Genomic DNA, 68,500 nt, shown 5'->3' with positions numbered 1-68,500 from the left:
ATTAAAATAGTTTGCTTGTATAACCAGACTGTAGACATTATTTTCACTGTTAGCCCATGCTTCTTTAAACAGCACTAGCTGCTAAAAAACTGCAGTTCCTTTTGACCACAAAAATGTTTGTTTTTTCTGGATTTGTGTGGGGACTTTTCCCCCCTTTTGTTCCAAAACCTACTACCAGGATGGTAATTACTGATAAGTCCACACAAGAAAGTTCATCTCAGAACTCAATATGTAAGTCATCAAAGTTTAGAGTGCTTTTATACAGCGTGTTTTAGAGAAACAGGCTACAATATATTAGGTCTTCAGTCAGGGCTTCTCTAAAAATCAGAAATGTGCTCAGGTATAATTTTTCAATTTGTACCTATCGATAGAGGTGTTTTAAAACAATTCCATAACATAGTATTTAAAAACCATTGTTTAAAAGCAAATGGAGGCTCTTCTTGATTAAACAGCTCCTTGCAGAATCCAGATCTTCATCCTCTCAGTTTCATTTGACCAGACACTCGCAAAAATAAATAAATAAATAAATGAGAACCTTCATAAATATGAATGTCTACTGTGATGCAGAGCAAATCAGTTGTATTGCTTCAGTGCAGGAGGCTGCATTCATGCTCAAAGAATGAATGATGCTGCTGCAATAGATGAGAGTCCTTTCAGCTTGTGCTCCATTAGGAACAGTGGAAAGAGACACTCACTGAATTTGGCTATGCAGAAATAAGGAAAATTATAATTTTTTTTCATCATTCTGGTTTTTCAACAGAAAAATGTAAAGGGAACTACTTAGACTGATGACAGAAGCCTTCAGGAAATGGGGCTGAATCTCCCCTCAGAAGATCAGAGAAGCTGCCCCAAACACTCACAGTGGTGACCATATTTTGGTCCCACTTTGGCAAAGATGGCAATAAAAAAAAAAAAAAAAAAAATTCAAACCTGACTGTATCTTAAAATCATTATTTCCTAGCACATACCACTCAGTATTGTACTTTTGTTAGCCTACATCTTCATCCAACTTTGTTGTCCGGTTAATGCTGGTTGATACTCAATTGTTCAGTTGTTCTTGGCTGCTCATAGCTTCTAGGGGACCATGGAGAGGCAGAACTGTCCCAGAGCTACTCTACATTACATCAGTAATCAAATGCTAAGCCCCAGAAATTCAGAAAGACAAACATAACATTAAAGAAATCTTTCTTCCCCTCCTGGTGTAGACACGGTGGTCCTAGACATCTGAGCCAATATTTCTAGAAGGATCAGCTTTGTACTAGTGATTGTGTTTCCTTCGAGAGCAGCTCAGATCCACAACTCCAAGTGAAACCAGCTTTGCCTTTAGCCACCACCTCTTGAATGAATTAGCCCTCTTGCATTTCTCTGATTTGCTTGGTAATTTTATGAAAATAATGCATTTTAGACTGGATTAAATAAATCTGAATTGTTTAGGGGGTTTTTTTGCCATTTCCTCAGCCAGGAAGATGCAGCCACTGATACTGCTCCCATTAAAAATGCTACCCTGTCTCTTGATTCAGAAAGAATTATTAAGGAGAGCAGAGGTCAGGCACATTGCAAATGTGCTTCTGCTAAAGCAGTGTATTCCTGGAGGAATAAACACAGACAGTACTGAATTACTTGGTCATCATTAGCAATTGTCAGAGCCCCATAATGTTTGGGAGAGCAGACTGTTTGGCAACTGCACAGAGCCAGCTAAAAAAAAAAATGCTCACACTGAAAAATTCAATGAACTTTTTAGTCCAGTGCACACAGCTAACTGCAGCCCATAGCAGTGAATGGGATGGGCTGCTGGGAAGGAGGGCAGTTTTTAGCTGCTGCTGTGGCAAATGTGGGAGAAGGTTTGCTGGCAAAAAAATATAATGATCTTGGTGTTGTACCTTTCTGAAGTAATTTCTTGGTGAATGGCCAAAGAACTTTTCTATGAGGGAAAATGATAATTAATATAATTATTTTCCAGAAAAATACTAAACCAGTCTTCTAAGTATTAACAGCCTACTTAGGTACCAGAAAAGAAAACTTTCTGTAATTCTCTTTTTTACAATGTGAAAATAGGATGTGGTAATGACTCTTCTTTATAGATGTGTGAGGAAAAAATGATTCATTTGGCAAATGCATATTGAAGAAATGCTAGTACAATCCTGTTGCTTCTTCCTCATCTGTAAAGATGATAGTCACAACTGTTTAGCTTGAATAGTTTATTATGCTTATGTAAGACTCATAACTAAAAGATGTTGCTTAGCCACTGCCTTACTTTCGAATAATGGTTGCTAATATTATGTCAAGACAGACAATCTTGAGGCAGTGAATATTCCTGAGGAGGTGACTGCACTCATCTCTTGGGTAATCTGGCTTTTTTTGCCTCTGAAAAATATACATAACACCATGGAAATATTGCTGTCACGTACTGTATGTAATAGTTTAGATGGAAAGTTTTAATGGGCAACTTCAGACCAGACTTGAAGGTAATTTTAAAAAAAAACATTCTCAGATTCTAGACTGAAACAATTCTGGGAGATGCTTTACTGATCTCCAGCAATAACCTAGACAGAAGAGTTATTTTATTTATAACCGGTGCCTCACAGCACAAACACTTGCAGGTGTGCCTGCCTCTGGGTCTTCCTTTGCTGGTCAGGCACAGTTCTTAAACTTCCCAATATAACCGGTTCCACTGAGGCTGCAGTAATCCTCTGTCACTGCCAGACCGAAGCTTTCACTGTGTCACGTCACACACTGCTCCGAAAGATACTCACTGTAGTCACCATTTCTTTCAAGACACAAACACCTTCCTTTGCCCTTTCCTGTCTGATTTCCATCAGGCTGATGAAAGGTGGGTTTGCCTGTCCAGGGCATGTGAAGGATAGCTTCTCAGTCCTTTCTGTCCCCCGGTGTGGATAACAACATTTTCGTTTCTCTGTCTCCAAAGCAACTGAATTTTAATTGACCCAAGTGCAATATCCACACAGGCAGGGCAGGTAAGAAAAATGCCTACTGTGTCTTGAGATCCTCCCTAACAGCCACTGGTACAAAAAGATCTCCTTTCTCAGGATTGCCATGAGCTGTCACAAATGCCTATGGACTCTAAAGATTTGACTGATCAGACAGTAAAGTAATTTGATTCTGGTGTAATTTCCTCTCCGTAAAAATTCAAGAATTTAATTTTATTTTAATAGAATCAAAGCCTTCCCTTGTATTTTTTTAATTTATTCATGGGGGGAAATAGATACTAAAGCACCACAAAGAGAGGAAAAAAATAATAATAGCTTCTTCAGTTTGCTAGCAATAACACAACATGTGGGATATAAGAGAATGCCATGCTGCTGCAGAACCGATTTCACATCTTTGTCCCTTTAGAACTTTTGAAAAGATGTTCAGAATTTGGGCACCAGCATAATTTCTGTCTAGCCCTGAGGTGAAAAATGAAACCTCGTTAACTATCCCTGGAAATATATTCTTCTTCACTCCTGTATTACACTTCTGCAGAAAAGGCAATATTGTCCGAGTCATAATCACTCAGAATGTGGCAGGTAAGTCATTGTGTTAGGAAGTCTGGAATTTCTATACCGTGTGCGTGCGCCTGCATGTGTATGTGCATCTTATATACAGTAGAGCTGAAGTTACTGAACCTTATCTGTAAGTCACAGCAACCAGCTGGGACTGTGCCCTCAACCCCACACAATGGCAATGTTCTGAAAGAGGCTCCAATAGAAGAGATCTAGTCACCAATAATATTTCCACAGTCCTTGGGGAATTTATGGTAATACGCAAGGATGACACAAGGCCAACTATTCAGATTGCTTTTAACTGAAAATTTAGCAGATTTCATGATTTTCTAGGTAACTAGGGGACTATCATGAAGATGAATGCAAGTAGAGTTGAGCTCATCCTTGCCAGCTGCTAGGATCAGAATAAGCAATTGGAATCATGTGAGCATTTAACAAGGTAGAAGATAATGGAAGAGGGATAAAAGGAAGAGACTAGAATTGCTAACACAGAAAGCTATGAACTTTGATAGTTCCTTGAAACTTTCTTTGTCCTACAATCTGCCAGAATTCTCTCAAACACCTCAAAAACCTGAAGGGACAATCCCCTGGACGACTGGCTGATCCACTGGACAAGCGCCAACAAGAAATGACAGGAAGAATAAGCACTGACTTACTGGTGGTGACTATGTAGCTGGTGTAAATGGGACTAGAGACTTAATCTTTGCTGCTCTGTGTTAAGAGAGGCAGCATCTAGTTCCAGTGCTGGCAGCGTAACTTGAAGGTAAAAGATCCCCAGCACTGGCTGTTCTGTAGCACCATTCAAGGGAATTTCTCTTCCTCTGGTTTGCAACCGAGGCAAAACTCATCAGTTTTGCTTTGGTGGGGAAGGGAAGGGTGCAACTTCTGAGGGAGGGATTTAGGTGTGCAGGTTAAAAAAAATGCCTGTTCCACGTTAGCTGAAGCCAATCCCAGCCAGTTTGGTGCTGGGAACAAGCAAAAAGATGACAAAGCATTAAGAGAAGGAAATTATCCCACTGTGGCAGGATAATTAGTGGTGCCTTGGCTGGGAGAGGTGTGGGATGCTCTGTGGTGGCTGTGTGTGTGTCTGAGAGGATGCCGGGGGGACTTGGAAGCGGAACTACAGCAATTAGCTTTGCAAGTTTGCTTGTGTGAAGCTCAGCCGTGGTTGTAAATCCCTGTTCTGTGTGTTCTTTCCTCAGCCCTCAGCCGCCTGTGCAACATCCAGACAGACACGAACCACAGCAGCTACAACCAGGTGCCACCCATGACAGAGGTAGTTCATAGCCCTGGTTCTTCTGAGCTTTCGTGTCCCTTGTAAAACTGAGGGGTGTCTGAAACTGCAGGAGTGTGTGCAGCTTGGAATGAATCCCAGTGCTTTGGGTGGGATTAAGGAGGTGGGCTTCCATGCAAATGGCAATCCTAAACCCCCTTAAATCACCCTCTCATGTGGCTTGCCTTTGTTGTTTAGATGATGACATCTATGTGTGTGAAGCGGTTCCTGCTGCAGTGAAGCTCCAATCAAAGGAAGCAAAGAAACACCGGGCTTCCACCAGCGATGCTGCTGGAAGAGCAGCGTCTGCGGGACAGGTCAGCAGAGACTTTCCTGACCCTTGTGCAGCTGTAGGTGGTTCTTTTCCCTTGACAGCAGGCGCCTCTTGTGTGCTGGGTTTGCCTCACTGGGATTTGTGTGCTCCGCTCTCGCTGAGGAAGGAGCACCCAAAATACGTGACCTTGTGAGAAAATTCGCCTGCCTCCTCTGGATAAAGCCCTCTCTGCTGGGTTCGGTATCCACCGGTCCAGGAGAGGATTCCCGTAGCACGTTGGCTCTGTAAAACCAAGTCACGAGCTGCTTGACCCCTTAGTTTGGTTCCAAGGTTCAGTGTTGTCCCTGAGAGCCCCACTGACTCTTTGTTTGTACCAAATACCTTTTTGAGAGGCTCAGCTCTCCCCGAGCAAGAGTCAGGACTGAACTCCAGAATGCTGAGGAGCTGCCCAAGGGGCACTGGGCAGGAAGCCTGAGGGGGTTTAATCACTGCACGTAGGAGAACCCCTGTTAACAATCCCGGTCCCCAAGTCGGACCAGAGCTGCCTCCGTTTCTGGAAGTTTCCCCTTGCTTGGGCTCATGTTCAGGTTAAAGTCAGGGCGGTGCTTTGTTTGTTTCTGTTTCAGACTCGGGCCCTTTCTTCAAAGCCTGCAGTAGAAGAACAAGTAGTACTGTTCCAGATGAAGAACTCGAGCCTATTGGTAAGGCTGACGTCAAGTCATGAGCTTGTTTCTTCTGCGCCCTTCCTGGTGTGTGGTGCAACTCTCCCCCTCGGCTCACGAACAGGTTGTGGCAGCATCGCCCCTCGGTAGCGTCTGGCAGTGCTGGAGTGGGAACTCAGTTTCTTCCCTGCATCCCTGCGCTGCTGCTGGGTTGGGGCTGGGCGTTTAGCTCGGCATCTCAGTATCGGAGCTGCCTTGGATACAGCCGGCTCCAGCTGCGATATGGCCACTGCCAGCTGGCCATAAGGAAATTGGTTTGATTGGAGGTGTTAGATCCCCAGAATCCTTTTTGGGTTTGAATTTGGGGTTCAGCCTGGCAATACCTCGTGCCCAGCGCAACGTGGAGGGAAGAAGAAGTGCAAATGGCACATCAAAAACCTGAAGGGACAATCCCCTGGACGACTGGCTGATCCACTGGGGACAAGCGCCAACAAGTAATGACATGGAGAATAAGCACTGCCTTTTTGGTGGTGGAATTTCTCTGATAACAAATGCCATGGTTAAAAATGTTGTGGCTCTTCTTTATTGTCTTTTTCCTGCACCAAAGGGCTCCAGCCTTCTGCAGTGCTCCAACCTTCTGCAGTGCTCCAGCCTTCCCCTCTGCTCCGGGCTTGTCCACTGCTCAGACCTCTTCAAGTGCTCCATCCTTTGCCCCTGCTCCAGTCTACTTTCGTGTTCCATGCTACTCCCATGTTCCATCCTTGCTTCACCTACCATCCTTGCCCCATCTTCCAAAATTGTCCAGTCAGCCAGTGACAACTGTGTACCACCTGGACAAACAAAAATATGGAGGAGATCCCTTTCCATCTGGGACACCAAAGACAGGTGAGTATCTCCATGATTCCTGTCTGTCCCATGTGGTAGGTAGACTGTAGCTGCACCACACAGCAGGATGACGTAGTATCTGGTTGTCTGGACTTGTGGAGGGTGACACATTACTGCACCCTCTTAGGTGCCTACTACTTAATTCAGGCTTACTGTTTCCTGCTGCTCTTTAGTGCTTTTTTCCTGATGTTGGTGACTCTCTGTGACAGCAGAGCTTCGGATCCGCATAAGCTGGTGGTTGTAATACCAGGTGTTGGAGGGCAGACACCTCGTATTGTCCCAGCCCTCATTTCCCTGCCCATTGCTAAGAGACTTTTGCCTCAGGACTTTATCCTGCAGTCCTGTGGGGTTTGAAATGATTTGGGAGCAGATGCTAGAATTTGGGGAAAACTGGTTTTGTTGTGGAAAATGGCTCACTGTGCTGAGCCTGGAGGAGCATCTGGTTTTGCCAGCAATCTCTCATGTAGCCAGGGCCCTGCTTCAGCTCTGGGAGGCTCGTGCGTGGTATTCAAAGCCTTTGCCAGAGGTTGAACTCTGTGGCTGTGTGGTTTGGGGGGGCAGGTTGGTTTCTTGAGGGTTTGGGGTTGGGGTTATTGTCAAATTTCCCCTACTGACTGACTCTCAGGAGGTCACATTCGAGTTACGCAGTTGACGTTACAAAACTCAACAGGCAAAGACCCGTGCCTGCTCCTGACCGAGAGACCCGAAAGCTCTCAAAATGTCCTCCTGCCACACCCCAGCAAACTTTTCACTTTGCAGATCTGACCTTCGGGCCCAGACTGCTCCGGCCTCATCCCCCACAGGGTCACAAGGGCCCCGAGAAACCTGCTGTGGCCTGGATCTGTCTCTTGACAGGCCGTAGATGTCTCTGCTCCGTGTCCTTATCCATGGGCTGCGAGGGGACACCCGCTCCACCATGGTCTTCACAAGCTGCAGGGGAATCTCTCCTTCTGCATTCTTCCGGCCCTCCTCTCCTTCGGGCCTGGCTGTGGTGTCTGCGCAGCTTCTTACATCTTCTCACTCCCTTCTCCTGTGGCAAAATGTATCTGCCTGCAGGGTTTTTCCTCCTAAATGTGATTCCCAGAGGCAGTGTGACCATTGCCGATTGGCTTGACCCTAGTCAGCAGCAATTCTGGCCTAGTATTGGCCCCTGTTGACAGTCTGGGGCCTGCAGAGAGCTTCTGGCTGCAGCTTGCAGAAGCCGTCTCCACAACGCAAAACTGCGACACTGGGCTTTGATGCAAATGCCAATCCTAACCCCTCTTAAATCACCCTCTCATGTGGCCTGCCTTTGTTGTTTACATGCTGCCATCTCTTGGTGTGAAGAGGTTACTGCTACGGCAGTGGTTGTAAATCCCTGTTCTGTGTGTTCTTTCCTCAGCCCTCAGCCGCCTGTGCAACATCCAGACAGACACGAACCACAGCAGCTACAACCAGGTGCCACCCATGACAGAGGTAGTTCATAGTCCCGGTTCTTCTGAGGTTTCGTGTCCCTTGTAAAACTGAGGGGTGTCTGAAACTGCAGAAGTGTGTGCAGCTCTGAATGAATCCTAGTGCTTTGGGTGGGATTAAGGAGGTGGGCTTCCATGCAAATGGCAAATCTAACCCCCTCTTAAATCACCCTCCCATGTGGCTTTGCCTTAGTTGGTTAGATGATGACATCTCAGGGTGTGAAGATGTTACTGCTGAGGTGAAATTACCATCAAAGAAAGCAAGGAAATGCCAGGTTTCCATCAGCGATGCTGTTCCAAGAGCAGAGTCTGTGAGAGAGGTCATGGAGGAGGAGATCACTGCTGCTTTGGGTGGCAGAAACCCCGATGAGATCCTGAGCAGCGCCTTCAAACTAAGGGTCACTCACGAGGACATCCGAACACTGGAGAAGCTGCAGTGGCTGAATGACACGGTGAGGCCTCACAGCACAGGGTGTGATCTTTAGTTTGGCATTTATGTCAAACTCCCCCTTTGCTGGGGACAGAAGTCTTGTCAGAATCATTTGGTGACCTTTAGAGCCTGGAAATCTCGGCACAGTTCTTACTGTAGGTACTTAAGGGCCTGGGGTTTCTGGGAGTTCCTTTACTACTGGCGTTGTGCAGCTCCCAGGAGTGAGTTCAAGATGATGGGAGAGGGTGAAAGGTGCTTTTATCAAACCAAGTGATAACCAAATGCCAAATTCTCTGAGCAAAGCAGCTGAGAGTGGTTTGGAGAAAACCCACAGCTGGGGTTGGAGGAAGGGTAGCCAGTCAAGGCATGGGGCTGTACTTTTTCTTTGGTAAGCTAGCATCTTGTTTTACTTCTTCCATTTACTCTTTGTGGTGCAGGTCATTAATTTCTACATGGCTCTTCTGGTGGACAGAAGCAACAAGAAAATCGGTCCATCAGTCTTCGCATTTAACTCCTTCTTTTATATGAAACTGCATTCAGGGGGCTACAACGCAGTGAAAAGGTGGAGCAGACGAGTGGATCTCTTCACCAAGGACATCATTTTTGTCCCCGTTCACTTGACATCTCACTGGACGCTTGGGGTGAGTCAAACCCGGCTTTTACTTAGAGCTGGATGGGGAGGAAAAGCCTACAAGGGCTGGGCCTGCTGGGCCTCATCTGAGGGTCGTCTCTTACCGACAGGTCATAGATGTCAGAAAGAAGAGCATCAGGCACTATGACTCCATGGGACAAAACGGTGCTGAGATCTGCCAGCTGGGTTGGACTCTCCAAGCAGAGCCTCTTCTCACTGGCCCAATGCTCTCTTTGCTGTTTGGGGGGTTGGGGGTTGTTCAATTACTCTGCCCCACTCCGGTGAATCTGCTTTGCCCCCATTCCACATGTTTTTAAGGATCTGTTGAGCCGTTGTCAGAGAACGTAGGCTGCAAAAATCAGCTCTGGGCTGATGATTGATCCTGTCTTGGAGCACAGAGCCCGGTGTGTGACAGAGCAGGGGCTGGTGCCAGTGTTTCTCAGGAAGCTCCCTCACAGGGAAAAGCGAGGCCTCAAGCCTTGATTGCAGGGACACGGCGCTGTGCAGAGCTGGGTGTGCCGAGAGCTGGGGGAACTGCCAAGCCTGCGGGAGTGGGAAGAGCATCACAAGTTGGGTGCGGGTAGTGCAGGGCTAGTGTGGGTAACGCGTGCTGCTCGTCCTCTGAGGTAAGGGAACATCCTCTGTCTTCCTCTGCCTTCACTAGGAAATCCCTCAGCAAAAGAATGGCAGCGACTGCGGGGTTTTCACCTGCAAATTTGCAGACTACATCTCCCGAGATGAGCCTGTGACCTTTACTCAGGTGAGTGAAGGTTTTCAACAGCTCCAGAGCTTTTTGCCCAAGATTTTTCCACGGGGATAAAAGAGCCAGCCGGGGGAGTTAAGGCAGCAGCCTGGGGCAGGGGCTGAGGGATTGTACCTCTCCTTGGGTGAGCGGTTGCTGGGGTCAGCACTTCAGGGTGGACTCAGCAGGGCAGAGCTGCATTCCCTGTCCTTAACGACCCGGGTGTTTGTGCCTCCTTTCTGCCCTGACTTCCTCTGTTAACGGCTTTCTTTCTCCTTTTCTTTGCAGAGACACATGCCATACTTCAAAAGGAAGATGTTATGGGAAATAATCCATCAGCAGCTGCTGTGACAGGGGCACTATTGTGATCACCTTGGGGGGATTCCTGGTTTAGTGTTTCTTCCGAAATGTTCCTTGAATAGGCAGCAGGCACATGACACCACCCCCTTAGGTGAAAGTTTAGGTTTAGGAGTAGCAATTCACTTAGTTTTGATTTTACTTGTTTACACTCCCCTTAATTTTGGAGGCAGGAACTCCAACCTGGGGTTGGTTTTGTTGTTGTGTTTTTTGTCTGTTAAATGTGAAAAGAGAAATATTTATTTATTTTATTACTGTAAATATTTAAATTCTATATAAAAAGCTGTGCTGGCGTGAAGCTCTTTGTTGGGGACCGGAGCGGCGTTGACCCATCAGTGGGCTCTGTAGCTCAGAGCTGGCTCTGCGCAGGATGAGTCCCGGAGCACAGACTCTTCCCTAAGGGATTCTCACCAAGCCTGCGGGGACCATGGGGATGTCATCCCCGCGAGGACAATCCTCTCCCTGCCACGGGAGGAGGAAGGCATCCCCTTTTTGGGGGAACTCCTTAGATTTGTTGGGAAAAGAAAGCCAAACCTGTCTGTTCAGCATGGTGAGCGTGGGCTGGCTGGGACTGGGACCGGGGTTAAGGGAATCCAGGTGTTTCCGTGTGGAATTGCAGGGTGCTGCTGGAGAAGGGAGGCTGGAGGTCCCGTCATCGAGGTGGCAGGGAGGGATCGGCTCTTGGGGGGAAAAGATGGGGACGTTGTGGATGTGGCCTCTGGGCGCAATGAGCCGTCATGGTGCTCCTTGGCTCTGGTGGGGTTCATCTGTTGGGGCTTTGCTTCCAAACCCATGGGCTTCATCCGTATCAGATCTCAGATCCTCCGAGAGCTGTTCCCCAGGGTTCTGTCCTGGCAGGAGGTGTGTCCTCTGCTCCATGGCTGCTGAACGCTGCGCTGTTTGAGCTGGGGGACTGTCCTCTCCTGCTGCGGGGTGGTCACAGGGAAGGGGGACTTGCATCCCGAGGCTCCTACAAGCTGCTGAGATGACCCTTGGGGAGAGGTGGCCTTATGACTGGGTGAGGAGGTGGGTGCAGGACCCCGTGTCTGGTTAGGAAATGTCCTTTTGGAGGTCAGGAGCTGGTGCATTCCCATGCTAAGGGGAGAGTAAGGCTTTGGTGGGGTTTGTTGCTTTTAAAATTTTTATTACAAAAATAATAAAAAAGAAAAGAAACAATTCAAAAGCAAAGTGCTGCTCCAAGTCTCAGCTTTACAAGGCAGACAAAAAGCTCCAGAAGGGAAACACAAGCTCAAGGTGCTGAGGTACGAAAACCTGAGGTCATTTCTCTGTGTCTGTGTGGTTTGGGGGGGCAGGTTGGTTTCTTGGGGGTTTGGGGTTGGGGTTATTGTCAAATTTCCCCTATTGACTCTCAGGAGGTCACATTCTAGTTACACAGTTGACGTTACAGAACTCAACAGGCAAAGACCCGTTCCTGCTCCTGACCAGGAGACCCGAAAGCTCTCAAAACGTCCTCCTGCCACACACCACCGATCTTTTCACTTTGCAGATCTGACCTTTGGGCCCAGACTGCTCCGGCCTCATCCCCCACAGGGTCACAAGAGCCCAAGAAAACCTGCTGTGGCCTGGATCTATCTCTACACATGCCGTAGATGTCTCTGCTCCCCGTCCTTATCCATGGGCTGCGAGGGGACACCCGCTCCACCATGGTCTTCTCCACAAGCTGCAGGGGAATCTCTCCTTCTGCATTCTTCCGGCCCTCCTCTCCTTCGGGCCTGGCCGTGGTGTCCATGCGGCTTCTTACATCTTCTCACTCCCTTCTCCTGAGGCAAAATGTATCTGCCTGCAGGATTTTTCCTCCAAAATGTGATTCCCAGAGTTGGTGTGACCATTTCTGATTGGCTTGGCCTTGGTCAGTAGCAATTCTGGGCTTGTACTGGCCCACGTTGACAGTCTGGGGCCTGCAGAGCAAAACTGCGACACTGGGCTTTGAAGCAAATGACAATCCTAACTCCTCTGAAATCACCCTCTCATGTGGCCTGTCTTTGTTGTTTAGATGCTGCCATCTCTGGGTGTGAAGAGGTTACTGCAGAGTTGAAGATACCATCCCAGAAAGCAAAGAAACACCGGGCTTCCACCAGCGATGCTGCTGGAAGAGCAGCATCTGCAGGACAGGTCAGCAGAGACTTTCCTGACCCTTGTGCAGCCGTAGGTGGTTCTTTTCCCTTGACAGCAGGCGCCTCTTGTGTGCTGGGTTTGCCTCACTGGGGTTTGCGTGCTCTGCTCTGGCACGTGGAGATGAGGATAAACCTAGCTTACATAGGAGAAGTACTGGAGAAGCAGGCCCTGGCCAGCTGTGGAGTCCCATTAAGATATCCTGGGGACTCAGCACCCGATCACGACTTGGATTGACAGGAATGTGATCTGCCTGAATTAAGACGCAGAGCACAGCTGAAGAGAAGAGCCTCCCATTAGAGGAGAGAGTTGCAGAAGGAATTTTTGTGGTTTATAGTGGGACACAAGTTCCTAGAGCAGGGCTGACACAAAGTGAAGGTGCTGCTAAAGTAAACTGGAATAACGTGCCAGTATTTTGGGAACAGCCTGTGCACTTTGCTCTGTCCCCAGATTACAAACGGTCGCTTCATACGCTGAGGTCCTGATCTCCTTTTTTACTTCTTTTCCCCCCTCCATTCTGACAAGATTTTGAGCAAGGAGGAAAGAAGAAGTACAAACACCTCCTCAAAATCCTGAAGGGACAATCTAGACACCCGGCTGATCCACAGGGGGCAAGCAACAACTAAGGACAGGGAGAATAAGCACTGCCTTTTTGGTGGTGACTTTGTAGCTGGTGTAAACGGGACTGGAGACTGAATCTTTGCTGCACTGTGCTAAGAGAGGCAGCACCTAGTGCTGGCAGCGTAACTTGTGCAGCACCCTCACTCCCTGCTTCCGCGCCGTTCTTGCTCGGGCAGGGCAGGGGGAAGCGGGGTGGCTCCGAGACTCAGCCGAATCCAGCGGGAAAGGAGAAACCCACCTCGTTCCCATCCGGGTGGGTTCGACCCTTCCCGGTGAATTATGCGGCCGGTTCCCGGTCACTGTTGCCCCGGCAGCCGGTTCGGCCGTTAAACACTACCCAACTCCCCGCTCCGTTTCCCGGGACACGCGTCCTGCCCACCCGTCGCTCTGGCTCAGTCGTGCCTTCGGCCATGGCTAAGCCAGTCGGCACTGCGCGAGCGGGAGCGGAGAGAGGCACCGAGCGCCGGGAGCGCGATGAGCGAAGGGCTGGGTAAGCCCCAGAGCCTCCCTCCTCTCACCCGCTGAGCCGGGGGGAGGAGACCAAACGGGGAACCAGCCCAGGGGCCGGGCCGAGCGGCTGCTCGACGCGAAGCTGCCCACCGAAGCCCCGCCCGGGACTTTCCGAAATAGGAGGGAAGGGGGAGGACTCCCGCCCAGCCGGAGGAGGGGACGTCCGGCCGGGAAGCGGAGCGGAGAGACGGGGGTGGGACAACCTAGTTCAGCCCAGCCCAGTCCAGCCCAGCGCTGGCGAGGGAGGCCCCGCCCGCGGGAGGGGGAGCAGCACCGCGCATGCGTGTCCGCCCCTGGCCCCCGCCCCTTCGCTTCCCTGGGCTCTCCCTCCCCAGACAGGCAGCGGGAGGAGCCAATGGAGGCGGCCGCTCCGCACAGTCGTGGGAAGGGCGGCCGGGGCGGGCCGGGCCGTGCCGGGCGTCGTATGGGATGGGCGCGTTTCCGCCGCGGGCTGCCGGGGCCGATGTAGCGATGGCTGCTGGGGGTCCTCGGCGCCCTCTTCGCCGCTACCTGCCGTGCTCCCCGCGGCGCCGGCGGCCTCGGCGCCGCTCCAGAGGCCGCCCACCAGGTCAGCGAGCCGCCCCGAGGGCCGTACGGCCGCCCGAGGGCCTCGCCCCGTCACTGAGTCCCCGCGGCCTCTCGGGGTGCGGCCTGCGGGACCTCTCCCCCCCCGTCCCCTCGGAGCCAGCCCGGAGCGCGGCGCCTCGGCCGCGTCTGCTCGGCGTTAGAGCCCAGGGCGGGAGCGGGGCTCGGTGTCTCCCCGGCCCGAGAAGGCCCGTGGCAAATCCGCCCACACCCCACCCCGTTGGGTTTCCGTCTGTGAAGCGGGGAGTTTGAAAAGAAACGGGCCCTGTGAGCGGGCGTGGGGCAGGAGCAGAGGGCTGAGTGTGTGTGTGTGTGTGAGGGGATACAGCGGGTGGAGGGGAGTCCCGGCGTAGGGCATGTGGGGAAACGGGGTGTTAACGGTGTCAGTATCCTGGAGCTCCCAGTAAGAGATGGTAGATGGTGGCGGGGTTGGAAGGGACCTTAGAGATCCATCTTGTTCCAGCCCCCCTGCTATGGGCAGCGATGGCCATGCCATGTCTGTGGCTTCTGTGTCCCTGAGGAAAGGGAGTGACTTGTGGAGAGAGACGCTGGCTGCCCCAGTAGTAGGTCCCAGCAGCCGTGCAGAGCACAGTGCCAGGGCAGGAATGTGCCTGTGCAGGGGCTGCTGGCTGTCATGGCACGATGTGAGCGGGAGACCCAGTTTCCCTCAGCAACACATTGCTGGGAAAGGCAGGAGAAGCGGTGCCAGGGAAAGCGTGTTAGGTGCTTCAGCTGCTCTCCCACTGCAAAGAGGCTTTCCAGCAGCGCTGGCTGGGACGGGCTGTAAGGTGGCAAAGGTGTTCCCAGGTCCCCTGTGTGAGTCCCTGCATGGAACTCTCAGAAGGGAATTATCCCACTGTGGCAGGATAACTAGCAGTGCCTTGGCTGGGAGAGGCGGGGGATGCTCTGCGGTGGCTGTGCGTCTGTCTGAGAGGATCTCGGGGGGACTTGGAAGCGGAACTACAGCAATTAGCTTTGCATGTTTGCTTGTGTGAAGCTCAGCCGTGGTTGTAAATCCCTGTTCTGTGTGTTCTTTCCTCAGCCCTCAGCCGCCTGTGCAACATCCAGACAGACACGAACCACAGCAGCTACAATCAGGTGCCGCCCATGACAGAGGTAGTTCATAGTCCCGGTTCTTCTGAGGTTTCTTGTCCCTTGTAAAACTGAGGGGTGTTTGAAACTGCAGGAGTGTGTGCAGCTTCGAATGAATCCCAGTGCTTTGGGTGGGATTAAGGAGGTGGGCTTCCATGCAAATGGCAATCCTAAACCCCCTTAAATCACCCTCTCATGTGGCTTCCCTTTGTTGTTTAGATGATGACATCTATGTGTGTGAAGCGGTTCCTGCTGCAGTGAAGTTCCAATCAAAGGAAGCAAAGAAACATCGGGCTTCCACCAGCGATGCTGCTGGAAGAGCAGCATCTGCAGGACAGGTCAGCAGAGACTTTCCTGACCCTTGTGCAGCCGTAGGTGGTTCTTTTCCCTTAACAGCAGGCGCCTCTTGTGTGCTGGGTTTGCCTCACTGGGGTTTGCGTGCTCTGCTCTGGCACGTGGAGATGAGGATAAACCTAGCTTACATAGGAGAAGTACTGGAGAAGCAGGCCCTGGCCAGCTGTGGAGTCCCGTTAAGATACTCTGAGGACTCAGAGCACCCAATCACAACTTGGATTGACAGGAATGTGATTTGCCTGAATTACGATGCAGAGCACAGCTGAAGAGAAAAGCCTCCCATTAGAGGAGAGAGTTGCAGAAGGAATTTTTGTGGTTTATAGCGGGACACAAGTTCCTAGAGCAGGGCTGACACAAAGTGAAGGTGCTGCTAAAGTAAACTGGAATAACGTGCCAGTATTTTGGGAACAGCCTGTGCACTTTGCTCTGTCCCCAGATCACAAACGGTCGCTTCATACGCTGAGGTCCTGATTTCCTTTTTTAATACTTTCCCCCCCCCCTCCATTCTGGCAGGATTTTCAGCAAGGAGAAAAGAAGTACAACCTGATCCTCAAAATCCTGAAGAAACCATCTAGACGCCCGGCTGATCCAATGGGTACAAGCACCAACAAGTAAGGACAGGGAGAATAAGCACTGCCTTTTTGGTGGTACTTTGTAGCTGGTGTAAATGGGACTGGAGACTGAATCTTTGCTGCTCTGTGTTAAGAGAGGCAGCATCTAGTTCTAGTGCTGACAGGGAAACTTGTGCAGCACCCTCACTCCCCGCTTCCGCGCCGTTCTTGCTCGGGCAGGGCAGGGGGAAGCAGGGTGGCTCCGGGACTCCGCCGAATCCAGCGGGAAAGGCGAAACCCACCTCGTTCCCATCCGGGTGGGTTCGGCTCTTCCCGGTGAGTTATGCGGCCGGTTCCGAGTCACCGTTGCCCCGGCAGCCGTTTCGGCCGTTAAACACTACCCAACTCCCCGCTCCGTTTCCCGGGACACGCGTCCTGCCCACCCGCCGCTCTGGCTCAGTCGTGCCTTCGGCCATGGCTGAGCCAGTCGGCACTGCGCGAGCGGGAGCGGAGAGAGGCACCGAGCGCCGGGAGCGCGATGAGCGAAGGGCTGGGTAAGCCCCAGAGCCTCCGTCTTCTCACCCGCTGAGCCGGGGGGAGGAGACCAAAAGGGGAACCAGCCCAGGGGCCGGGCCGAGCGGCTGCTCGACGCGAAGCTGCCCACCGAAGCCCCGCCCGGGACTTTCCGAAATAGGAGGGAAGGGGGAGGACACCCGCCCAGCCGAAGGAGGGGACGTCCGGCCGGGAAGCGGAGCGGAGAGACGGGGGTGGGACAACCTAGTTCAGCCCAGCCCAGTCCAGCCCAGCGCTGGCGAGGGAGGCCCCGCCCGCGGGAGGGGGAGCAGCACCGCGCATGCGTGTCCGCCCCTGGCCCCCGCCCCTTCGCTTCCCTGGGCTCTCCCTCCCCAGACAGGCAGCGGGAGGAGCCAATGGAGGCGGCCGCTCCGCACAGTCGTGGGAGGGGCGGCCGGGGCGGGCCGGGCCGTGCCGGGCGTCGTATGGGATGGGCGCGTTTCCGCCGCGGGCTGCCGGGGCCGGTGTAGCGATGGCTGCTGGGGGTCCTCGGCGCCCTCTTCGCCGCTACCTGCCGTGCTCCCCGCGGCGCCGGCGGCCTCGGCGCCGCTCCAGAGGCCGCCCACCAGGTCAGCGAGCCGCCCCGAGGGCCGTACGGCCGCCCGAGGGCCTCGCCCCGTCACTGAGTCCCCGCGGCCTCTCGGGGTGCGGCCTGCGGGACCTCTCCCCCCCGTCCCCTCGGAGCCAGCCCGGAGCGCGGCGCCTCGGCCGCGTCTGCTCGGCGTTAGAGCCCAGGGCGGGAGCGGGGCTCGGTGTCTCCCCGGCCCGAGAAGGCCCGTGGCAAATCCGCCCACACCCCACCCCGTTGGGTTTCCGTCTGTGAAGCGGGGAGTTTGAAAAGAAACGGGCCCTGTGAGCGGGCGTGGGGCAGGAGCAGAGGGCTGAGTGTGTGTGTGAGGGGATACAGCGGGTGGAGGGGAGTCCCGGCTTAGGGCATGTGGGGAAATGGGGTGTTAACGGTGTCAGTATCCTGGAGCTCCCAGTAAGAGATGGTAGATGGTGGCGGGGTTGGAAGGGACCTTAGAGATCCATCTTGTTCCAGCCCCCCTGCTATGGGCAGCGATGGCCATGCCATGTCTGTGGCTTCTGTGTCCCTGAGGAGAGGGAGTGACTTGTGGAGAGAGACGCTGGCTGCCCCAGTAGTAGGTCCCAGCAGCCGTGCAGAGCACAGTGCCAGGGCAGGAATGTGCCTGTGCAGGGGCTGCTGGCTGTCATGGCACGATGTGAGCGGGAGACCCAGTTTCCCTCAGCAACACATTGCTGGGAAAGGCAGGAGAAGCGGTGCCAGGGAAAGCGTGTTAGGTGCTTCAGCTGCTCTCCCACTGCAAAGAGATTTTCCAGCAGCGCTGGCTGGGACGGGCTGTAAGGTGGCAAAGGTGTTCCCAGGTCCCCTGTGTGAGTCCTTGGACAGAACTTTCAGAAGGGAATTATCCCACTGTGGCAGGATAACTAGCAGTGCCTTGGCTGGGAGAGGCAGTGGCTGTGTGTGTGTCTGAGATGATCCCGGGGGTGGGGCTTGGAAGCGGAACTACAGCAATTAGCTTTGCATGTTTGCTTGTGTGAAGCTCAGCCGTGGTTGTAAATCCCTGTTCTGTGTGTTCTTTCCTCAGCCCTCAGCCGCCTGTGCAACATCCAGACAGACACGAACCACAGCAGCTACAACCAGGTGCCGCCCATGACAGAGGTAGTTCATAGTCCCAGTTCTTCTGAGGTTTCTTGTCCCTTGTAAAACTGAGGGGTGTTTGAAACTGCAGGAGTGTGTGCAGCTTGGAATGAATCCCAGTGCTTTGGGTGGGATTAAGGAGGTGGGCTTCCATGCAAATGGCAAATCTAACCCCCTCTTAAATCACACTCTCATGTGGCTTCCCTTTGTTGTTTAGATGATGACATCTATGTGTGTGAAGCGGTTCCTGCTGCAGTGAAGTTCCAGTCACAGGAAGCAAAGAAACATCGGGCTTCCACCAGCGATGCTGCTGGAAGAGCAGCATCTGCGGGACAGGTCAGCAGAGACTTTCCTGACCCTTGTGCAGCCGTAGGTGGTTCTTTTCCCTTGACAGCAGGCGCCTCTTGTGTGCTGGGTTTGCCTCACTGGGGTTTGCGTGCTCTGCTCTGGCACATGGAGATGAGGATAAACCTAGCTTACATAGGAGAAGTACTGGAGAAGCAGGCCCTGGCCAGCTGTGGAGTCCCATTAAGATACTCTGAGGACTCAGAGCACCCAATCACAACTTGGATTGACAGGAATGTGATTTGCCTGAATTACGATGCAGAGCACAGCTGAAGAGAAGAGCCTCCCATTAGAGGAGAGAGTTGCAGAAGAGATTCTTGTGGTTTATAGCGGGACAGAAGTTCCTAGAGCAGGGCTGACACAAAGTGAAGGTGCTGCTAAAGTAAACTGGAATAACGTGCCAGTATTTTGGGAACAGCCTGTGCACTTTGCTCTGTCCCCAGATCACAAACGGTCGCTTCATACGCTGAGGTCCTGATTTCCTTTTTTAATACTTCCCCCCCCCCCTCCATTCTGGCAGGATTTTCAGCAAGGAGAAAAGAAGTACAACCTGATCCTCAAAATCCTGAAGAAACAATCTAGACGCCCGGCTGATCCACTGGTTACAAGCACCAACAAGTAAGGACAGGGAGAATAAGCACTGCCTTTTTGGTGGTACTTTGTAGCTGGTGTAAATGGGACTGGAGACTGAATCTTTGCTGCTCTGTGTTAAGAGAGGCAGCATCTAGTTCTAGTGCTGACAGGGAAACTTGTGCAGCACCCTCACTCCCCGCTTCCGCGCCGTTCTTGCTCGGGCAGGGGGAAGCGGGGAAGCAGGGTGGCTCCGGGACTCAGCCGAACCCAGCGGGAAAGGCGAAACCCACCTCGTTCCCATCCGGGTGGGTTCGACCCTTCCCGGTGAGTTATGCGGCCGGTTCCGAGTCACCGTTGCCCCGGCAGCCGTTTCGGCCGTTAAACACTACCCAACTCCCCGCTCCGTTTCCCGGGACACGCGTCCTGCCCACCCGCCGCTCTGGCTCAGTCGTGCCTTCGGCCATGGCTGAGCCGGTCGGCACTGCGGGAGCGGAGAGAGGCACCGAGCGCCGGGAGCGCGATGAGCGAAGGGCTGGGTAAGCCCCAGAGCCTCCCTCCTCTCACCCGCTGAGCCGGGGGGAGGAGACCAAAAGGGGAACCAGCCCAGGGGCCGGGCCGAGCGGCTGCTCGACGCGAAGCTGCCCACCGAAGCCCCGCCCGGGACTTTCCGAAATAGGAGGGAAGGGGGAGGACTCCCGCCCAGCCGGAGGAGGGGACGTCCGGCCGGGAAGCGGAGCGGAGAGACGGGGGTGGGACAACCTAGTTCAGCCCAGCCCAGTCCAGCCCAGCGCTGGCGAGGGAGGCCCCGCCCGCGGGAGGGGGAGCAGCACCGCGCATGCGTGTCCGCCCCTGGCCCCCGCCCCTTCGCTTCCCTGGGCTCTCCCTCCCCAGACAGGCAGCGGGAGGAGCCAATGGAGGCGGCCGCTCCGCACAGTCGTGGGAGGGGCGGCCGGGGCGGGCCGGGCCGTGCCGGGCGTCGTATGGGATGGGCGCGTTTCCGCCGCGGGCTGCCGGGGCTCGTGTAGCGATGGCTGCTGGGGGTCCTCGGCGCCCTCTTCGCCGCTACCTGCCGTGCTCCCCGCGGCGCCGGCGGCCTCGGCGCCGCTCCAGAGGCCGCCCCCCGGGTTAGCGAGCCGCCCCGAGGGCCGTACGGCCGCCCGAGGGCCTCGCCCCGTCACTGAGTCCCCGCGGCCTCTCGGGGTGCGGCCTGCGGGACCTCTCCCCCCCGTCCCCTCGGAGCCAGCCCGGAGCGCGGCGCCTCGGCCGCGTCTGCTCGGCGTTAGAGCCCAGGGCGGGAGCGGGGCTCGGTGTCTCCCCGGCCCGAGAAGGCCCGTGGCAAATCCGCCCACACCCCACCCCGTTGGGTTTCCGTCTGTGAAGCGGGGAGTTTGAAAAGAAACGGGTCCTGTGAGCGGGCGTGGGGCAGGAGCAGAGGGCTGAGTGTGTGTGTGTGTGTGAGGGGATACAGCGGGTGGAGGGGAGTCCCGGCGTAGGGCATGTGGGGAAACGGGGTGTTAACGGTGTCAGTATCCTGGAGCTCCCAGTAAGAGATGGTAGATGGTGGTGGGGTTGGAAGGGACCTTAGAGATCCATCTTGTTCCAGCCCCCCTGCTATGGGCAGCGATGGCCATGCCATGTCTGTGGCTTCTGTGTCCCTGAGGAGAGGGAGTGACTTGTGGAGAGAGACGCTGGCTGCCCCAGTAGTAGGTCCCAGCAGCCGTGCAGAGCACAGTGCCAGGGCAGGAATGTGCCTGTGCAGGGGCTGCTGGCTGTCATGGCACGATGTGAGCGGGAGACCCAGTTTCCCTCAGCAACACATTGCTGGGAAAGGCAGGAGAAGCGGTGCCAGGGAAAGCGTGTTAGGTGCTTCAGCTGCTCTCCCACTGCAAAGAGATTTTCCAGCAGCGCTGGCTGGGACGGGCTGTAAGGTGGCAAAGGTGTTCCCAGGTCCCCTGTGTGAGTCCATGCATGGAACTCTCAGAAGGGAATTATCCCACTGTGGCAGGATAACTAGCAGTGCCTTGGCTGGGAGAGGCAGTGGCTGTGTGTGTGTCTGAGAGGATGCCGGGGGGACTTGGAAGCGGAACTACAGCAATTAGCTTTGCATGTTTGCTTGTGTGAAGCTCAGCCGTGGTTGTAAATCCCTGTTCTGTGTGTTCTTCCCTCAGCCCTCAGCCGCCTGTGCAACATCCAGACAGACACGAACCACAGCAGCTACAACAAGGTGCCGCCCATGACAGAGGTAGTTCATAGTCCCAGTTCTTCTGAGGTTTCTTGTCCCTTGTAAAACTGAGGGGTGTTTGAAACTGCAGGAGTGTGTGCAGCTTGGAATGAATCCCAGTGCTTTGGGTGGGATTAAGGAGGTGGGCTTCCATGCAAATGGCAAATCTAACCCCCTCTTAAATCACACTCTCATGTGGCTTCCCTTTGTTGTTTAGATGATGACATCTATGTGTGTGAAGCGGTTCCTGCTGCAGTGAAGTTCCAGTCACAGGAAGCAAAGAAACATCGGGCTTCCACTAGCGATGCTGCTGGAAGAGCAGCATCTGCGGGACAGGTCAGCAGAGACTTTCCTGACCCTTGTGCAGCCGTAGGTGGTTCTTTTCCCTTGACAGCAGGCGCCTCTTGTGTGCTGGGTTTGCCTCACTGGGGTTTGCGTGCTCTGCTCTGGCACATGGAGATGAGGATAAACCTAGCTTACATAGGAGAAGTACTGGAGAAGCAGGCCCTGGCCAGCTGTGGAGTCCCATTAAGATACTCTGAGGACTCAGAGCACCCGATCACAACTTGGATTGACAGGAATGTGATTTGCCTGAATTACGATGCAGAGCACAGCTGAAGAGAAGAGCCTCCCATTAGAGGAGAGAGTTGCAGAAGAGATTCTTGTGCTTTATAGCGGGACACAAGTTCCTAGAGCAGGGCTGACACAAAGTGAAGGTGCTGCTAAAGTAAACTGGAATAACGTGCCAGTATTTTGGGAACAGCCTGTGCACTTTGCTCTGTCCCCAAATCACAAACGGTCGCTTCATACGCTGAGGTCCTGATTTCCTTTTTTAATACTTTCCCCCCCTCCTCCATTCTGGCAGGATTTTCAGCAAGGAGAAAAGAAGTACAACCAGATCCTCAAAATCGTGAAGAAACAATCTAGACGCCCGGCTGATCCACTGGTTACAAGCACCAACAAGTAAGGACAGGGAGAATAAGCACTGCCTTTTTGGTGGTACTTTGTAGCTGGTGTAAATGGGACTGGAGATTTAATCTTTGCTGCTCTGTGTTAAGAGAGGCAGCATCTAGTTCTAGTGCTGACAGGGAAACTTGTGCAGCACCCTCACTCCCCGCTTCCGCGCCGTTCTTGCTCGGGCAGGGCAGGGGGAAGCAGGGTGGCTCCGGGACTCAGCCGAACCCAGCGGGAAAGGCGAAACCCACCTCGTTCCCATCCGGGTGGGTTCGGCCCTTCCCGGTGAGTTATGCGGCCGGTTCCGAGTCACCGTTGCCCCGGCAGCCGTTTCGGCCGTTAAACACTACCCAACTCCCCGCTCCGTTTCCCAGGACACGCGTCCTGCCCACCCGCCGCTCTGGCTCAGTCGTGCCTTCGGCCATGGCTGCACCAGTAGTGCCTTCGGCTGGCTGCACCAGTAGTAGGTCCCAGCAGCCGTGCAGAGCACAGTGCCAGGGCAGGAATGTGCCTGTGCAGGGGCTGCTGGCTGACATGGCACGATGTGAGCGGGAGACCCAGTTTCCCTCAGCAACACATTGCTGGGAAAGGCAGGAGAAGCGGTGCCAGGGAAAGCGTGTTAGGTGCTTCAGCTGCTCTCCCACTGCAAAGAGGTTTTCCAGCAGCGCTGGCTGGGACGGGCTGTAAGGTGGCAAAGGTGTTCCCAGGTCCCCTGTGTGAGTCTTTGGACGGAACTTTCAGAAGGGAATTATCCCACTGTGGCAGGATAACTAGCAGTGCCTTGGCTGGGAGAGGCAGTGGCTGTGTGTGTGTCTGAGAGGATGCCGGGGGGACTTGGAAGCGGAACTACAGCAATTAGCTTTGCATGTTTGCTTGTGTGAAGCTCAGCCGTGGTTGTAAATCCCTGTTCTGTGTGTTCTTTCCTCAGCCCTCAGCCGCCTGTGCAACATCCAGACAGACACGAACCACAGCAGCTACAACCAGGTGCCACCCATGACAGAGGTAGTTCATAGCCCCCGTTCTTCTGAGCTTTTGTGTCCCTTGTAAAACTGAGGGGTGTCTGAAACTGCAGGAGTGTGTGCAGCTTGGAATGAATCCCAGTGCTTTGGGTGGGATTAAGGAGGTGGGCTTCCATGCAAATGGCAAATCTAACCCCCTCTTAAATCGCCCTCTCATGTGGCTTGCCTTTGTTCTTTAGATGATGACATCTATGTGTGTGAAGCGGTTCCTGCTGCAGTGAAGCACCAATCAAAGGAAGCAAAGAAACACCGGGCTTCCACCAGCGATGCTGCTGGAAGAGCAGCATCTGCAGGACAGGTCAGCAGAGACTTTCCTGACCCTTGTGCAGCCGTAGGTGGTTCTTTTCCCTTGACAGCAGGCGCCTCTTGTGTGCTGGGTTTGCCTCACTGGGGTTTGCGTGCTCTGCTCTGGCACATGGAGATGAGGATAAACCTAGCTTACATAGGAGAAGTACTGGAGAAGCAGGCCCTGGCCAGCTGTGGAGTCCCATTAAGATACTCTGAGGACTCAGAGCACCCGATCACAACTTGGATTGACAGGAATGTGATTTGCCTGAATTACGATGCAGAGCACAGCTGAAGAGAAAAGCCTCCCATTAGAGGAGAGAGTTGCAGAAGGAATTTTTGTGCTTTATAGCGGGACACAAGTTCCTAGAGCAGGGCTGACACAAAGTGAAGGTGCTGCTAAAGTAAACTGGAATAACGTGCCAGTATTTTGGGAACAGCCTGTGCACTTTGCTCTGTCCCCAAATCACAAACTGTCGCTTCATACGCTGAGGTCCTGATTTCCTTTTTTAATACTTTCCCCCCCCCTCCATTCTGGCAGGATTTTCAGCAAGGAGAAAAGAAGTACAACCTGATCCTCAAAATCGTAAAGAAACAATCTAGACGCCCGGCTGATCCACTGGGTACAAGCACCAACAAGTAAGGACAGGGAGAATAAGCACTGCCTTTTTGGTGGTACTTTGTAGCTGCTCTCCCACTGCAAAGAGGTTTTCCAGCAGCGCTGGCTGGGACGGGCTGTAAGGTGGCAAAGGTGTTCCCAGGTCCCCTGTGTGAGTCCCTGCATGGAACTCTCAGAAGGGAATTATCCCACTGTGGCAGGATAACTAGCAGTGCCTTGGCTGGGAGAGGCGGGGGATGCTCTGCGGTGGCTGTGCGTCTGTCTGAGAGGATGCCGGGGGGACTTGGAAGCGGAACTACAGCAATTAGCTTTGCAAGTTTGCTTGTGTGAAGCTCAGCCGTGGTTGTAAATCCCTGTTCTGTGTGTTCTTTCCTCAGCCCTCAGCCGCCTGTGCAACACCCTGACAGACACGAACCACAGCAGCTACAACAAGGTGCCGCCCATGACAGAGGTAGTTTATAGCCCCCATTCTTCTGAGGTTTCTTGTCCCTTGTAAAACTGAGGGGTGTCTGAAACTGCAGAAGGGTGTGCAGCTTGGAATGAATCCCAGTGCTTTGGGTGGGATTAAGGAGGTGGGCTTCCATGCAAATGGCAAATCTAACCCCCTCTTAAATCGCCCTCTCATGTGGCTTGCCTTTGTTGTTTAGATGATGACATCTATGTGTGTGAAGCGGTTCCTGCTGCAGTGAAGCACCAATCAAAGGAAGCAAAGAAACACCGGGCTTCCACCAGCGATGCTGCTGGAAGAGCAGCATCTGCAGGACAGGTCAGCAGAGACTTTCCTGACCCTTGTGCAGCCGTAGGTGGTTCTTTACCCTTGACAGCAGGCGCCTCTTGTGTGCTGGGTTTGCCTCACTGGGGTTTGCGTGCTCTGCTCTTGCACGTGGAGCTGAGGAAGGAGCACCCAAAATACGTGACCTTGTGAGAAAAATCAGCCGCCTCCTCTGGATAAAGCCCCCTCTGCTGGGTTCGGTATCCACCGGTCCAGGAGAGGATTCCCGTAGTACGTTGGCTCTGTAAAACCGAGTCACGAGCTGCTTGACCCCTTAGTTTGGTTCCGTGGTGCAGTGTTGTCCCTGAGAGCGCCACTGACTCTTTGTTTGTTCCAAACACCTTTTTGAGGGGCTCAGCTCTCCCCGAGCGAGAGTCAGGGGTGAACTCCAGAATGCTGAGGAGCTGCCCGAGGGGCACTGGGCAGGAAGCCTGAGGAGGTTTAATCACCGCACATAGGAGAGCCCCTGTTAACAATCAAAACCAAAGGTTAACAATCAAACCCAAAGGGCAGCTTGCTGGTCAGAGATCCTGCAAAGATCCTTCTGCTGTGCTCTGAGACAGCAAATCCCGGTCCCGAAGTCGGACCAGAGCTGCCTCCGTTTCTGGAAGTTTCCGCTTGCTTGGGCTGGTGTTCAGGTTAAACTCAGGGCGGTGCTTTGTTTGTTTCTGTTTCAGACTTCGGCCTTTTCTTCTCAGCCTCCAGTTAAAAGACACAGAAGTTCATTGCTGGAAGATGAAATGGTCCAAATTGGTAAGGCTGATGTCAAGTCCTGAGCTTGTTTCTTCTGCGCTCTTCCTGGCGTGTGGTGCAACTCTCCCCCTCAGCTCACGGATGGGTTGTGGCAGCATCGCCCCTCGGTAGCGTCTGGCAGTGCTGGAGTGGGAACTCAGTTTTTTCCCTGCATCCCTGCGCTGCTGCTGGGTTGGGGCCGGGCGTTTAGCTCGGCGTCTCAGTACCAGAGCTGCCTTGGATGCAGCCAGCTCCAGCTGCGATATGGCGACTGCCAGCTGGCCATAAGGAAATTGGTTTGATTGGAGGTGTTAGATCCCCAGAACCCTTTTTGGGTTTGAATTTGGGGTTCAGCCTGGTGATACCTCGTGCCCAGTGCAAGGTGCTGGAGTTGCCAGTAAGAAAATCTGAGACTGTTCTAAAGTAACGGAACACAGGGAATGTGGGGACGTAGGGGAGAAAGGAAGCACTGACCTTTGGGGAAGCTCTTCACCGTCTCCTCATCAACCTCAGTTCCCTTTTACAGTGACTGATGGCTTATGCTCTTCTCTCCTAGATGAAATTCCCTTGGACAGCTATCCACGATCCATCTGGAAGAACGCAGCTCCTTGTGCGAGGTAAAACCCTTTTGTTTTCTCTGACTTTCTTCTCTGAAAGGTTTGCTTTCGATTCCATTCTTGAGGAAAGCAGCCGCTACATCTTGGTGCCAGCTCACCTGGCTCTTAGAAGAGCTGGGGGCCAGATGGTGTGAGCAAGGCCCCTGTGCGGCTCTTTAGTCTTCGGTATCGCCCCAGGGCTTGTGCCCCCCAGCACCTGCAGCCAAGGCAGTTGTTGGGATTGTCACTTGTGCTTCTCTCTCTCCTGTCCTGGGTGGCTGGGGACAGCAGGTCTGGAAGTCATAAAGGTCTCACCTCTGTCCCCTTCCTGACCAGGGCAGGCACTTTACCAACCAGCTGGGAGGGGTTCTGGGGTGGGGAGGTGCGTGCTGGAACCTCCTCATGAGGCTGTTTCTTTTGCCCTTGTTTTTAGCCCGAGCAAGGACATCGGACACTACGTGCAGCTGGCTCTGGGCAGCACCTCACTGCCAAGGCCTCCCATTAAGAAGCACAGTCAGCGAGGATCCAGCACTCCTGGAGGGAGCAAAGCAGGGAGGCTTTCCTGTGCTGCTGAGGAGGTGCGCTGGGGGAGAGAGGCGCTTTGGCAATGCAGGGGCCTGGCAGACAACTGGTAGTAGTGTGCTGGGACAGGACCCTCCTGCCAGTGTGGCTGGGACAGGGCACTGTACTGCTGGGTCACTGAGCACGTGTTTGTGGCAGAGTCATTTCACTGGTTTGTCCTTAACCCAGCTCAGTGGTGGCCTTCAGAGAGCAACTCTAAAGTGATGGCATGGGCTTAAACCCGCTCAGCTGCTCATAATCCAACTAAGGGGGTCTTTCCCTATCCTTTCCTTCCGATATCTGAAGCAACTCTTGGAAAATTCCTGATAATCATGGAATCATAGAATCACATAATGACATGGGTTAAAGGGTTGCCAAGGATCACAGAGTTCCAACCCCCCTGCCATCAGTAGGGCCACCAACCTGTAGGCCTGGATCTGCACAAGGTTGCCTAGGGCCCCATCCAACCTGGTGTTGAACACTTCCAGGGACAGGGCATCAACCACCTCTCTGGGCAGCCTGTTCCAGCCTCTAACCATTCTCTCTGTAAAAAACTTTCCCTAATATCTAATCTAAACCTTCCTTCCTTTAGTTTTAATCTGTTCCCCCTTGTCTTGCCATTATCTACCCTTTTAAAAAGTTGAATCCTCTTCTGTTTATACGCTCCCTTCAGGTACTGGAAGGCTGCCGTGAGGTCTCCCCGCAGCCTTCTCCAGGCTGAACAAGTCCAACTCCCCCAGTCTCTCTTTGTAGGGAAGCTGCTCCAGCCCTCTCATCATCTTTGTGGCCTCCTCTTAACGCTCTCCAACAGTTTACAACTTTCTTTTACTTGGGGCCCCAGTTCTGGACACAGGACTCCAGCTTGGGTCTCATGAGTGCAGAGTAGAGAGGGACAATCACCTCCCTGTCCCAGCTGCCACCCCTCTTCTGATGGAGCCCAGGATACCATTGGTCTTCCAAGCTGCAAGAGCACACTGCTGGCTCATGTCAAGTTTCTCATCCTCCATAACACCCAGGTCCTTCTCAGCAGGGCTGCTCTCAAGGAGCTCTTCTCCCAGTCTGTATCTATGTCTGGGATTCTTCTGGCACAAGTGCAACACCTGACACTTGGCAGTGTTGAACCTCATTAGGTTCACCCAGGCCCATCATTCCAGCCTGTCAAGATCCCTCCGGATGGCCTCTTTTCCTTCTATTGTGTCAACCACACCCTTCAGCTTGGTGCCATCCCCAACCTTGCTGAGGGTGCACTGAATTCCATCATCGATGTCATTGATAAAGATGTTAAAGAGCACCGGTCCCAAGACAGACCCCTGGGGGACCCCGCTTGTCACCGGCCTCCACCTGGACATAGACCCATTGACCCCCACCCTTTAGCTATGGTCTGTCAACCAGTTTCTTATCCGCTGGATGCTCTACCCATCAAATCCACATCTCTCCAGTTTAGAGATAAGAATGTGGTGGGGCACTGTGTCAAAGGCCTTGCACAAGTCCAGGTAGATGACATCGGGTGACTTCCCTTTATCCCCCGATGCTGTCACTCCATCAGAGAAGGTCACCAGATTGGTGAGACACGACCTTCCCTTGGTGAAGCCGTGCTGGCTGTCCAGGATCAGGCACTCATCCCTCATGTGCTCCAACGTGTCATCCAGGAGGATCTGTTCCATGATCTTCCCAGGCACAGAGGTGAGGCTCACTGGCCTGTAGTTCCCTAAGTCTTCCTTGCTCCCTTTCTTATAAATGGGAGTGATGTGACCTTTTTTCCAGTCTCCAGGGACCTCGCCCGACAGCCATGAGTTTTCAGATATGATGCAGAGCGGCTCAGCAACCCCATCAGCAGCTCCTTCAGGACCCTGGGATGTATGTCACCCGGCCCCATAGACTTGTAGACATTCAGTCTCATGAGGCAGTCTCGGACTTGCTCTGCCCTTACAGTGGGGGGGATTTACTCCCCCAGTTCCCACCTAAAGGTCCAGGGATGCAATGTTCTGGGACTTGAGAATTATGAGAATCCTGGCTGCAGAGAAGACCGAGGCAAAGAACTCATTCAGTACCTCAGCGTTCTCCACATCACTTGCAGCCAGTTCTCCTTTCTCATTTACCAAGGGGGGTATGCTCTCTTGGACTTGTCTCTTCTGGCCAATGTATCTGTAAAATCCCTTTTTGTTTTTAACATCCTTTGCCAAGTTCAGTTCCATCTGTGCCTTGGCTTTCCTGATCCCATCTCTGCAAGCCCGAACAGCATCCCTGTATTTATTACAGGCAACACACCCTTGTTTCCAGAGCTTGTGTTTGCCTGCCTTTTCCCTCAGTTTGACCAGCAGGTCCTTGCCTACCCATACTGGTCTCCTGCCCACTTTCTTATTCAGAGGGACAGAGAGCTGTTGAGCTCCAGAAAGGCATCCTTAAAGAGTAGTTAAATAAACCTAGCTTACATAGGAGAAGAACTGGAGAACCAGGCCCTGGCCAGCTGTGGAGTCCCATTAAGATACCCTGGGGACTCAGCGCAGCCAATCACGACTTGGATTGGCAGGAATGTGATTTGCCTGAATTAAGACGCAGAGCACAGCTGAAGAGCCTCCCATTAGAGGAGAGTGTTGCAGAAGGGATTCTTGTGGTTTATAGCAGGACACAAGTTCCTAGAGCAGGGCTGACACAAAGTTTAGGTGCTGCTAAAGTAAACTGGAATAACATGCCGGTATTGTGGGAACAGCCTGTGCAGTTTGCCCTGTCCCCAGATTACAAACGGTCGCTTCATACGCTGAGGTCCTGATCTCCTTTTTAAATACTTTTTCCCCCTCTATTCTGGCAGGATTTTCAGAAAGGAGGAAAGAAGAAGTACAAACAGCTCCTCAAAATCCTGAAGAAACAATCTAGACGCCCGGCTGATCCACAGGGGACAAGCACCAACAAGTAATGACAGGGAGAATAAGCACTGCCTTTTTGGTGGTACTTTGTAGCTGGTGTAAATGGGACTGGAGACTTAATCTTTGCTGCTCTGTGTTAAGAGGGGCAGCATCTAGTTGTAGTGCTGGCAGCGTAACTTGAAGGTAAAAGATCCCTGGCGCTGGCTGTTCTGTAGCACCGTTCAAGCGAATTTAATCCTCTTGTTTGATGAGTTTTGCCTTGGTGGGGAATCCTGTTCTATCTGGGAACGTGAAACGTAACGTAAACACAGGGGATGCGGCGATTTTCGGTCTATAAACCCGGGGGCACCCCGAGAAGCCTCATCCCGGCTGCGCGCGCAGCACCCTCACTGCCCGCATGCCCGCCGTTGGTGCTCGGGCAGGGCAGGGGGAAGCGGGGTGGCTCCGAGACCCAGCCGAATCCAGCGGGAAAGGCGAAACCCACCCCGTACCCGGCCAGTGGGAGTCCAGCCCAGCCCAGCGCTGGCGAGGGAGGCCCCGCCCGCGGGAGGGGGAGCAGCACCGCGCATGCGTGTCCGCCCCTGGCCCCCGCCCCTTCGCTTCCCTGGGCTCTCCCTCCCCAGACAGGCAGCGGGAGGAGCCAATGGAGGCGGCCGCTCCGCACACTCGTGGGAGGGGCGGCCGGGGTGGGCAGGGCCGTGCCGGGCGTCGCACAGGATGGGCGCATTTCCGCCGCGGGCTGCCGGGGCCTATGTACCAATGGCTGCTGGGGGTCTTCGGCGCCCTCTTCGCCGCTGCCCGCCGCACCCCCGAAGCGCCCGCGGCCTCGGCGCCGCTCCAGAGGCCGCCCCCCAGGTCAGCGAGCCGCCCCGACGCCGTACGGCCGCCCGAGGGCCTCGCCCCGTCACTGAGTCCCCGCGGCCTCTCGGGGTGCGGCCTGCGGGACCTCTCCCCCCCGTCCCCTCGGAGCCAGCCCGGAGCGCGGCGCCTCGGCCGCGTCTGCTCGGCGTTAGAGCCCAGGGCGGGAGCGGGGCTCGGTGTCTCCCCGGCCCGAGAAGGCCCGTGGCAAATCCGCCCACACCCCACCCCGTTGGGTTTCCGTCTGTGAAGCGGGGAGTTTGAAAAGAAACGGGCCCTGTGAGCGGGCGTGCGGCAGGAGCAGATGGCTGACTGTGTGTGTGAGGGGATACAGCGGGTGGAGGGGAATCCCAGCGTAGGGCATGTGGGGAAACGGGGTGTTAACGGTGTCAGTATCCCGGAGCTCCCAGTAAGAGGTGGTGAATGGTTGTGGGGTTGGAAGGGACCTTAGAGATCCATCTTGTTCCAGCCCCCCTGCTATGGGCAGCGATGGCCATGCCATGTCTGTGGCTTCTGTGTCCCTGAGAAGAGGGAGCGTCTTGTGGAGAGAGACGCTGGCTGCCCCAGTAGTAGGTCCCAGCAGCCGTGCAGAGCACAGTGCCAGGGCAGGAAGGTGCCTGTGCAGGGGCTGCTGGCTGTCATGGCACGATGTGAGTGGGAGACCCAGTTTCCATCACCAACACATTGCTGGGAAAGGCAGGAGAAGCGGTGTCAGGGAAAGCGTGTTAGGTGCTTCAGCTGCTCTCCCACTGCAAAGAGGTTTTCCAGCAGCGCTGGCTGGGACGGGCTGTAAGGTGGCAAAGGTGTTCCCAGGTCCCCTGTGTGAGTCCTTGGACAGAACTTTCAGAAGGGAATTATCCCACTGTGGCAGGATAACTAGCAGTGCCTTGGCTGGGAGAGGCAGTGGCTGTGTGTGTCTGAGATGATCCCGGGGGTGGGGCTTGGAAGCGGAACTACAGCAATTAGCTTTGCATGTTTGCTTGTGTGAAGCTCAGCCGTGGTTGTAAATCCCTGTTCTGTGTGTTCTTCCCTCAGCCCTCAGCCGCCTGTGCAACATCCAGACAGACAGGAACCACAGCAGCTACAAGGTGCCACCCATGACAGAGGTAGTTCATAGCCCCAGTTCTTCTGAGGTTTCTTGTCCCTTGTAAAACTGAGGGGTGTCTGAAACTGCAGGAGTGTGTGCAGGTTGGAATGAATCCCAGTGCTTTGGGTGGGATTAAGGAGGTGGGCTTCCATGCAAATGGCAAATCTAACCCCCTCTTAAATCGCCCTCTCATGTGGCTTGCCTTTGTTGTTTAGATGATGACATCTCCGTGTACGAAGAGGTTCCTGCTGCAGTGAAGCTCCAATCAAAGGAAGCAAAGAAACGCTGGGCTTCCACCAGTGATGCTGCTGGAAGAGCAGCATCTGCAGGACAGGTCAGCAGAGACTTTCCTGACCCTTGTGCAGCCGTAGGTGGTTCTTTTCCCTTGACAGCAGGCGCCTCTTGTGTGCTGGATTTCCCTCATTGGGGTTTGCGTGCTCTGCTCTGGCACATGGAGCTGAGGAAGGAGCACCCAAAATACGTGACCTTGTGAGAAAAATCACCCGCCTCCTCTGGATAAAGCCCCCTCTGCTGGGTTCGGTATCCACCGCTGAGTCACGAGCTGCTTGACCCCTTAGTTTGGTTTCGAGGTGCAGTGTTGTCCCTGAGAGCGCCACTGACTCTTTGTTTGTTCCAAACACCTTTTTGAGGGGCTCAGCTCTCCCCGAGTGAGAGTCAGGGGTGAACTCCAGAATGCTGAGGAGCTGCCCGAGGGGCACTGGGCAGGAAGCCTGAGGAGGTTTAATCACCGCACATAGGAGAGCCCCTGTTAACAATCAAAACCAAAGGTTAACAATCAAACCCAAAGGGCAGCTTGCTGGTCAGAGATCCTGCAAAGATCCTTCTGCTGTGCTCTGAGACAGCAAATCCCGGTCCCGAAGTCGGACCAGAGCTGCCTCCGTTTCTGGAAGTTTCCGCTTGCTTGGGCTGGTGTTCAGGTTAAACTCAGGGCGGTGCTTTCTTTGTTTCTGTTTCAGACTTGGGCCTTTTCTTCTCAGCCTCCAGTTAAAAGACACAGAAGTTCATTGCTGGAAGATGAAATGGTGCAAATCGGTAAGGCTGATGTCAAGTCCTGAGCTTATTTCTTCTGCGCCCTTCCTGGCGTGTGGTGCAACTCTCCCCCTCAGCTCACGGATGGGTTGTGGCAGCATCGCCCCTCGGTAGCGTCTGGCAGTGCTGGAGTGGGAACTCAGTTTCTTCCCTGCATCCCTGCGCTGCTGCTGGGTTGGGGCCGGGCGTTTAGCTCGGCGTCTCAGTACCAGAGCTGCCTTGGATGCAGCCAGCTCCAGCTGCGATATGGCGACTGCCAGCTGGCCATAAGGAAATTGGTTTGATTGGAGGTGTTAGATCCCCAGAACCCTTTTTGGGTTTGAATTTGGGGTTCAGCCTGGCGATACCTCGTGCCCAGCGCAAGGTGCTGGAGTTGCCAGTAAGAAAATCTGAGACTGTTCTAAAGTAACGGAACACAGGGAATGTGGGGACGTAGGGGAGAAAGGAAGCATTGACCTTTGGGGAAGCTCTTCACCGTCTCCTCATCAACCTCAGTTCCCTTTTACAGTGACTGATGGCTTATGCTCTTCTCTCCCAGATGAAATGCCTTGCAGGGCTCCCTTGGGCAACGGAACACTGTCCATCTGGGAGAACACAGCTCCCTGTGCGAGGTAAAACCCTTTTGTTTTCTCTGACTTTCTTCTCTGAAAGGTTTGCTTTCGATTCCATTCTTGAGGAAAGCAGCCGCTACATCTTGGTGCCAGCTCACCTGGCTCTTAGAAGAGCTGGGGGCCGGATGGTGTGAGCGAGGCCCCCGTGCAGCTCTTTAGCCTTTGGTGTCACCCCAGGGCTTGTGCCCCAGGACCTGCAGCCAAGGCAGTTGTTGGGATTGTCACTTGTGCTTCTCTCTGTCCTGTCCCGGGTGGCTGGGGACAGCAGGTCTGGAAGTCGTAAAGGTCTCACCTCTGTCCCCTTCCCGACCAGGGCAGGCGCTTTACCAACCAGCTGGGAGGGGTTCTGAGGCGGGGAGGTGCGTGCTGGAACCTCCTCATGAGGCTGTTTCTTTTGCTCTTGTTTTTAGCCCAAGCAAGGACATGGGACACTACGTGCAGCTGGCTCTGGGCAGCACCTCACTGCCAAGGCCTCCCATTAAGAAGCACAGTCAGCGAGGATCCAGCACTCCTGGAGGGAGCAAAGCCGGGAGGCTTTCCTGTGCTGCTGAGGAGGTGCGCTGGGGAGAGAGGCGCTTTGGCAATGCAGGGGCCTGGCAGACAACTGGTAGTAGTGTGCTGGGACAGGACCCTCCTGCCAGTGTGGCTGGGACAGGGCACTATACTGCTGGGTCACTGAGCGCGTGTTTGTGGCAGAGTCATTTCACTGGTTTGTCCATAACCCAGCTCAGTGGTGGCCTTCAACTGAGGGGGTCTTTCCCTATCCTTTCCTTCCAATATCTGAAGCAACTCTTGGAAAATTCCTGATAAACCTAGCCTGCGTGGGAGAAGACATGGAGAAGCTGGCCCTGGCCAGCTGTGGAGTCCCATTAAGATATCCTGGGGACTCATAGCACCCAATCACGACTTGGATTGACAGGAATGTGATTTGCCTGAATTATGATGCAGAGCACAGCTAAAGAGAAGAACCTCACATTAGAGGAGAGAGTTGCAGAAGAGATTCTTGTGGTTTATAGCGGGACACAAGTTCCTAGAGCAGGGCTGACACAAAGTGAAGGTGCTGCTAAAGTAAACTGGAATAGCATGGCAGCATTTTGGGAACAGCCTGTGCAGTTTGCTCTGTCTCCAGATTACAAACGTTTACTTCATATGCTGAGGTCCTGATCTCCTTTTTTAATACTTTTTCCCCCCTCCATTCTGGTAGGATGTTCAGCAAGGAGAAAAGAAGAAGTACAAACAGCTCCTGAAAAACCTGAAGGAACAATCTAGATGCCCTGCTGATCCACTACCCACCAGCAGCAACAAGTAAGGACAGGGAGAATAAGCACTGCCTTTTTGGTGGTGACTTTAGCTGGTGTAAATGGGACTGGAGACTTAATCTTTGCTGCTCTGTGCTAAGAGAGGCAGCATCTAGTGCTGGCAGCGTAACTTGAAGGTAAAAGATCCCTGGCGCTGGCTGTTCTGTAGCACCGTTCAAGGGAATTTCTCTTCCTCTTGTTTGTCACTGATGAGTTTTGCCTTGGTTGGGGAATCCTGTTTTATCTGGGAACGTGAAATGTAATGTAAACACAGGGGATGCCCGGATTTTCTCTCTTCCTTTCCACCTCCCCTGGTCCTTGTCACACAACTTAGAGGAAGTTTTCTCTTTGGGGTTCGCTAAGCTGACAAATTTCACTCCTGCCCCTCTGGTCTGCCCAGGTTGTCGCCCAGCTGAGTATGAAGGGCGTCTGCACAGCAATGCCTGCTGTGTTTTGTGGTGACACCAGTGTAGGATGTTTCTGTCCAGGGATTTAACAGTCTCGTTGTACTTTAGGTATTTCTATTGCTTTAGCTATGGCTCCCCACTCACATGTAGACATTTGTGTAGGAATAAACTGTCTCCTTTCTGGTGAACTGATACGTGCTGATAACAAATGCCATGCTTACAAATGTTGTGGCTCTTCTTTATTGTTTTTTCCTGCACCAAAGGGCTCCGGCCTCCTGGAATGCTCCAGCCTCCTGGAATGCTCCAGCCTTCTGCAGTGCTCCAGCCTTCCCCTCTGCTCCGGGCTTGTCCACTGCTCAGACCTCTTCAAGTGCTCCATCCTTTGCCCCTGCTCCGGTCTACTTTCGTATTCCATCCTACTCCCATGTTCCATCCTTGCCCCATCTTTCAAAATCATCCAGTCAGCCAGTTACAACTGTGTGCCACCTGGACAAAAAGAAATACGGAGGAGACCCATTTCCATCTGGGACACCGAAGACAGGTGAGTATCTCCATGATTCCTGTCTGTCCCACGTGGTAGGTAGACTGTAGCTGTACCACACAGCTGGATGACGTAGTATCTGGTTGTCTGGACTTGTGGAGGGTGACACATTACTGCACCCTCTTAGGTGTCCGCTACTTAACTCAGGCTTGCGGTTCCCTGCTGCTCTTTAGTGCTTTTTTCCTGCTGTTGGTGACTCTCTGTGACAGCAGAGCTTCGGATCCGCATAAACTGGTGGTTGTAATACCAGGTGTTGGAGGGCAGACACCTCGTATTGTCCCAGCCCTCATTTCCCTGCCCGCTGCTAAGAGACTTTTGCCTCGGGACTTTATCCTGCAGTCCTGCGGGGTTGGAAATGATTTGGGAGCAGATGCTAGAATTTGGGGAAACCGGGTTTTGTTGTGGAAAATGGCTCACTGTGCTGAGCCTGGAGGAGCATCTGGTTTTGCCAGCAATCTCTCATGTAGCCAGGGCCCTGCTTCAGCTCTGGGAGGCTCGTGCGTGGTATTCAAAGTCTTTGCCAGAGGTTGAAATTCCTAATCACATGGTTGTCGTTCCAAGTTGGTTTCTATTTTATCACCCAGAACCCGAGAGCTGGTGGCAACTGGGAGTTGACTTCTTGTTTTCCTGTTCCCACTCTTCTCTGCAGGTATCAAACATGCAACCGTGTGCAGCCCACAGTGGTCACAGAAAAATCAGATCAGGTCAGAGTCTCTTCTACTAGGGGTTCTTGTTCCTCTGGGCTCTGTGTGTGTTTCCCTCAGCTCACTGTGTCTGGGTGTAAGTGCAGCTGCAGATGGTCGCATTGTGCCGTGTGTACAGCACCTGCCGTGCAGTGTTTCTCACAGGGAGATCCCAAAGCGCTTGATCATCGAGGAAGGGCTGGTTGTTGCCCCCTTTTCCAATGAGTGAAACCCATAATGAGAAACAAGAGGAGCCTGGCGCCTGGATAGGGATGACTGCAGGCTGAATATGAGCCAGCAGTGTGCCCAGGCGGCCAGGAAGGCCAATGGCATCCTGGCTTGTATCAGAAATAGCATGGCTAGCAGGTCTGGAGAGGAGATGGTGCCCCTGTACTGGCCACTGTTGAGGCTGCACCTCGAGTGCTGGGTCCAGTTCTGGGCTCCTCACCATAAGAAGGACATGGAGGTCCTGGAGCGAGTCCAGAGAAGGGCAGCCAGGCTGGGGAAGGGGCTGGAGGGCAAATCCTATGAGGAGCAGCTGAGGGAGCTGGGGGTGTTCAGCCTGCAGAAGAGGAGGCTGAGGGGAGACCTTATCCCCCCCTCCACTGACCTGACAGCAGGGTGCAGAGTTGGGCGATGGTCTCTCCAGCCAGGGGACAGGAGATGGGACAAGGGGAAATGGCCTCAAGCTGTGCCAGGGCAGGGTCAGGTCAGATGTGAGGGAAAAGTTCTTCCTTGGCAGAGTTGTCAGGGCCTGACACAGGCTGCCCAGGGAGGGGGCTGAGTCTCTGCCCCTGGGTGTGTTTAACAGGCGGGGAGATGAGGTGCTCAGGGATATGGTTTAGCTTAGGATGGGAATGGTTGGACTTGATGATCTTAAAGGACTTTTCCAACCTTGTGATTCTGTGAAAGTTTAGGGAGCTCCCAGCTCTTCATCCTCACCCAGTCTTGGAGTGGTGAAAGAATGGTGCTGGGAGCTGAGACGACACTGTTGTGCACTCGTGTGTGTGACTGAGGCTCTGGTCAGAATCAGCCTCGAAAAAGCATTTCTTGTCTGGAGGGGGACAAATTCTGAGAATTAGGCAGGATCCACAGCTCACTTCTCTCTCTCTCTTTCTCTCTTCCCCTCCCCGCAGGTACGACACACCAAAAGAAAACACTAAGAACGGACTACCAAGGGAACCAGCCACCGTGACGGTAAGTGTGGGTTCCTTGTTATTCCCCTTTTCAGGACAATAGGGCTGTTTGTGATCAGAAAGCTTTGTGCTCCTCGTGGTGCTGACTCAGCCATTTCTGTGTTTGTCCTGGTTGGTTTTTCCTGGGTTTCAAAACGCCAGCTCAAGCCAATCTCTCTGGCTCCCTTGCTTCCGTTTCGTTTGGGATGCAGCTTTACCCGGGCACACTCTTGGACTGTAAATACAGAGTCCCTTTGGAGTTTGCCTGTTGGATGTGTGTGTGCAAACCCACTCCCACTTCTACGCATGAGCTAGATTCTCTGCGTCGTGCCGCAGCAAACAAATCTCTGCTTGCTTGCTAGCTTGATGTCCTTTTGTCTGACAGAAACAGAATGGACCTGAAGCCTCAAAAGAGGAATTACCACATCTGCCATTTGCTGTGCCCGAAAAGACACCTGCCCATGAAGGGAAGAAGTCAACATCCAGCAGCAAACCAGAGCCCTGTGCTCTGCTCACCAAGGTACCGTAGCTGACACTGGGTTACCCAAAGCAGAGGCTGTGGAACAGCTGAAAGGAACTCTGGCTTGGGAATCTTAAGCACGTGCCATGAACCTGCTACGGAGCATCCTGGCAGCTGTGACTTCACGCCACAAAGCTCAGCTCTGGCACTGGTTTTAAGGACCTGTTGTGCTACACATGCTCCTTCCGCTGTGCTAACCTGAGGGCTGGGGGGCTTCTGCCACCAGGACAAAACTGAGTCTGGGTTCTAACAGCCCCCCCGGAGCGATGCCAGCCTGATTGGCTCTGCCTCCCAGCCTCTCCTACTGGGGGAGAGGACTGGAAAATTAAGCTTTAGCTTATCCGTGATGTTGCATCGCTCGTGGGGGACCTGAGCAGGACCTCGCAGAGCCCTGTATGCCCACTGGGCATGGTGTCACCCCGTGTAACAGTGGTCAGGGGAGTCAACTCAGATCCTCCATTAACATGGAGTGGGGGTTCAAGTTTTCCCAGTTTGTGGGAATTTTGGGAGCTACAGTGGTGCCTGCCTGGTGTAAGTGAGCACCTCCTTTCCTCCCTGTTGAGGACTGACTTGGAGAGGGCTAGTGATTCCAGAGTTTAGGAAGTCTGCCCAGGATGCTCAGTGCAAGGGAAAGCAGGTGCTTTTCTTCCTGTGCAAGCCCGGGTCCTACCAAGGTGATGCTGTAGCGGGCCGGGGTGTTTCCTCAGCCAGACCCAGCAGTTTATCTGCATTCCTTAAGCCAACTCAGATGGAAACATCCATATTACAACCAGCTGTGTGCACAGCCAGGACTCCTGAACTCCTGGCTCCCGTGTCGCTGCCTCAGTTTCCCCCTGTAACGCCAAATTCTTGCAGGCTCCTGTCTTAGCTGCCCTGGTCAGGAGAATGCCTCCTGCCGTTGTTGTAGCCCTGGGCATTGCGGGGGCCGCAGCATCCCGTGGGGAAGGTGTTTGCTTGTCTGTCTGTCCGTTAGCGTGCTCAGCGCCCTGGTTCACGAGGCCTTCCCCATTTAACGGCTCCTTTCAGGCCATGGAGGAGGAGATCGCTGCTGCATTGGGCGACGGAAACCCTGATGAAATCCTGAGCAGCGCCTTCAAACTGAGAGTCACTCGTGAGGACATCCAAACGCTGGAGAAGCTGCGGTGGCTAAATGACACGGTGAGGCCTCACAGCACAGGGTGTGATCTTTAGTTTGGCATTTATGTCAAACTCCCCCTTTGCTGGGGACAGAAGTCTTGTCAGAATCATTTGGTGACCTTTAGAGCCTGGAAATCTCGGCACAGTTCTTACTGTAGGTACTTAAGGGCCTGGGGTTTCTGGGAGTTCCTTTACTACTGGCGTTGTGCAGCTCCCAGGAGTGAGTTCAAGATGATGGGAGAGGGTGAAAGGTGATAACCAAGTGATAACCAAGTGCCAAATTCTCTGAGCAAAGCAGCTGAGAGTGGTTTGGAGAAAACCCACAGCTTGGGTTGGAGTAAGGGTAGCCAGCCCAGGCATGGGGCTGTACTTTTTGTGTGGTAAGCTAGTGTCCTATTTTACTTGTTCAGTTTACTCTTTGTTGCAGGTCATTAATTTCTACATGGCTCTTCTGATGGACAGAAGCAACAAGAAAATTGGTCCATCAATCTTCGCATTCAACTCGTTCTTTTATATGAAACTGCGTTCGGGGGGCTACAACGCAGTGAAAAGGTGGAGCAGAGGAGTAGACCTTTTCACCAAGGACATCATTTTTATCCCTGTTCACTTGACATCTCACTGGACACTCGGGGTGAGTCAAACCCGGCTTTTTACTTAGAGCTGGATGGGGAGGAAAAGCCTGCAAGGAAAGTCATCTAGGGTTTGGGCTGCTGGGCCTCATCTGAGGGTCGTCTCTTACCGACAGGTCATAGATGTCAGAAAGAAGAGCATCAGGCACTATGACTCCCTCGGACAAGACGGTGCCGAGATCTGCCGGCTGTTATTGTGAGTAACCACTCGGGCGCTGCTTTTCCCTTGGGAGTTGGGAGAAGGATTAGGGCTTTTGCCCCTGGAACACGACCACAGGTTTTCCTGCTTCTGGTCAAGAACCCAACAGAAATGTTGGATTCGCTTGCTGCCAGTTGTGTGCCATCGAGTGCTTCCCCTCCGCCCCGGCTCTTCATACGCTCTTCCTCTTCCTCGCTTCGCTCTTTCCTCCTTGTCCCAGGGGTTCAGCCTCTGTGCTGCAGTGAGCGCTGGGACATGCTTCGTCTCTGTGTCTCTGCACCTCTGCTCTTCTGTTCCGCGTTTAAAACAAGCAGCAGTCCCTGCTTGCCTCCAGCTTGCCCCAGCCACCTCCCCTTCTGTTCCTGTTGTGGGTGAGCTGTACTGCTGATGTTCTGCCTCAAGACCAGTGTCTTGTAGCAAGCTTTCCCTGGGACCACCCCCAGCCTGGGAACTCCCTCGACCCAAAAGCTTTTGTATTTCCTCTTCCCGGAGGTGCTCCCGGTATGTGGATACACGCTGGGCATTGCAGTTCCTTGCTTGGTTCTCCTGCTCCTCCTCTGGCAACACAGGATTTGAGGGGTTTCTAAATGAGCTTATGCTTTTGTAGGAGTCTCCTTCAGGAGCTTGCTTTTTGTGGGATTAAATGACGGAGATGAAGAGGGATCTTTTGTTCTCTTTTGATTTAAACAGCAAATTCCTGCAAGAAGAAAGTCTGGAGAAAAGACAGGTGGAGCTGGATTGTTCCGAATGGACTCTTCACAGCATGGAGCCCAACGTAAGTGAGCACTGCTTGGGTTTGGAAAGGGAACTGTGGCTCCTTGTTACGAGGGTCTGAACCTGTCCGAGTTCAGTCCAAGTCATCAGCCCGAAGCTTCTCCTCTCCTGACAGCACCACCTCTGGCTGTGAGCGGAGTGGGAAGACTCTCCAAGCAGAGCCTCTTCTCGCTGGCCCAATGCTCTCTTTGCTGTTTGGGGGGTTGGGGGTTGTTCAATTACTCTGCCCCATTCCGGTGAATCTGCTTTGCCCCCATTCCACACGTTTTTAAGGATCTGTTGGGCCATTGTCAGAGAACGTAGGCTGCAAAAATCAGCTCTGGGCTGATGACTGATCCTGGTTTGGAGCACAGAGCCCGGTGTGTGACAGAGCAGGGGCTAGTGCCGGTGTTTCTCAGGAAGCTCCCTCACAGGGAAAAGCGAGGCCTCAAGCCTTGATTGCAGGGACATGGCGCTGTGCAGAGCTGGGTGTGCCGAGAGCTGGGGGAACCGCCAAGCTTGCGGGAGTGGGAAGCGCATCACGAGTTGGGTCCGGGTAGCGCAGGGCTGGTGTGGGTAACGCGTGCTGCTCGTCCTCTGAGGTAAGGGAACATCCTCTGTCTTCCTCTGCCTTCACCAGGAAATCCCTCAGCAAAAGAATGGCAGCGACTGCGGGGTTTTCACCTGCAAATTTGCAGATTACATCTCCCGAGATGAGCCCCTGACCTTTACTCAGGTGAGTGAAGGTTTTCAACAGCTCCAGAGCTTTTTGCCCAAGATTTTTCCATGGGGATAAAAGAGCCGGGGGAGTTAAGGCAGCAGCCTGGGGCAGGGGCTGAGGGATTGTAGCTCTCCTTGGGTGCACGCTTGCTGGGGTCAGCACTTCAGGGTGGCCTCAGCAGGGCAGAGCTGCATTCCCCATCCTTAACGACCCGGGTGTTTGTGCCTCCTTTCTGCCCTGACTTCCTCTGTTAACGGCTTTCTCTCTCCTTCTCTTTGCAGAGACACATGCCATACTTCCGTAGGAAGATGGTGTGGGAAATACTCCATCAGCAGCTGCTCTGACACAGGCACTGTTGCGGTCACCTTGGGGGGGGAGGGGGGGGGGGGGGGGGGGGGAGGGTCCTGGTTTAGTTTTCCACTGGGAAGTCCCTGGAAACTGGGGTTTGTTTTGTTGTTCTTTTTTTTGTCTGTTAAATGTGAAAAGATAAATATTTATTTATTTTATTATAGTAAATATTTAAATTCTATATAAAAAGCTGTGCTGGTGTGAAGCTCTTTGTTGGGGACCGGAGCGGCGTTGACCCATCAGTGGGCTCTGTAGCTCAGAGCTGGCTCTGGGCAGAACGAGTCCCGGAGCACAGACTCTTCCCTAAGGGATTCTCACCAAGCCTGTGGGGACCATGGGGATGTCGTCCCGGCGAGGGCAATCCGCTCCCTGCCACGGGAGGAGGAAGGCATCCCCTCTTTGGGGGAACTCCTTAGATTTGTTGGGAAGAGAAAGCCAAACCTGTCTGTGCGGCGTGGTGAGTGTGAGCTGGCCACGACTGGGACCGGGAATCCAGGTGTTGCCGTGTGGAATTGCAGGGTGCTGCTGGAGAAGGGAGGCTGGAGGTCCCGTCATCGAGGTGGCGGGGAGGGATCGGCTCTTGGGGGGAAAAGATGGGGACGTGGCCTCTGGGCGCAATGAGCCATCATGGTGCTGCTCCTTGGCTCTGGTGAGGTTCATCTGTTGGGGCTTTGCTTCCAAACCCACAGGCTTCATCCATATCAGATCCTCCGAGAGCTGTTCCCCAGGGTTCTGTCCTGGCAGGAGGTGTGTCCTCTGCTCCATGGCTGCTGAACGCTGCGTTGTTTGAGCTGGGGGGACTGTCCTCTCCTGCTGTGGGGTGGTCACAGGGAAGGGGGACTTGCGTCCCGAGGCTCCTACAAGCTGCTGAGATGACCCTTGGGGAGAGGTGGCCTTATGACTGGGTGAGGAGGTGGGTGCAGGACCCTGTGTCTGGTTAGGAAATGTCCTTTCGGAGGTGAGGAGCTGATACATTCCCAGGCTAAGGGGAGAGTGAGGCTTTGCCGGGGCGGGGATATGGGCAGGATGCTCTGCACTGGCTTTGCAGGCTGCCTGCCTGTGCAGAAAGGATGCCGGGGGCGGGGGGCTCAGCCTGCTAGTTGGGGTCAGAGCCCCCTCCATGGACCTGGGGATGGTGGGTGGCAGGGGCTTGGCCCCCACCCCCCCAGCCCAAAACCCATTCTGGCCTTACCCCACCCATGTTTCCCTTCCACCCACCCTGCTGGAAGCCACCAGCCCAATTAGTGATCTGCTAATAAGCTTTTGGTAAAGGGATGCTGCCCTCACCCCCCCACAAAAAAATACCCCCAACCACCTTCATTCCCCCCACTCCCATCCCCCCCAATCCCCGGCAGTGCGTGCCGGAGGCAGGGAGACTGCGGGGGAACCGGGACCAACGCACGGCACTCGGAAGAAAGCACCAGAGAGCAAGCCCAGGCTCGTGGAGCTGGATGTATTTCTGGTTTGGGTCTTTTCCTTTTTGTTTTTCAAACAGAACCCCCTTTCTCCCCACCCTACGCTGGGGTGGGCGCACACAGACACGGTGCCATAGAAGGAAACACGGCATCAGGCCATGCTGCTCCCCATCCTTCCTCTTTCCCTGGGTTCATGGATGGTTTGATTGGGTTTTTTTTAAATGATTTTTGGGTTATTTTTTTCCTCTTTTTTTCTTTCCTTTTTTTCTGGCCTTTTTAACTATTTCTTGAGCTCTCTCTGAAGGAACACCCACCAGCTCTTGGCTGGCAGGAGGAGAGACCATGGCATGGGACACATGGGATGATTTCCTTCTCCCACCTCGCTCGAGATTCATTTTTTTTCCCAACTTGGGGTTTGTTGTTTTTTTAACTTTTTATTAAAAAAAAAATAAAAAAGAAAAAAAAATTAAAAAGCAAAGCGCTGCTCCAAGTCTCAGCTTTACAAGGCAGACAAAAAGCTCCAGAAGGGAAACACAAGCTCAAGGTGCTGAGGTACAAAAACCTGAGGTAGTTTCTCCGTGTGTGTGTGTATGTTTTGGGTAAGGGTGTTGGGGGGCGGGAGAGGTTGGCTTCTTGGGGATTGGTTTTATTTTAAGTTTGTAAAGATTTTGCTGTGTTTCCAGCTCTGGGCCAACAACCTTCTCTAAACCTGGTGGTTTTCTCCCCCCAACACCTAAAAATAAGGTCCCCTGACCATCCCTGCCTGGGCTTTTCTGGGGAAATTCCCACGGAGGAGGGCTGGGGCAGGGGTGAAGGGCTGGGGGAGGACAGCCAGCCAGCCAGCCAGGACCAGGGGAACAGACCAGATGCAACCCCCAGTTCTGTACCCTGTGAAGCAAAGGGGAAAGGGTGTGTGGAAGAGCAATTCCCTGTCCCAGAGGCCGTATCCATTCCATGGGCTCCAATGGGCTCTTGCTCTTCTCCCAGCCCCGCAGAAACTGCTTCTTAATACATGTTTAACAGGGGTTTGGTGGGGAAGGGGGTTTTAGGGATCCCACATCTCTGCTTCGCCGTGCAGAGACCCATGAGACTCACTCCCTTCCTCATGCCTCCAGAAATGCCTGCTTTTGCTAACCCTCCCTGCCAAAACAGACACCCACCCCGCCACAACAGACACCCCCCCCCCGCCCGCCCTTCCCCTGCCCCTTCTCCTATTAAAACTCAGGAATTTAAAAACAACCCCCAAACAAAACCCCTTAAAAATTGGCATTAGTTTTGTTATCAATATATTAATTCTAAAAAAAATGAAAATTAATCGACGAGCGCCGCAGCCCCCACACCCCCCCCCAGCGGGTGAGCTCCTCCGGCGGTGCCGGGCCGAAACAGGGGGCTCTTAGGCAATTAAACATAGCAATTAAAAAATAATCTCTTTCTTTCTCTCCTCTCTCTCTGCCTCTGTTAGTCCAAGTAAAGGGATGGCAGCGGGAGGCAATGGAGCACCAGGATGGGGTGGGGATGGATGGAGAGAGACCTCCTTGTACCCCTCTCCGCTGTGCACCCTTGCAGCACCCCAGCCACGGTCGGTGGGGGGGTTTGGTGGGGTGGGGGTTTTTTTTGGAGGGTTGTCTTTGGTTTGCTCCCCTGACCTGCTGGGGCTTGGGGGGTGTCCAGCGGCGGGGTTACATTCAGCGGGCGGTGCTGGGCGGCACGGCAGGAGCCTCACTTGCTGTGCTGCGAGGCTGGGGCTCCCTGAGCGTGTTTCTGCTCCTGCTGCTTCACCTGCTGGACGATTTCCCTGATCTTGCGCTGTGCAGTCTTGGGGTGGGAGAGGAGAGGGTGTGGGGGGGTGAGGGAGCCGGGGGGGGAAGAGCAAGGAGTCAGAGCAGGCTCCTGAGCAGCTCTCCTCACCCTTGGCCCCCCCCAGCCCTGACAGCATCTCGCCACAACTGGAGTGAAGGATGCGCTCAAGGACCAGCTCTGCAGCAGAGCTGCACCTCCGGAGTTGGGGGTTTTTTGGGGGCAGGGGGGGCTGCCCTCCCACTCAAGCAGCCAGGAGACAGGGCGGTGGGATGGGGCTGTCTGCAGGACCTCCCCCACTGATGTGCCCAGGCTGCCCCAGAGCCGTGTTTCAGCTCAATGAAACCCAATCTCCTCCCAGCACGAGCTGGGGAGAGCTGCCGGCACCCACCAGCAGGTCCTGGAGCACAGGAGCTGCAGGATGGAGCCACGGGATGCTCAGCGGGACACTCAGGGCCCCCAGCCAGCCCCGTGGCTTCATCCAGCCGGGAATACTGGGAACGCCACGGCCAACCCTTACCTGACTGGCAAAGAAATGCCCGATGATTTTAACAATGACCTCCTCGTTCTCGTCCGGGGTTTGGTCTCGCGGAACGATGACTTCTGCGCTCGTTAAGTTCTGCAGTTCGTTTACCTGGAGCCAATGAGAGAGCCCTGGGGTTTTGCTGGGGAAGAGCCAAAATCCTTCTCCTGTTAGTGGTGCCACCCCAGCTCCATGGCAGCAGGTTGCACCTTGCCTTGCCCCCGCCGCACCTCGGGATGGTCACCACCCAACGAGAGGCATCACGCAAGGAGAGGCATCACCCAATGAGAGCTGCCACCCAACAAGAGGCATCACCAGCAGGACCCAGGGCTGGGGGTCAAGACATCAGAGTGGCCGCTGAACGCCCAGGCTTTGCCCCCCCCCGGGGTGGACAGGGGTGATGGGGGTGCAACCCTGCACCCCACACCTACCGTCTTGCCACCTTTGCCTATGACGCGGCCGGCGGCGAAGGAAGGCACCTTGATATGGGCTTCAAGCTTCACTTCTTCTTTCGGGTTAAAGAAGTTTTCTTCTTTCAGCTTCCCAAATATTCGCCCCTGGGCCTGGGGAGGAGACATAAGGGCAGCGTAACCAGCGGGTGGGGGGCTAGGTAGTGTGCCCCCCCAGCCCCTTACCCCCAAGGGCAATGCTGTGCCGATGCCCAGCAGCACCAAACCCGTGGCACTGAGCACCCAGGGGAGCAGCTCCAGGCTGGCAGCGATCCAAGGGATGCTCCAAGGTGCCCCCGAGCATCCCCCCATGCCAAACACAGTCATCCCCGTCCCCCCCCCGTAGTCCCCCCCCTGCAGCTGGCACACCTTGAACTGAGCCTCAGGCGGCCCCGTGATGATGACCATCCGCTCACTGGCATCGGGGCCTTCGGCTGGGGCGATCTGCAGAGGGACAGGGCAGAGGGAGGTGAGTGTGGCCCCGTTTTAGCTGAACTTCCCCTGCTTGGGACCCCTCCACACAGCGGCACCCTCTCCTCTCCATGCAGGGCTGATAACCGGGATTGGGACAGGGAGGGGATTGTCCCTCTCTGCTCTGCCCTTGTGAGGCCCCAGCTGGAGTCCTGTGTCCAGAGCTGGGGCCCCAACACAAGAAAGATGTGGAACTGTTAGAGAGGGTTCAGAGGAGCCACAGAGATGCTCAGAGGGCTGCATCAGCTCCCCTACAAAGAGAGGCTGAGGGAGCTGGGCTGGTTCAGCCTGGAGAAGAGAAGGCTGTGGGGGGACCTCATTGCAGCCTCCCAGTCCCTGAAGGGAGCAGAGAAACAGGAGGGGAATCAGCTTTTTAGAGGGGTAGATAATGGCAGGACAAGGAGGATGGATTAAAGCTAAAGGAGGAAAGATTTAAATTAGATATATGGGGCAAGTTTTTACAGAGGGAGTGGTGAGGGGCTGGAACAGGCTCCCCAGACGGGGTGGATGCCCTGTCCCTGGGGGTGTTCAAGGCCAGGTTGGATAGGGCCCTGGGCAACCTTGTGTAGCTCCAGGCCTGAAGGTTGGTGCCCCTGCCTGTGGCAGGGGGTTGGAACTCTGTGATCCTTGGGGTCCCTTCCAACCCAGACCAGTCTGTGATTCTATGATTCCTCCCAATTTTAGGAGCAAAACCACTTCCTGACGATTCCTGGGAGCAGGAAGGAGAAACTGAGGCACGAGGCCCTGGACCAGCCCCACAGCTCCCTGCTCACCTTGATGGAGGCACCGGCAAACCGAGCCAGCTGCTTGATGTGCTGCCCCTTCTTCCCGATGATGGCCCCCACCGCCTGCATTGGGATGAACAAGTTGACGACCTCCTGCTCCGGCGGCTGCGCGGACACGAAGAGCGAGACGGTCAGGGGACGGATGGGTGGGGGGTAGGTGGGGTAGGTAAGTGATCCACCCTCCCAAGGTGCCCAAGCGAGTATCTGGTGGGTGAAGGTCCCGGGACACTTACAAGGTGCTGATGGGGGAAGGCGCCAGCGGGGGGGGGTCCATACAGGCCCGAGAGGTACGCTGAGGAGCCCTGTGAACGGAAACAAGGGTCAGTGATGCCCCCAACACGCCATCCCCCCTCCACCGACGCAAGCGTGGCCCCATCGCCAGCCTGGCAGGGGCTCGGGGACAAGCCCTCAGCCCCTGACCCCCTGCAGAGAGCACAGGCCCACGCCAGGGGAGTCGGGATGGGCTGCACCCCCATCCTGTGCCTGCAGGGCTGGGTGGGGGACGGGGGCTCCCAGCTACCCCCAGTCCTACGTTCCCAGCAGAAACTTGGCTCCCGCGGCCTCCCGGAGCCGCTGGAAAGCCAGAGCTGAGCTGTGACCATGGCCAGGCCCCAGCAGAGAAGGTGTGGGGGGGTCTGGTGAGACCCGAGCAGAACATCTGGCTTGGCTCCAATGTCCATCACCGTTTCCCTCCTCCCAGTTCCAGAGACCAAGAAGCAAAGGCCGAAGAAGTCATTCCCACCACTCCCCACCCCAAGACCCAGGTGAGGGCATGGCCAGGCTGGGGACGGGGACAGAGCCAGAGGGGCACACTAACTCCTCCCAACCCAACTCCTCCCAACCCAACTCTTCTTCAACCCCTCATGCCTCAAATACAACAGGCTTTCGTCCTGACAGCTCCATCCCAGTCTGGGTACAGGGAAGGGCCACCAGACACTACTTGCAAACCAGCATCTTGGGTCAAGAAGGCCCAGCTGCCCTGGCCACACCATTGTCACTCCCAGCCCTCTGAACTCCTCACGCTGAGGCTTTGGGCTCCTCCTCACACCAAGCCCACACACCCCATGTTCACCCTTTCCTTCTGGTCATGGGCTGCTCCACCTCCCTTACACTGACATGTCCTTCTCTTGCCCAGACCATCCTCGCAGCCATCTCCTTCTCACCATGGGGCTCCTTCCCCATACTCCATCCTCACCAGGTCTCCAAAGCCCCTGGCCCTTGGTCCTGCTGAGGACACAGTCCCAAAGAACCACTTCTGAGCTGTGAAGCACACAGCATGCTGGGGGGCAGGAGCTCCCATTGAGCCAAGCTGGCTTCCTGATCGGGGTTTTGTGCCCACTCCTTGTTCTGCTATAAAAAGCCAATAGCAGAAGCAATCAGTGCGCTTGCACTCATGAGGGTGACTCCAAAAAGGCTCTGGGATGAAGGACCCCCTGCCAAATGCTGCCTGTGGGGAGAGCTCCTCTCCCACCACACCACGGGACGCTCAGGCAGATGCTGCCCGAAGGCTGATGCAGGCAGAGCATCCTCGGGCTGGCAGTGTGTGGACAGACCAGACAGACAGATGGACGGACGGATATACCTCTCAGTGCCATCACACAGACACCACACACACACACACACACACACCCCTCCAGCCAGGCACTCACCGTTCTCCTCCGGCCGCTCTGCTGCTGGCGTGGCCAGGAAAAGAAAACAGCACAAGTCAAGGAAGCCGAGCGCCCGCTGCCGCGCCCGGAGCGGCTCAGGGGTGTCCGGAGGGACACACAGACCGCACAGCCCCGTCATCCCAAGGGTGCTCGTGGGTTGGGGATGGACCTTCCCCATCAGTGCTCTGCCCATGCGTGTCCTCCCCCAGTGCTGGCCCCTGTCCCTAAAGCACTTCAGTGGCTTTGAAGCCAGTTCCTGAGCTTGCTTTGCCCAGTACCCCAAGCCAGAGGAGAACTCCTGCCCATGAAGCCAGGTGAAGGTCGGCTCCCAGCAAGCACAACCCTTCTGGTGCCAAGGACCAAGGTCATGGAGGGGGTGCTGCTCATCCCCTCGTGTCACCCTCCATGCTCCCTGTGCCGATGCCAGTGGGTTCGGGTAGCCACTGAGACCAGACCCACAGGGCACAACCAAGCCCACACCATGGCAACCCCGTGGTGAGTTTGGGGGTAGGACTGAGGACTGCCTGCATGGTCTCTCCATGCCCCCAGCCACCTCCAGAGAGCACCAGCCGCCCTGGGACATGGCCAGGCCTTAAACACAGGTGAAACCAGCTTAGCACAACATGGGGATGCAGCTGATCTTCCCAGGGAGACCATTCCAAGGAAGGACAAGCCACATTCATCCACTGTCTTCTCCACTTTGGCGCTCTGAAGAGCACCTTCCCCGAACGGCCAAGAGTCAGAGCTCTTGTTCAAGGCCCTGTGAGATGGCTCCTACAGCCATGGCATCCCCCCAAACCCTATGGCAGGAGGATCAGAGATCACTCTCCAAGACTGTGTCCCCCCCTACCCCAAAACCTATCACACTTACTGCAAATGGGTGGTACGGGGTGGGCGCCACAGCTCCTCGGGGCCCCGGTGTGGGTGGGAGCATGGACATCCCCGTCGAGAAGATACCCAAAGCACTGAAGTTCAGTCCTGGGATCAGGTTGGCTTGCTGCTGGGGAAGCAAAGACATGGAGAACCCATGTGAAAGGCAAGGCAGGGTTCTTGGGGTTCTCACCACAGTGCACACACAGACAGGTGAGGGCCGACCTCTGCTCTGAGAGATCGTGTCATTCCCCCACCCCGGCCCCCAGTTTTCTTCTGGCTGCCCCAGCAGCAGCTCTGAAGCAGGGGGGGGTGCCAGGTGGGTGGGCTGGGAGCTTACATTGACGGCCACCATGTCGTTCTCGTAGGCCTCTCGCAACTTCTTCATGATCTCCACTTCGGCACTGGAGCACGCCTCCGTGCTGCCCTTCACCGTGATGGTCCTCTCAGGGTTATAAATGGTTAAATCCTGCAAACTGCCCCACAGACACAGCCTGAGACACGGTGGGGCCCAACGCCATCACCTGCCTGGGATGGATGTGACTGCCCTGTGTTGTGTCTCCAGCACTGCCCGTGCCGTGCTGGAAGGAGCGGGCTGGCTTGGGGTTAACCAGGACTTACGGGGAGATGGTGATCTTCGTGCCTGTGTCCTGCTCAATCTTCTTGAGGTTGCGTCCCTCCTTGCCAATCAGCCTCCCCACCAGGTTGTTGTGTGCCAGGATTTTCAAGGGAATCTCTTCTGCTCTACAACAGTTTAAAGAAATACAATCTAGGAGTCCAGCCGGGCAGGAAACCAGCTTCCAGCAACAGGCCCTCACAGTGCCATGGGGCAGAAGAATCACTGCTGCTTCCTGCCCACCATATCTCCTCATATTCTGGGGAACGGGAGCTCAAGAGACTTCCCAAGCCCAAAGGCACACCTGGGTTTCATGGGGGTTTGTTCTCCAGGTCTGCTGGATGTGGCTTTATACAGCACAGTCAACCACACCACAGAGAAGTTACTACGTCCTAAGTTATAAACTGTGACTCCATCCTGAACCTCCAGCAGTTCCCTCAGGGAGCAGAGAAGATGGCTTCTCCCCCACCCACGGCTGACTCTACCTCCCACCACACACCGGCCGTTCAGCAGAGCACTCACGATTTAGTTTCGTCAGCCTCCTTCTGCATGATGTCCAGGATCATGCGACAGGCTTCGGAGCACCCCTCTGGCGTGGCGTGGATGGTGATGGGCTTTTCGGCAGCGCCAGCGTTCTCCTTCCGATGGATGTCAACCCTGGGGCGAAACAACCAGCAGAAAGAAGCCCCCTGAGATGCGCCTGGTGCCACCCAGGAGCTTCCGAGAGCTCAGGAGCTGAGCCTGCTCTTCACAGCAAAGCTCACTTCAACACCTGCTCAAGCTCTGGGGTGGCCCCGGGTCTCACTGATGGACATCTACAGTCCCCTGGTCACATGCAAGCCCGGGTAGCGTCCTGCTTCGGTTGGTTTAGGTCAGGTTTGAGCTACGCTCACCTTTCTGACCCAAGGGCTGCCTGGGAGCTGAGGGATGTCAGTCACCATCAAACCATGCATCAAGAGAGGGCAGAGCGACTCCTCAACCGGACAAAGCCCTGAGCTACCTGCACCTACCACCTCTGGCACCAGCCCTGCTCGGAGCGGGAGACCGCAGGAGAGGTCCCCAAAGGTCCCTTCTGACCTCTCCCTCTCTCTGCACAACACCCGAGGCTGTCCGGCGAGCAGCGGCTGCCACGACCGCTGCGTGTCCTTTGGGACGCAGAGACAACTTACCCGCGGGCAGCGTGTGTCCCGACACGGAGGCACGCGTCCCCGACAGCGCTGGTACTCACGCCCTTCCGCGGGAGACCAGAAAGCTCTCCCTGGCACCCCGGCAGGGACCGTGCTCGAGCTCCTCTGGGCCTCCCCTCAGCTCATGGCGGGGAGGAGGCACGTGCCTCCAGCTCGCTCCTCACCGCTCAAGCGTACCTGGCAAAGGCCCTGAGAGAGAGGGAGAGAGGAAAGCAGGGTAGGAGACTCCTGCGCGTCAACCACGCGTCCTGAAGAACAGCTGTAAGCAACCTTCCCGTCTTCTCCAGGTGAGTCCGTGCGCTCTTCCCGCCACGGGATGATGCCATCGGCCACCACCTTGGGGGCCCTGTCACTGCTGCAGCCAGGGCGGGCCGGCCCAGATCTTCTGAGAAGGTGCAGGAGCAGCTGCTCGGCCACCCAGAGAACACTACCAGCGCTCAGCTCCGACACGGCACCCTCTGGCCCCATCTCTGTTTTCATAAGAGGTGCCCATCCCAACCAGGCTCACTCATGGGGACTGCTGTGCATGCAAGGCCAAGGGCTGTGGGTGCCGCGTCACCCCTACCCAGCACCGCCCTGGGGTGCTGCGGGGTCAGGATGAGTTTGCACAGGTCAACTCTTCCAGGAGCTCACGAACCAGTGCACAGGAATGAGGATGCTTCATTTACCAGTAGATGGGGAGCAGCTGGGTGAACCTTCCCCTGAGATAAGGAAGGAGCCTGGCCCCACCAGCCTCAGAAGGGACCCCTGGGTGGTGTTATCTGAGCACTGAAGAAGGAATGAAGGCAGAGGTTGAGCCCCTGTGCAGGTCACATCTCTCCAGACCTGCTCAGACTGCGCCAAGACAGGCCTGTCATCGCCTCTCAGGACACATTGTGATGTGTTGACCACCTTCCTGGTGGGAAGGGTGACAGTGTGTGTCCCCGTGCCTGCGCTTGAGAGCGGTGCTGCAACATCACACTTGGGTTGAGGCTCCCAGCTGGGAAGAACCGGTGGGGAATCCAGAGCTGCCCCAACAAGCCCCACAGAGAGCAGTCAGGCAGCTGCCTCAACACACGAGCAGCTGAAGCTGGTGGAGATGGGGCACATCACTGAGCCACTGTACCAAAAACCTGCCAAAAGCCACCGATGGGCTGAGTGGATGTGCTGAAGTGATGAGTACCTTGGACGAGGCTGGCAGAGGAGCATGGGGCAGGTTTCTGGATGACCTCCAACCCATCCCAACCCTGGAGGAAGGCTCTGGACATCCCAGCATGTCCTGGGGCTGCTGCTGCATAGCTCCATTCCAACGGGAGGATGGAGAAGGGGACCCTCAACTCCCTCACCTCATCAGCAGCTGCCTGAGACCCTGGGGTGCTACAAGCAGGGGGGGCCATAGGGATGGTGGGACGGAGACAGGGCAGGTTTGCCCATGGTGCAGCAGGAAAAAACTCCAAGACACCTTACAGGGGGGCTGGGAATGCCTTGGAGAGCAGTGGCCATGAGGGACAGCCCTCTCAAGGCAGACAGCACAATGTTGTCCTGGCCCCGTGGCTGCTTGGTAGTAATGGTCCTCTCCTCATCAAGTGGGCTGCAGTCACTGTGGAAGGTGGCCTGGTGGGGTGGGCTCTTGGTCCGGGCTCCTCCTCAGCCAAGGAACAAGATGGCTCAACCTCGGGATGCTTCCATCCCCTGGAGCTCCAGAGCATCTCCAGGCATCACCGTGTGTGGACACAGCAGACAAGTCCCATGTGACCAGAGGAATCCAGGACCTGGTGTCACTCTGGAGAGGAGCAGGGCCCAGGCGACACGACGCCACCAGCACCCTCATCCCCAGGGGCATCACTTCAGTGGGTGAAGCAGGGACAGAGCTTCAGGCTGACACCCCAATCTGAAGGCAACAGCCTCCTACACCTCCCCGGGCTGGGTGCGTGAGGTCCCCTTCGGCCGAGGCTGGAGCGCAGGAGGTGGCCCACCACAGCACAGGGCCTCCTCAGGCAGGTCAGGAGAGGTGAGAGCACGGCCTTCCTCCATGGCACCAGGTCTTCAGGGCAGGTACGAGGTCCCAGTCCACGAGGGGGGACAGCTCAGCAGCAGACACTGCCCCAGGCAGCGGCATCTGGCCTCACGGTTGGGGGAATCCCAGGGGGCTGGTGCCTCCCACCTTCCTCACCAGGCTCAGGGCTTGCACGAGGCAACCTTCCAGCCGTGGGCGGCAAGGACAGCAGACTCACCTGGAGAAGAAGGGCTCGTGGCCAACTGGGACCAGCTCACAGCTACAAGGTGGCCACACTGCAGGGCTCAAAGAGCTCCTCTCCCTACGCATCTGCCCCCTCCTTTCCATACAAACCTCTTCTTACAGACCCAGCGCTGGGGGTTGGCCCGCTCAGCCGCAGAGCAGCAGGTCCTCCTACCTCCTGCTCACACGGATGCACTATTACCAAACAATTTGCCTCTAAAAGCTTCTCTGAGAACTAGGATGCCCTGGAAGATGTTCTGGTACAGGAGTCCTACGTCCTGTGGGACCACCGGGTTCAGGATGATGAGCATGGGAGAAGACAGCTTGGGGTTAAACACAAATCTGGGCAGGAACAAACCATGCAGGAAAACCATGCAGAAAATCAGAGGTGAGATCAATGTGAACATCGACAGGAGAAACATGGAAAACTCTGGCCAGACAGTCCCCTCCTTTTCCTTGTTTTATCTCCTTCAGAAACTAAAACCACTGGATTGGGGGGAAACCAACCCAAATCAGGCTTCCAACAGTTACCAAAAGCACATCCTTCTCTAGGCAGCACTCCCATGGTGCCCCCTTCCCCCTCCAGCAGCTCTAGCCCACACAGGACGCTGTGGAAGGAGTAAATCCCGAGGGCAAAGACCGCCCAGGCACCGACCTCTGTACCTCAGATCCCCCTTTGCAGCTCTTTATCCCCAAACTTGAGGTTCCTCCCTAAAGCCTTGCCCCCAGCTGCTCTCACCACGAGGCTGCAGAGACCCTTTCCTGGCCTTTTAGAATGCGCATCCCCCTCTCGCCGCACCCACCCCCACCCCAGAACGGTTTAGGACATGGGCTCTGCCCCCGTCCCCTGAAGGCTGAACCCCAAGAAAACAGCACTGGCTGGCACTCCAAAGCCCCAAGGGCATGGAGAACCCATGCCAGGGACCTACAGCACCCTAGGGAAGGAAACAAAACCATTTGAGGTACTTACTTGGACTGGGTTTGCTTAGTAAGGTTCTTTATGGTCAAGCCCTCCTTTCCTATGATCGCACCAACAAACTGCGTGGGCACCAGCATCCGCAGTGGGAAATCGAGCTGTTTGGGCTGCGAGGAGCCCCCCGGGGAGGAGCCCCGCTCCCTGGAAGAGTGGCCCCCGCGGCGGGATCGCGGCGGGGGCGGAGGGGAGCTCACCTCTTCATCCGGGATGTAGGAAATCTTGAAGGAATAGTTCTCAAACTGGTGGCCGCTCAGCTTCTCAATTGCTCTGCGAGGTAAGGGGAGAAGAGGGGGTGGTGAGGAAGGGATTCTCTGGGGATGGGTGCACCTCCAGAACTTGGCCTTGTAGACCAGACTGTGGTCCCTCCCAAACCCTGAACACCTTCCACCCTCCCCAGCCCCGAGAAGGTGGCCTTGGGAAGCCAGAGTCCCCTTGCTTTCCCCATGAGGAGCAAGCCCAGTGGTGTGGTGGGTCCATGTCCCCTCCCATATGGGTGACACTGGGGGTGACGCACGGCTTGTCCCCACAGCAGAGGTGGGAATCCAGCATTGAAGCCGTCTCGTGGGCTTTCAGACCTGTCAAAGGTGAGAGCAGGGGTCTAAGCAAGAGCTCAGAGGACACAGCACATGGCACCCCTCTACTGGGAACCTCAGCTCTCCTGGCCCAGCCTGGGGAGGCCGAGGATGCAGCACCGGGGCTCCTCTTTGCCCTGAGTGTCTCCTCGGCAGTGCGATGGTGTGTTGGGCTGGCGGGGCAAGAGTTTGGTAGCAGGGGCGGGGGGCTGCAAGGGCAGCTTCTGTGAGAGGCTGCCAGAAGCTTCCCCCAGGCCCCACAAAGCCAACACCAGCATCTCAAGGTCGGATCCGCCGCTGGCCAAGGCCGGGCCCATCAGTGATGGCAGCAGCACCTCTGGGGAGCAGAGTTATGGAGGGAGAAACCTGGCAGTGGGGGGTGAGGAAATGTGAGAGGCTCTGCAGCCCCCGGGCAGGGCAGAAGGAGGGGCAGGAGGTGCTCCAGGCACAGGAGCAGAGATTCCCCTCAGCTCCCAGAGAAGCGCCTGGTGAGGCAGGCTGTGGCCTGCAGCCCAGGGAGAAGGGTGATCAAAGAATCACAGAATCACAAGGTTGGAAAAGCCCTTTAAGCTCATTGAGTCCAACCATTCCCATCCTAAGCTAAACCATATCCCTGAGCACCTCATCTCCTCTCCTGTTAAACACACCCAGGGGTGGGGACTCAGCCCCCTCCCTGGGCAGCCTGTGTCAGGCACTGACAACTCTTTCAGGGAAGAACTTTTCCCTCACATCTGAACTGACCCTGCCCTGACACAGCTTGAGGCCATTTCCCCATGTCCCATCTCCTGTCCCCTGGCTGGAGAGACCATCATCCACCTCTCTGTACCCTCCTGTGGGCAGGGAGAAGGTCTCCCCTCAGCCTCCTCTTCTGCAGGCTGAACACCCCCAGCTCCCTCAGCCGCTCCTCAGAGGATTTGCTCTCCAGCCCCTTCCCCAGCCTGGCTGCCCTTCTCTGGACTCGCTCCAGGACCTCCATGTCCTTCTTATGGTGAGGAGCCCAAAACTGGACCCAGCACTCGAGGTGCAGCCTCACCAGTGCCCAGTACAGGGGCACCATCCCCTCTCCAGACCTGCTGGCCACACTGGGTCTGACACCAGCCAGGATGCCACTGGCTTTCCTGGCCACCCGAGCAAAAGAAGACGACAAGAAGCAGCCTAGAAGGACCCTGTAATTCCTTGGGAAAATGTTGGGTGGTGTGAAAACATGGACAAAGTGGGGAAAAAGCCCCAAACCAACCCCAAGCCCCCAACTTACACTTTTGCCTCTCCTTTAGTTGCGTACGTTACGTTGACAACGGCTGTGTCTGTGTCGGTGTTCACTGCGGGGAAGGAACAGCAAAGCGTCAGCAGGGGAGGAGAGAGACATGTCCTGGGGCAGGGTGGGGACAGGTGGGGACAGTGGGAGGGAAAGGCCTGTCCTGTGTGGGATGGCCCTGGCGCAAGCATGGGGCTGGGCTGGCAAAGGACCAGAAGGAGCCAAGGCTGGGTCCTGCCCCCTTGCCAAGGAGGATGCACAGCCGGATATCACTGACCCACCAGCAGACCCCAAACACCACCCAGCTCAGGGACAATTGGGTGATTTGCCAGCAAGCAGGAAAAGCCCTGGGGATGGAGGACTGATAGCCCATGCCATCCCACCACTGGATGGGTGAGCCTGCCAACAGAGCCTGCATCCACAGGGACAACCATTTTAGCCCAGTACCAGAGACTGGGCAAACTAGGAAACCCCACTGGGTTTCCTCCAGCATGGACAGAGCTGGGGAGCAGTGCTGGGACTTCTGCACAGATGAGGACCACGCTGGACCATCTTACCTTGCTCTACGTTCTCCACTGTCCCGTACTGAGCTAACAGGCCATCCAGAACCTAGGGGAGAGAGCAGCCAACACGGCGGGTGAGGTGGGCAGGAGAGGCTGCCAGACAGGCAGGGCACAGGTGGGGGAAGAGCCTGCTTCACCCACCCCACCACCCCAGCACTGCCCCCCCGGTTCAAGGGCCCACCAGCAGACAGGAGACGGGAGCCCAGTTCACACTCCACCTCCCTACTGGGGTTACTGGGAAGGTGAAAGGTTGCCCACATGCAGGCAGCACAGCCAGACGTTTTTAGGATTGTCTATGTCTTACCTCCCACTGCAGGTGAGGGGGGATGTTTCGGATCTGGATCTTCCTGCTCCTGCAAAGACAAAGCCCTGGGTTTGGGTCGGCTGGGATGCCACAGCAGGATGGTAACTGCTGGGAGCCTTCTGGAGCATCCCGGAGCATCCCGCTGCCCTGCACTGAGCGGGAGCAGTTCAGCCCCAGGGAGAGCCATTTCTCCCAGCCTTGCCCTGGTCACCTCCCGCTGCCACTGAAGATGTCTCAGGAACGCTCCCTCGCCATGGTGGCTGCGGGTTTTCCAAGGAAGCCTCCCAAAATGAGCCTCTGCTGAGTCACAGACACACAGGCAGGGCCAGGATGCACGCATGCACAGCCCTGCCTGCTCTGCAGCACCCCAGGACCCATCGCGGCCAACTCTGCTATCCCTTGAGGGTGGCTCTCTACAAAGGTACATCCTACTCATGTCCAGCAGCAACATGGACTGTGTTCCATGGGGAAACCTAAATACGGATCTTCAGAGGCTCGCCAAGAGGCCTGGAGATGGCCAAGACATCCAACCTTGCCTGGTTACACTCCCAGCCTCACATGGCTGCACTCCCAACCTTGCCATGCTGCAGCCTGGGGCCACTGACACACAGGAACCCTCGCAAAGGCTTCCCAAGACATAACAGCCACCCAACAGCTCCTCAGCCTGGCTGAAGGAGACATACTTGGGCAGCAGGGAGTTTTGAGACACCCAGATCCTCAGAGAACCACCCCACTGAGAAAGAGCCAGACACGCTGCCCAGTGCCTTCTGCCACCTTCCAGCCCCAAAACAGAACTGGTGGCATCTTCACTTGCTTTCTCCTGAGATGCCACTGCTCAGCTGCAAGCCAACCCATGGCTACCACCACCTTCCCTCCACCTTGGACGCATCCATGCCCATGGATGACACAGGACCACAGAGACAACACCCTCCTTTTGGGGTTCATTTAGCTCGACTCACCCCGACACCAAAGCCCAGCAGCCAGGGGGGACATGGGGCATTTTGAAGCAGCTGACTGAAGGGAAACCAGCAGGCCAGACGTGGTCCCCTTGCCATGGGAGTGACTCTGGAAAAGCCTCTGCCTTGAGCCAAGTTGCACCAGGGGCATCATGTCCCTACACCTCTGCCAAGGGACATGCCGGGGCAGCCCGGCCCCCCTGAGGTGCTCTGCACCCCAACACCCACAGAGGAGGACTGCAGCAAGGTGCCCACTTCTCAACAGGACACTACAGCATATTCCCTCCTCTGACGCCCATCTGAGTTTAAGCAGAGCACCTAAAGATACCCAAACGATGCTCAAGGCTTCACCCCGTCACCCCGCAGAGTCCCCAGCAGCCCCTTACCACTGCTCAGCATGGAAAATGAGGATATACCTCCTGTTGTGCATATTCCTTACACCTCCTGGGACTCCCCAGCTGGGTGAAGTGGTGCTGGACCACAGGTGGTTATCACTGACACAGCGATGGGTGCATCGCCCAAGGCCACGATGGATGGAGGGAGGGAGCCCTGTTATCCCCAGGGCTGGACCACGTGTGGTCCTCATGGGACAGGACAGCAGAGCTCAAGGCCACCCACCTCCTGAGAGGATTCTGGGGCAGAAACTCCCTTTCATTACATCTCCCTCACTCCTCCCAAAACCTGGGAGACAGGGGAGGGACTTCAGCGCACACACACACCCCCACCCCTGGCGTTGGGACCTCATGCCCAGGGCAGTGGGTGCCATTCCCCAGACCCGTTTCTGCAGCAGCCTGGTAGCAATGAACAAAATTTACTAATAACTCATAACAACCAGCAACTGTGGGTCCAGAGTTTGGGGAAAACCACTTGATCCTGTGGGTGCCACTGGCCTCAGACACGGGGAGAGCTTCATCTCCCTGCATCACCCTCCCGCATGAGTCCATCGGCAGGGACTGAGCATCAGCCTCGAGCTCTGCAGAGACCCCATTTCAGAGAATCCCAGAATCACAAGGTTGCAAAAGCCCTTTACACTCAACTGTTTGTGTCCTGTGCTGACCCATATCCCTGAGCACCTCATCTCCCCACCTGTTAAACACACCCAGGGGTGGGGACTCAGCCCCCTCCCTGGGCAGCCTGTGCCAGGCCCTGACAGCTCTCGCAGGGAAGAACTTTTCCCTCACATCTGACCTGACCCTGCCCTGGCACAGCTTGAGGCCATTTCCCCTTGTCCCATCTCCTGTCCCCTGGCTGAAGAGACCATCGCCCACCTCTCTGCACCCTCCTGTCATGTCAGTGGAGGTGGGGAGAAGGTCTCCCCTCAGCCTTCTCTTCTGCAGGCTGAACACCCCCAGCTCCCTCAGCTGCTCCTCAGAGGATTTGCCCTCCAGCCCCTTCCCCAGCCTGGTTGCCCTTCTCTGGACACGTTCCAGGACCTCAATGTCCTTCTTATGGTGAGGAGCCCAGAACTGGACCCAGCACTTTAGGTGCAGCCTCAACAGTGCACAATCCCCTCCTCCAGACCTGCTGGCCACGCTGGGTCTGACACCAGCCAGGATGCCGTTGGCCTTCCTGGCCACCCAGGCACACTGCTGGCTCATGATCAGTCGTAGTCACCCAACATCCCCATGTCCTTCTCTGCCTGACAGCTCCCCAGGAGGTTAGAGGTAACAGCCTCCCTAAAAACCCCTGGGGTACACAGAGAAAGGGGAATAAACCCAAGATGAAGCCGTGAAATAAAAACCCCACACCACCACCCCCCCGGCTGTGTTCCCTGAGCCCCACCTCCACCATCTCCACCATGCCCCAGGCATCCTACTCCGGTGGGGCATCACCTCCATCTCCCTTTCCACAAGCCTCTGGGAACCAGAGACCCACCTTAAAATCAAACCTTATGACAGGGCTGGGGGTGTGTGTAAGGGCTGGGGGTGTGACTCCACTCTTCTTTGCCCTAAAATCAAAATGATGCTTATGCTCTGTGCAAGCTTCGAGTTGTCTTCCTGGAGTAAAGGGATTGAATCACATTCCACCGTCTGAGGGTGGAGGAATCGCTGTTGGGCAGCTCCTGCTCCCAGTATCAGCCGGTTTGCAAAAGAATTGGGGGGGATAAACCAGAGTTGGAGGGAACATACTGGAAAGCATCCCCCTCCCCACCTGATTTATGAAGCATCCATCCCAGGCAAGGGAAAAAAACTATGGAAAATGACACTCGGCAGCAGGTGGGCCCCAAATTCAGCCCCACCTGGATCTTTCAGAGCTGGGAGCCAGAGCTGGGCAGCGAGGGAAGCATCTGTCACTCAGCCTCTCTTACCTATTTTGGGGGAGTGGGGGGGTCTATCAGGGTCATCCTCACCAGGTTTTGCTCTCACGCCCAACCAGCAGTGGGTCTGAATGAGCAACGGCTCCATCATCTGCACCAGGCTGGGTAAGGGCTGAGGAGCTGCCCCAGTTTCAGGCGGCTGCCAAGAGCATCACGGGGGGGTCTGCTCCAGTCCCCCTCCCTGGCTGGGGGCTCTGAAGGAATTAAAATGTTAAAGCCCTGCGGGAAACAGAGTCCCATCTGGTTCTGCTCGGGGGGGGAGGGGAGGGTGGGGGGGAGGAGGAGAAGCAGGGGGGTAGAAGAGGGAGGGAGGAAGGGGGGAGGCAGAAGGAAGGAAGGTGGGGAGGGAGGAAAAGAGGGGGAGTAGGAAGAAGCTGGGGGGAGAAGGGGGAAGCTGGGGGGAAGGAAGGGACAGGGAAGGAGGAGGAGGAGAAAGGGGTCGGGGGGAATTACCTGCCCTGCATGGCCCTTCAGCTTGGGGCTGCAGGGCTGCCTCAGCCCAACTGCCAGCCCTCCATGCTGCCAGCCCCCCAAGTACCAGGGTGGGGGCAGTGACAGGGAGACATTTCCCAGCTGACTCCATCCTCAGAACCACCCCAGTGTCCCCCCAGCCTCGACACCCACCCCCTCCCAGAGGAGGGCTGATGGCTGGGCCTCTGTGCGATGCCCAGCTGGGCAGAAGGGATCAACCCACGGGTGGGAGCAGAGAATGACAAACAAATGGGAGCGACTGGGACACGCTCCCCACGTGCTGTCCTGCTGGCCCTGCTCTCCCCAGTGCTGTCAGACCCACACAGGCTTCATGGTGGTACCAAGCAGCATCCCACCACGCTACGGCACAGCCGGCATGGCAGCATCACCCATCTGCATCACTCCACACCCTGCATCCCAGTCCCACATCCTAGTCCTGCACCCTGCATCCTGGTCCCATGTCCTGCATCCTAGTCCCACACCCTGCATTTCAGTCCAGCATCCCAGTTCCACATCCTGTATCCCGGTCCTACATCCCCCATCCCAGTCCCGCGCCCAGCATCCCGGTCCTGCACCCAGTATCCCGGTCCCTCATCCCGGTATCACCCCAGTCCCACCCCAAAGCTGCCAAGATCCAAGCACAACAGCGGCTGAAGAAAAACAACTCCCCGTGCCTGCTGCCACCAGCATCGCCCTGGCAACGCCGTATTTCTGTCCATGTGTGTATGTGTATCTATATATACACCTGGCATTGCAACCTGGCCCAGATGATGTCCCTGCTTACTGGAGGGGGGGATTGGATCAGTTGACCTTCAAAGGTACTTTCTGACTCGAACAGCCCGATGATTCTCTCTCTCTATATATATATATATATATATAAACTTATTAAAGTATATATATAAAAACTTATTAACCCCCCATCTTCTTAATAGATATAAAAATATCTATTTAAAAAGGCCTGGAGCATCTCCCCTGTGAGGAACAGCTGAATGATCTGGGGCTGTTCAGCCTGGAGAAGAGAAGCCTGAGAGGGGATCTGATCAATGGTTATCAATAGCTGAAGGGTGGGACAGAGGGGGACATGGGCAGCCTCTTCTCAGTGTCTGTGGGGACAGGACAAGGGGCGATGGCCTCAAGTTGGAGCACAGGGAGTTCCACACCAATCTGGGGAAGAACTTCTTCCTGGTGAGGAGCCCCCACTGCCAGCCCTCCCAACTCAACTTCCCACCACCCATCAGCACCCCCCAGGCAAAGCACATCCCCAGCAGGATTTCACTCTCCCCGCAGGACAAAGCAAACCCCACGCTGCCAGCAGAGGGGGGAAAAACCAACCCCAAACCCAACCCCCTTCCTGCTCTTTAGGTATCCCCTAAATTTGAATTTTTGGGTTTTTCTTAATTAAAAGGGTTTATTATTAGTATTTTTAAATGAGGGGAGAACTAGAGTGCTGTGGGGCTGGGAGGGGTGGGGATTTGGCTCCTCACATCATTTCTAGAAGCACAAATAGGTGCTGGCACCTTGTCCCAGCCAAGCAACGGGTCCACACCAGGATCTTCTCTCCCCTAATCAAGCATCTCATCAACAGCAAGCAATTAGTTGTGAGGAGAGAAGAACAACGGGCTGCCTATGGGGAGGCACCTATGGGGGTGTATTTGTCCCCAGCCTTGACATTGCCGGTGCTTTGGGTTTAAAAACAAAGCCGGGGGAGGGCAGATAACTCACCCATTGAAGCCAAAATACACAGAAATGAGAAGTAAACTGATGCTCCAGAGAGGAGACTCATTTAAGGAGAATTCTCTTTTTTTTCAGACAGGAGAAAACCTCACAGATCCCAGAAAATCAGCCCCAGGAAAACTTCTCGGGCAGGAATTTCCATCCCTTCCCCTCCAGTGATTTCTGCCCAAGGCAGAACCCCCCCCCCCCCAAGTTTTACCATTAATTAAAATTAAAAATATCTATTAATTTGTAGTATTTTAAAGATTTCCAGCCACTGCTCTCCCTGACAGCCTCCCCCCCACCCCGTTCAGATGCTCCGGGTGCTTCTAAGGATAATTCAAAATGAAATGAAAAGGCACCTTTGCCGTCAGGAACCCCGAAATTCTGCTGCTTTGGAAACATTAAATGGGGCTCTGCTGCACCCCCCCCACTTCCTACACTCACCATTCTCACCCAACCCCTGCACAGGCAGCCAGCGTCAGGGCAGCTCTCCCCTGTTCCACAACCGACCCAAATGAATCTTTAGGGGTTTATTTTTGGTTGTTTTTTTTGGCTTTTACACCTTTCTTTCCCAGCAACAGGATCCAGGAAGACTTCTGAGGTGTATGACCCATCTTTAAGGAGGGGAGATGCTGATGCTGCTTCCCCACCAGCCCCCTCCAAAATACTCCTGAAGCAGGATTGCATTGCCTGGCATGAAGCAAGGAGAAGAATTCCCTGCCCCTGAACTGAAAAATCAGTTTGCATTTTTTAAAATTTAATTTAATTTTTAAAAATTTAAATTTTAAATTTTACTTAAAAAAATTTATTTAATTTTTAAAAATTAAATTAAATTTTAAAAAAAGGGGGAGGTGTGAATTTTGTCTTTATTCTTCCAAAAAAAGGGTGGGAGGAGGTGGAAAATAAAACCTCACCTGCAAAAGAAAACCCAACTGGGAGAGCGTTGGATGCTTCCCATGGTGCCCAAACCATCTGCAGGCAGTGGAACTCCTGATTTTTAACCCCTGAGAGTCAAGATCTCTGGAGCAGCCGGGATTTACGCTCCTTCCCACCGCTGTCACGTTTAATCCATGTGGGTACCAGGAATAACCCACTCCCCGGCAAAGGAAATCCCAAATCCCCTTCCCTATCCAGGGCGAGGGGTTTTCCCACCCATCCTTTCCTGAGAGGTGGAGAAAGGCGCCGGTGCAACACACCCAGCTCCGGAAACACTCCGGGGGAAAGCAGTCCAGGTGAAGGGGAGCGAATCGGCACCACCACCTCCCGCTTCCCATCCCCGTGACGCAGCAACGCAGGGGGATGAGAGCCAAGTGGGGCTCCCCGAACTCAATCAGAGCCCAAACTCATTTAAATAACCATGGTGGGGGGGAATATTTTACTCCATCGAGCCCCCCCCCCCCCTCCGAAATCCCAGCGCCTCTGTGGGACTCAGCTAGGAACTATAAAAACTGGGGGTTCTACAAATCTAAAGGGGGGGACACACTACAACATGAGCACGTGAGGTGCTGTCCCCTGCCAAAAATCACATTATAATGTAAAATCTATCTACTCAGGCACAGGCACGGCCCCCCAGCTGGGTATTTTTATATACATATATATTCAGCTCTCTCTATTATAGTATTTATATATATATATTAAAATACCCAGTATATATTAATATATATTCAGTTTTGTATTTAAAATATCCACTGTATATTTAATATTAATATTTATATTTTTATATTTAATTAATATATAAAATCAGCTTTATATTAAAATACCCAGTGTATATATAGATGTATTTAGCTATCCAGAAAAAAACCAATAAAAGATACCAGCTTAAATTAGGTCTCACTCATCTGAGGAGACCTGGGAGCCGAGCTGGAGCAGAGAACTCGGAGCCAGCCGAAAAACAAGACGGATGCAAAACAAATCAGCGCTCCTTACTGGGCTGTTGGGCTGCCTCCAGCCCTTCTTCCCTTGGACAGCCCAGGCAGGATGCTAGCAGCACCCCGATGGAGGAGCTGGGAGAAGATGAACTCCTTGTTTACATCCTCCCCTTACTACGGCGGCAAAGGTCAGCACCCAGGTCCGTGCCATCTCCCCAAAGCTCCCAATTTCTGGCTCCCTTTGCTGGGCCCAGCCCGGGGCTGCTGGGGAGGCTTGGCTTGGAATTATTATCAATAATCATTATTATTATTATTATTCCCAAGATGGGATTATTGTTTTGAAGGTGAGCGTGGAGCGTGTGATCCGAGACGGAATCCCGCTCCGACACACGTGATGCCGGGCACGAGCCATTCCCCCACCGAGCCTCAATTACACAACAGCGTTTCCCTTTCCACCCCCACCCCCACCACCACCACCACCAAACCTCCCGCCTTCCACCGCCTCCTAATTCCATAATTAATACCCGGGCGTCCATCACAGGCCCCAGCACCGCTCCCTGCGCCAGCGCATCACCCCGCACAGCATCCGGCGGGGATTCTTCCCAGACCCTGTATCCCGACGCACAGTGGCGGCGATGGAAGGGGGAATGAATCATCTTAGGAAGGGGGAATAAATCATCTTAGGAGGGCGCAGTGGCCCCCCCAACCCAAATTTGACAGCCTCTATGAAAAGAGTGTGGCCCCCACGCACCTGGTTTAAAAGAGGTGATAACCTGGGGTGCCTCGAAGTTTTGGGTCCCCCCAGCAGCCAAACAGGCAAAGCCGCGTCCCCACCAAGACAGGAGATGGATTATTAAGCCCAGGGAGGGGGTTCTGAGCCCCCTCACCCCCACCCCCGCTGCTGGGCATCACCTCCCTGGGCGGCAATCTCAGCCCATCAGGAGAAAATGAGGGGAAAAAGGGCTTTTTGTTGGCTTTGCCCACCCCCCCCCTCCCCAGCAGCGGGGAGCGCCCGCCCAGCGCCGCGGCCTCGGGGACACACACACACAGACACACGGGTGGGACCCGCCGCCGGGACCCCCTTGGGAAGCGGTACCGGCACCGGGAGCGCTGGGATCTCCCTTCCCCCGCCCCCGCTTTCCGGAGCGAAAGTAAAACCCAGCGGGGCTCCCGCCTCCCTTCCCGCTCCCGGAGCTTTCCCCCCCCACACCCTTACCCCTCGGTGAGGATGAGGAGGAAGGGGGGCGGCGAGGGGGTTACCTGAGCTTTTTGGGCACGGAGTAATCCACCTCCATCACTTTGCCGTGCAGCTCCACTTTCCCTGCGGAGACAGCGGGGCGTTTAGCATCACCCCGGAGGCAGACCACCCCCCCCACCCCCACCCCAGCCTTTTTTCCCCCCTCTTTGCCATCCTACCCCCCATAACCCGGACCCACCACCCCCTCACCCCCCAACACAACCCCCTCCCTGCCCGTACGAGCTCCGCCGGGGCTCTGCCCGCGCCTCCCCGGCCGCCGCCGCCGCCGGCCCCCAGCCGCCCCTTCGGCCGCCCTTTGCTCCGCGCCCCCGGGGAGTTGGGGCTGGGCACCTCGTAAAATGGTTCCCGAGGGGGAGCGGGTGCCGGGGGGGCGGCGGGCCGGGGGGCTCCGCGCCCGGTGGCTTCTTAATAAAATCGGAGAAAAAAATCAGGGAAAAATACTCGAGGTCGGAAAGAGCCGGAGCGGCCGCGGGAAGGAGCGGGGGGGGGGGGACCGAGGGGGGAGCGGGGTTGGGGAGGGGGATGCCCGGGGAAAGGGGGGTGTCATAGGGATGGGGGACCTCCGGTTGTGGGGGGGGAGAACAGCGCGGAGAGGGGGGGGGAAGCGGCTGCGGGCGGGGAGGCGGGGGGATGCCGGGGCGAGGGGGGGGGCACCGGGCTGCTGGCTTACCCGAGAGGGTCTCGATGGCTCGGATGGCCCAGTTCTGGTCCGGGTAATCCACGAAGGCGTAGCCGGACTTGAGCAGGACCTGGCCGGCCAGGGGCAGCTTTCTCTCCCCGAAAAGCTGCTTGAGGTCGTCGGCGGTGGCGGCGGGGCTGAGGTTCCCGATGTACAGCTTGTTCATCCTCCGCCGCTTCATGGGGGGAAACCCCCCCACACACACACCCTCTTCTCTCTCCTTCCTCTCCCCCTCCTCCGTCTCCGGCTCTTCCCCGCCCGCGACCGTCGGTGGGGACGGGAGGGCACAGCTCTGCGCCACCCGTCCTGCCCCGGCCCCAGCCCGGCAGGAGCCTGCAACAAGCGGCGGGCAGCGGGCGGAGCCGCCGGGCCCAGCCCGGCCCAGCCCGCCCCCGCCCGCTGGGATGGGGCGTCCGGCCCCGGGGCCGCCCGGTCGGGTCTGGGAGCAGGTGGAGATGAGAAGACCCCCCCCCACCTCCCGCGGTGGGGCCGGGCCGGACAAGGCCAGAGGGTCCCGCCGCGGGGAGGAAGGGTTTGGGACACACACACACACGGCTCAGCTCCCTGCCCCCGAGCTGAAGCGGCTTCCAGCGGGGTGCCAGCCTCGGGAGTCCCCCCTCCGAGTCCCCGTCCCCCCCGCAGCCCTTAGCCCGGGGGTGGCCCGGCCTCTTGCTCTGAATCACTTTGGGGGGCTCCTTCAGAAGAGGTTAAAAATAAAGTAAAACACACCAGTGCATCAGGAACCCCCCTGTTACGGGCGCTTTTTTGGAACCTGGAAATCCACCCCAGCCCCAGTCTGACTCTGTGCAGGGCCATCGTGTGACAGGCTTCAGGACATGGCTCCGGCATCCCAGGAGTGAGTTCTGCACGTTCTCAGCCCAGCAGCAGGGGGATGGTCTGCTGAAGGATGTCCTTAAGCAATCAGGGGTCAGCATCGTGCCCCGCAGAGGGTGGGATGCTGCAGGCTCCATAAGGTTTTTTTCTCTCTCTCTTCTTGAGAGCACAAGCCCACGTCTTGACCCAAGCACATCCAGGCCAGGACCAAAGACAGTGCAGAAGTAATCCAGGCTGGCAGGAGGGGACAGGCATCCCTGGAGCCCAACATGTGCTCTGGTCATCCTTTCCTGGGGTGAGGAGAGGGGTGAAGGTGGGTACTCAAATGCCCCAGCTTTTAAGCTGTGTGGCGGGACAATTCAAAGGGACAGTCCCCTTCTGCCACGCTCCATCCCGCTGCCACCCTGCCCCTGTCATGCGGAGGTGCCGGACGGAGCGGGAATAGCAGCGACGGGTGCGGATTGCAAAAATAGATGTGGTTGGACTGCGATGATGCAAAGGGAGAAGAATCCTTTCTCCTCCGATTTCGTCGTCTTCCCTTTCAGCGCAGCTCCCGCCGGGCTGCCCGTCAGCAGTGGGGCTGGGGGCTCTTCCACCCCCGGCACCTTTTTCGGGGGCTTTTAGGCTGAAATAGGTTGATGCTGGCCTTTTAAAAAATAAATATGGCTCAGGTCATGAATTCAGCCTCAGGGATGACCTACCAGCAGAAGCAGAGCTGCCATTTCGTCCTGTGAGGTCATGGCCACTGGGAAGCAGCAGGAGAAACCCAAGGTCTCCAGAATAATTAGTGCCCCCAGGCTGTGCTACTCTGCTTGCAGGAGCTGGATGGAATGTAGAAGTTTTGTAGGAGCTCATCCCTCTTGCCCACGATTCCTGGCTTTGCAGAAGGAACTCAACGACCTT

General features: G+C 55.4%; 3 protein-coding genes across 5 annotated transcripts; 2 read left to right on the top strand and 1 right to left on the bottom strand.

The window, feature by feature from the left end:
• The first annotated feature begins 24,957 nt into the window (after positions 1-24,957).
• LOC311194283 (uncharacterized protein) lies at positions 24,958-30,020 on the top strand. The gene is made up of 5 exons (XM_084267330.1): positions 24,958-25,072; positions 25,756-25,831; positions 26,367-26,427; positions 26,840-26,984; positions 29,777-30,020. Exons 2-5 carry the CDS (start codon positions 25,819-25,821, stop codon positions 29,879-29,881), a joined length of 324 nt encoding a protein of 107 aa, XP_084123456.1. The 5' UTR covers positions 24,958-25,072; positions 25,756-25,818; the 3' UTR covers positions 29,882-30,020.
• Positions 30,021-32,018: 1,998 nt separating this feature from the next.
• SENP2 (SUMO specific peptidase 2) lies at positions 32,019-41,865 on the top strand. Its single transcript, XM_084267255.1, has 15 exons — positions 32,019-32,110; positions 32,754-32,829; positions 33,365-33,437; positions 33,848-33,992; positions 34,642-34,742; positions 35,406-35,683; positions 36,333-36,387; positions 37,503-37,563; positions 37,927-38,061; positions 39,088-39,219; positions 39,626-39,829; positions 39,944-40,023; positions 40,717-40,801; positions 41,420-41,515; positions 41,782-41,865. Exons 2-15 carry the CDS (start codon positions 32,817-32,819, stop codon positions 41,842-41,844), a joined length of 1,521 nt encoding a protein of 506 aa, XP_084123381.1. The 5' UTR covers positions 32,019-32,110; positions 32,754-32,816; the 3' UTR covers positions 41,845-41,865.
• A 2,643-nt stretch (positions 41,866-44,508) lies between these two features.
• IGF2BP2 (insulin like growth factor 2 mRNA binding protein 2) lies at positions 44,509-66,944 on the bottom strand (the record flags this gene model as incomplete). 3 transcript variants are annotated; one of them, XM_084267700.1, is made up of 17 exons in its annotated part: positions 44,509-45,078; positions 45,581-45,694; positions 46,015-46,146; positions 46,402-46,476; positions 47,277-47,393; positions 47,522-47,590; positions 48,938-48,961; positions 49,809-49,937; positions 50,148-50,283; positions 50,429-50,551; positions 50,946-51,080; positions 54,799-55,071; positions 56,632-56,695; positions 57,189-57,240; positions 57,499-57,547; positions 66,087-66,147; positions 66,755-66,944. In XM_084267700.1, 17 exons carry the CDS (start codon positions 66,942-66,944, stop codon positions 44,983-44,985), a joined length of 1,839 nt encoding a protein of 612 aa, XP_084123826.1. In that variant the 3' UTR covers positions 44,509-44,982. The 3 variants fall into 3 exon arrangements, with proteins under 3 accessions (XP_084123826.1, XP_084123827.1, XP_084123828.1); XM_084267701.1 differs by having other exon boundaries at positions 48,938-48,958; XM_084267702.1 differs by lacking the exon at positions 48,938-48,961.
• Positions 66,945-68,500: the final 1,556 nt, after the last annotated feature.

This window comes from Gallinula chloropus (assembly GCF_964237585.1).
Source record: "Gallinula chloropus genome assembly, chromosome: 8".
Classification (NCBI taxonomy): domain Eukaryota; kingdom Metazoa; phylum Chordata; class Aves; order Gruiformes; family Rallidae; genus Gallinula; species Gallinula chloropus.
The sequence above is the reverse complement of the archived record's forward strand: the minus strand, read 5'-3'. Positions and strand labels throughout refer to the sequence as shown.

Bases quoted from the DNA above. Each gene is read 5' to 3' on its own strand.
- LOC311194283 (XM_084267330.1), top strand. The intron at 26,428-26,839 runs GTAAAACCCTTT...CCTTGTTTTTAG, and splicing joins AACGCAGCTCCTTGTGCGAG to CCCGAGCAAGGACATCGGAC. The intron at 26,985-29,776 runs GTGCGCTGGGGG...CTATTCTGGCAG, and splicing joins TTTCCTGTGCTGCTGAGGAG to GATTTTCAGAAAGGAGGAAA.
- SENP2 (XM_084267255.1), top strand. The intron at 33,993-34,641 runs GTGCGCTGGGGA...CCATTCTGGTAG, and splicing joins TTTCCTGTGCTGCTGAGGAG to GATGTTCAGCAAGGAGAAAA. The intron at 40,024-40,716 runs GTGAGTAACCAC...TGATTTAAACAG, and splicing joins GAGATCTGCCGGCTGTTATT to CAAATTCCTGCAAGAAGAAA.